We start from the raw sequence: 69,615 nt of genomic DNA on the forward strand, positions 1-69,615 counted from the left end.
TTATACCATTGTCCACTCTTCCTCCACTCAGGGCTGTTATATTTAGAAAAATAAACAAACAACCCAGACTGTCCAGCTGAATGTGAATTTCAGATAAACAACAAATCATTGTTTAGCACAAGTGTGTCCCAGATACTGCATGGGGTATACTTATACTAGAAACATTTTGAATTAATTGTTTATCTGAAATTCAGATTTAACTGGGTGTCCTGTACTTTATTCAGCAGCCCTTACCCCTGCCATCCCCCCAATCCCCCAAACCTTTCACTGCCACAGCACCACCCTGCCCCCTCTTCCCTTCCCCTGGCCCCACCCCCCTATCTCCTACCCTCGGCCTAGCCCAGAACTCACCATCTCCAGCCTGAACCTGTGTCTGCCTCATGCCCTGGCCTCCCTGCCTCCAGGATTCCACTTACCAAAGCCACTGTTTTTGCTGTTTTGCATTTTATTTTTCTGCCATAAGAGGAATACACATTCACTATAGAAAAATCACAGGCTACATAGAAGCAACAAGAAGAAAGTAAGAAAACGCTCATAATCCCACCCACACAAAGACAACTACTGCGAATACCTCGGGGTAGATTTTTCTAGAGCTGTATGTGTGTGAGTGTCTCTGCAGATATTTAAAAAAGAGCACACACACTCACTGCCCCAGTTCAGACCTGCTGTCCTATAAGCTGAGTTTTCCTGTCACCCTAGAGTGCAAAATCTCAGTGTCCTGAGTTGTTTTAGCCTCTGGAAGGGATGCTGGGGAGCCTGAAGTGAAACCCCCAGACACTGGGGTCAGACAGGCTTATGGTCAAAACCACTTTCTAGTATATGACCTTGGTATTGGTTTGCTGGGCCTGCTATAGTAACATACCACAGGTGGGCGGCTTGAACAAAAGAAATTAATTTTCTTACAATTATGGAGGCTGGAAATCCAAGACCGAGATGTCAGCCACGATGGTTTCTATTGAGGTCTGTTTTGGCTTGTAGATGGCCGCCTTCTTACTGTGTCCTTATATGGCCTTTCCTTTGTGTGTCTGTATCCTGATCTCTTCTTATAGGGACACCAGCCATATTGGATCAGGGCCCACCCTAATGACCTCATTTCAACATTCTCACCTCTTTCTAGGCCCTATCTCCAAATAACCCTCATTTCCTCAGAAATGCAGGTTAGGACTTCAACATGACTTTTGGGGGAACAAAGACTTTTGGGGAACAAAGTCTTTGGAGGAACACAGGTCAGCCCATGACGCCTTGCCCAGCTCACTCCAAACATGCCGAGCCTCAGTGTCTTCATCAGTGAAATGGGGTGAGTGATCACATTCATCTAAGAGGAGTGTTAGGATGACCAAATCAGGCCGTCCTGATAACTCACTTGCGTAGCACCTGGCCCCTGGAGCAAGTGCGCCAATGTTACTTCCTACTCTTCTTGCTCCCCTGCAGGTGGATCAGAGGGGTCCATGGACCTCCTGGTACCTCTTCACCCCTTTGTTTACCAGTTTGGTTATTCCCTCCAGGTAAGTTCCTAGAGGAGAGTTGCTGGGTGGAAGGTGGAGAGGCCAGCCTGAGCCCTGAAAGTACACCTGCCTACCCTCATCGGGGTGGGTAGATGGATGTGCCCCCAGTCCCATCCTCGGGCCTCCCATGGCTCCTCCCCATCTGACTGCCTGCCCCACCTTCCTGTCTGAGGCTCCTGTCCCCAAAGGCTCAGCAGAGTTGCAAGCTGGTTCCTAAGGCTCTTCCCAAGCTGGCTGGGCCCTTCTGCCTCTCCTCCTTTTCACTGCCCTTGTCACCCTGCTGCTTTGTAGCCACACTGGGGACTCCTTGCTTTCTGAACAGGACATATGCCTTCAGGCCTCCAGGGCTTTGCACTGGCAGTGCCCTCTGCCAGGGATGCCCTTCCTTCTATCTATGCTGTCCCGGGAAGCCACCTGTGCCTTCAAGGGGCAAATAAGACCCTTTCTATGAACTCTTTTAATGCCCCTCCTCCCTCTCCTTGCTCAAGGCTAAACCATCTGCTAAGGCCACACTGGACCTTGAAAAGATACTAATTGTGAGGGTGATGATGACTGCGACACCAGCAATGGCTGTCTCCTCACCCTGCTCCCCACTGATCCCAGCATTCCTCAAGGGGCCTCAGCCATCCGGATGGTGCCAGGCACAAATCAGCCTGCAGGTGAAGACCTGCTCGGATTAGACGGATTGACAGGTGAGGGGGCCAGGGTGGGAGAGGCATGAGAACAGAGTGTGTGTGTGTGTGTGTGTGTGTGTGGGGGGGGGGGTGTCACCAAACACTATGTGGCGTGATCCCAATTAAGGAAAATATGTCTGAGAATGTGCTTGTTCTCATCTGAGAATATGACATATCGGATGATCAATATGTGAAATAGAATCTGGAGAGAAACACACCCAACAGTCAACAGGGGCTGTCCTGGTTGAGGGAGGAATGGTGATGATCAGGTGGTGGCTTGCAAACATTTTCGATCCCTCAGGAGAAATACGCTTCATTTCAACCACCTGGTACACACACACACATATGCTCACACACACACTCCCACATACACATAGGCACACACACACTCACACATGATATGTATAACTGAAGCCAAAGTTGCAGAAACTCCAGCTACCCTAGGTGAAATATACGCTGCTATTCTTACTGTGTTTATTTTATTTCATCCTTCCAAATGCTTGACTTGATCTGATAAATTGATTTCATGCGCTGCTGCTGGGCCCTGATTAATAGTTTGAAAGCTCCCGCTCTGAGGGAGGCTTTGCATTCTCTGCTCTGTGTTCTTCTGTATTTAAAATTTAATATGGAGGATGGATTCAACCATTGTCTTTGTAATTTTTCACTTAAAAATAAAAGGAGAGAGAGGGAGCAATAGGAACATACAAAACAATAAAAGTCAAACAGGCTTCCTGAAGGCAGCTCCAGAAAATGTGGCAAAACAGGTATCTTTAAAGGTGTACATACTTCTCTTCGGAGCTGCTTCACTTTAAGACATGTTACTAGCTGGGGTAACGGGGTACAGAGCTGCGCTTATAGGCTGCTCACCCCAATTTTGTTTGTAATAATGAAACATCCCTAACATCTGGGATGCGCACCCATGGACTCCTGCTGTTCATCCATTTGAGTGCGAGGCTCGGCCATTCCAGACTTATTTATGGGCATGGAAAGAAGGGTGCAGGAAAGAAGGGGTGCCCTGGGAGTAAGAAGATACTGGCAGGCTACAAAAGGATAATATCACCCTGCCCTTGTTTTCAAAATATGTATTTGCAAGTGTGAGGGAGAGGGACACAGAGAGGCGAGTGTGGAATGAGGGGCTCCACACTCATGAGGGAGAGGGACACAGACAGGCGAGTGTGGAATGAGGGGCTCCACACTCATGAAGAGTCGCCTTGGGTTGGCTTTAGTTCCTTCCCGGAGTTCTGTTATATTGGCAATGAGCGTGCATTGCTTTCATAAAGGACATTTTCAAGGAAAAGAGAGAAGAAAGCAAAGGAAGAAACAGAAAAAGAAGGGAAAGTAAGAGAGAAAGAAAAGGAAAGATGAAGGGGAAGAAGGGAGGAAGGGAAGGAAGAAGATGAAAGAAATAAAAAGGTGGGGGTTCTGGGACTTCCCTGGAGCTGCGACCAGAGCGAGTGCGGCCCGTGCGGGGAGTGGCTGGCGCTGCAGGTCCCCGCGCTGCGGCGCGAAAGCGCGTTTCGGAGTTTCCATCTGGGAAGCTCCAGGAGGCCCAGGGGGCGCGGGCTTTCCGGGTAGGGGAGGTCGTTTGGCGCGTCCCAGGAGACCCCCAAGCCACCGGTGGGGACGCGGAGCGGCTGGAGCGGTCTCTGCTGGGCCGGGAGGCTGACGCTGTCCCGGACCGCCCTCCGCGCCACCAAGCTCCAGTCCCGGCCAGCCGCGCAGGCGGGGAGGTCAGGCAGGGCTCTCCCAGGCGCCGGGCCGCGTCCCCGCCGCGATCTCCTTTTCTTCCTGGCGGTTTCGGGATGAGAAGGAGCGTTCGCGGAGGTAGGGTAGGGGGTGGTGGTAGTGGGGAGGAGATGCAGAAATTTCGTGGGTGCCAAATTTTTCTTTAAAGTTATTTTTCAATTGAGATACTTTTAAAGGAAAAAAAAAAATCCACCAATTTAGGATGTCAGTTCCAAAAAGTTTTTACGGAGGAGCAGCGTAGGGGCTGGGCGCAGAACTGGGGTCGGCTTTGGCTGAACGGGGGCGTCTCTTCCATCTTGCCTGCCGCGCCCCTCCCCAACCCTGCCATGTGCACCCGCGCTCACATCCAAGCGCGCAAACCGACACTACTCACCCCCACCCCAGGCAAACCTGAAAGTCCTGGGTTCCCAGCCGTTGTCCCGGCGCGCCAGGGAAGTTCAGGGGCCCAGTGCCCTCACCTGGATCCGCACACTCCCGCCTCAGCGCCCTTCACTGTGTCCCCAGGCTCTCACTTCCTGTTCAGGGTTTCACTGGCGCAGGGGCTGCGGGCCAAGCTAATCCCGCGCCCCCGGGGTCGCCCTCACTCCGGGCGCAGCAGGCCAGACAGTGAGGGCGGAGATTGCGCCGGAGCCCCTGGCCGTGACTGCAGGCCCCGGGGACCTGTGCCTAAGGCCCCGAATCCCCTCCTCAGCCCTGGACTCCACCATTGCCCTCTCCCTGGTCTCTCTGTTCATCCCAGTGGTCTCCCACCTCTGCTTCCCAGCCCAGAGCGGGTGGTGGGGTTTGACTGGACCTTGGGGAAGCGGAGGAGGGACAGGAGGAGGGGGTCCTAGGCAGGGGGCACACCCAGCAGCACGCTGGCCCGGCAGTAAGAGCCGCAGCTGCAGTGTGGGCGCCCCTCTGCCACGGCGCGCTTCCCGCGGACCTGAGCAGCCTGGAGCGGGTGGGCCAGAGGCGAGGTTGCAGGTGCCGGAAGGGAGCTAGGGAGCAGTCAGGTGCGCAGTGGTGCCTGCGGCGGTCGGGAGCAGGGCTGTACCGGGTCCAAAGACCCTCTCGCCCTCCACCTCACCCGACCCCCTCCACACACCGCCGGATACTCAGTTAAGTTAGACGGGCGGCTGCAGGGGCAGCTGCATCTGTTCGGTGTGTGTGTGCGCGCGCGCGGGAGGAAGAGAGGACCCTCTTGCCTCTCCCGCGGCTCTCTAGGATCCCGCGGCGCTCCGCTACCTCGCTCTTCTTCCGCAGCTGAGCTCCCCGTCCAGGTGTGTGCGTGCGCTTGTAGGAGAGCCCCGGGAGCCGCCGCAGACCCTCTTCCTCCTCCATCCTCCTGCAGCGCCCCTGCCAGCCTAGGCTCCTTCCCGCTCCCCTTCCCAAGGTCACTATGGGGACGCAAGGGAGGGATTTGTGTTTAATTCCTGCCGCTATTCAGAGGGAAAAGAAAATAAAGGGACCAAAGGCAACCAGAAAGCAGTTTACTTCAAGCCTTTATTATTGTAGATTGAAAGAAGTTTATATACAAGAAATATTTCCAGCAAAACACTCACCAAATGGCCTTCGAATCAGGGGCCCTCCACCTCCCAGCCCCACAATCAGCAGCTCTGCCTAGGACTCCCCTCACTTGGGGACCTCAGGCTCTCCCCCCACCTCTCTTTCCCCGGACTCCATCACCCCAACATCATTCCCCAGGAGTCTCGGCTTTTTCTCTCTCTCTGGGGCGCTGCGAACCTCGCCAATGCCTCTCAAGCTATCTTCCTGTGGTCCCAAAGCAGACACCCCAACTTCCCTCCCATTTAAGGTGGCTTCCCCCACGGAAACCCAGAGCACTCTCCCCCTCAAGGTTTAGGTGCTGTTTTGAGGCCCCTGCAATTCAGAACTAGCTCGTGGTCAAGACCAGTTAGAGACAGTTCGTCATCAGCAGTGGGGCTCCTGTGCACCTAAAACAAGTGGGGGAAACTACCCTGCCCACCCCCTCCCCATCCCCGACATCCCTTCCCCTACCAGGGATAGGAAATAGACACAAAAGCAACAGGGAACCCCCTCTCCCCGCGCGACAGGTGGGTGCCAGGCAACTAGCTCAGGTGAGCTGAGAGTCTCCTGGAACCCAGCTGCGCTCAGGGCGGGCAGGCGTGGCCAAGGTCTCTGTGCGCTGCGGGAAGCACCCGGCCAAAGCACTTGGCTGAGGGCACGCTGGGGAGCGGGTGTAAGAAAATGCTGTAGAGGCAAAGTCCTGGGGGCATACGGACAAGGGCAAGCAGTATCCCGCGCTCAGAAGAGGATTTCCAGTGAGCCAGGCAGGTGTGAATGACACAGTTACAGAAGCAGAGTCCCAGGGAGGTAGGGGAGACTGTTCATTTGGCCGAGGTGCAGACTCAGTCTGAAATGGTGGCTCAGCACATCAGTGTCACTGGGGCCTCACCAAGCGTGACTTGGTTTGAGGCGCTTGCATGTGGGCTTCGAAGGCTCGAAGGCCCAGCCCACCAAGTTCAGTCAATTGTCCGTTGGATGTTTACACCCTCCGGGGCCGAGCGCCATGCAGTTGCTCATCATAGCGTTCCAACCAAGTGCGCAGCTCAGAGACCTGGTAGCCGTCGGGGCCACGGCCACCTTGGTACATAATAGTGCCACTCTGGATGACATAGAGACGCTCGAAGTAGGCGCCATAGGCCGAGCTGCTGGAGTTGGCCATGGTGTCGAGGACCAGAGCGCAGCCGGGTGCACCTTGCTGCAGTACCCTAGCTGCGCTGACCCGGTCTTCCAGGCTCCGGTGCTGCGGGATGATGTAGGGGGAGTCAGTGGTGACCCAGCCGTCGGAGGGGTGCGCTTCCTCGATGTAGATGATGAGGAAGTCGACGTCGCGCTGGTACTTGGTGACCAGGCGCTGGAAGGCGCTCATGCGCGCCATGAACGGTGGTCAGGTGCAGCTGCCGAAATTGAGAACCAGCGGGCGGTTCCCTTGCGCGTAGTCGAGGATGCGCTGGCTCTGGAAGCCGTCGGGCAGAACCACCTCGGAGTTGGGTGCCGGACCACCCTCGTGCGCCTGCTTGAAGAAATCCAACTTCTGACCATGCCACACCGCCTTGAGCGACGCCAGGGTGCACAGGCGGTTGTCGTCGGACACGCAGATGGGCGGGTCATCGGGGGGCACCTCCTCGCCTTCACTGTTGAGCTCCACTTCGGGCTCGGGCTGCCCCCGGCGGCGGCGGCCCAGGAAATGCTTGCGGATACACAAGAAATCGAGGAGCCAAAGCATGAAGGCCGTGCCGAGGAAGCGCGGGAAGAGCACGAGGCACGAGGCGGTCTGGGCGCAGAGCCTCAAGGAGTGAAGCAGCAGGGAGCGGAGCATGGTGGCTGCAGGCCCCGAAGCCCCCTGGGACCCCTCGCCCTCTCCGACCACCAACCGCGACGCGGCCTGGCTAGGCATCTGGGCTTCGGCAGTGCAGGGAGTTCAATTTATAGCCGAGGCTTCAATTGGCGGGAGACTCCACCTCCGGCCCGGCCCGCCCCCTTGCAACTTGAGCCCGGAGGGATCACCCAGCGGCGCGGCCAATGCCCTAGAAATCGTGGGCTGAGGGCGGGCGCAGGCGGGCGGAGGGCGGAGCGGCCGGGCCTGGGGCCGGTGGGGGCGGGCCCGGGCCCCGCAGCCAGCTCTCGGGGCGGGGGACTCCGGTCGCCGCTGCCGCTGGGGACCGGGAGCCCGACCGGGGACCTGGGCGTCCGCTGGGGAGGTCCTCCAGCTGGCGCGAGCGCTGCACGCCGCCCTGGTCCCCGCCGCCTGGCTCCGGCCCGCACCCCCCTCGCCGCGCACCTGAGCCGAGCTCCCCGGCGGCCGCCGAGCCGCGCCGGAGCTCCGGTTCGCTTCCCGCGCGCCGCCGCCAACGCCGCCCACGCCGCTGCCGCTCGTGCGGGGCCGCTGCCCAGGTGCCGCGGGAGGCCGGGTCCGCGGCCGCCGCTTCGGTGGCCCCGGCTCCCGCCCCACCGAGGACGCTGGCCCGCGAGGAGGCAACTTTGCGTTCCGCCGCCTTCCCGGCTCGCCCGCGGGCGCCGCTCGCCTGCCGGAGCCCGCCCGCCCGCCTCCCGCGCGCGCTCACACTTCGCGCCTCGCACACGGCCGCCCCCCGCACCGCCCCGCCACGCACACCGCGCTCCGCGCCCCCTCGCCGCTGCCCGAGGCTGCCGCGCGCTGCCCCAGCCCGCGCCGCCCTGGCCGCGCCCGCCCCGTCCCATCTCGTTCCAGCGGGGCGCCGCGGTTCCTGGGTCAGCGGCCGCCGGGGCCCGGCTGAGAGGTGCGGAGGGCAGAGCCCGCTGGCGGGTTACCGCCGGGCGCCGGAGACCGGAGGGCTGGGGAAAGCGGCGCCGGCCCTGCGCCCCCAGCCGACCCGGGCGCGGGGCGCCACGGGCGTGGGGCGCGGGGCAGCGGGCGCGGGGCGGCGCCGGCCCCGGGCGGCTCTCCCACTAGGGGTAGCTGTTGCCTGAACGCCGGAGCGCTCCCCTCTCGCCGCTTGCCTCGCCCAGCGCAGCCCCGGCCGCTGGGCGCACCCGTCCCGTTCGTCCCCGGACGTTGCTCTCTACCCCGGGAACGTCGAGACTGGAGCGCCCGAACTGAGCCACCTTCGCGGACCCCGAGCGCGGCGGCGCGACTCACCGCGGAGGCGCCCGGACGCGTCAAGTGCGTACTTTCAACCGTAAATGGGTGCTGAGCGTTTAGGGGTGCGGGGCAACTCCCTAACCCGTGGGGCCCTGGCCGGCCCTGCCGCGGCGTCCGAGACCTTCTGATCCCTCGCTGCGCGCGGCGCGGGGTTGGCGACTTGGGCTCAGGGGCGGCGGGGCGGGGAGGTGCCTTGACCTAGGGTCCCAGAGGCCGGGAGCAAGTCTCCTTTCGCATTGGACCGCTGTGTCCCCCAGGGCAAAGCCTGAACCAGGCCAGGAGGGTCTGTCCCCCGTCTGGGGAGCTGAACTGCCCGGGACACTGTAGCAGTCGCGGCGACTTGTCTGGAGCGGCGGGGCTTGAGCCCAAGTCCGAAGCCGCCGCCGCCAGCGTCCCGTGCGTCTGCCGCCCCGGGACCTGCCGCGGAACTTCTTCTCGGGACGCAGACCGCGCTAGCCGCCCGGGCCGAGGTAGGAGCTGGCTGGGCTCGATAGGGCGCGGGCGAATCGCTTTCGGCAGCGAAGGAACGTGTCGGGAGAAGCCAACCACAGGACCAGGGCCCTAGCGGGCGCGCGGAGACGCCTGCCTTGGGCGGAGGTCCCCCCCTCCAGTTTTCGTGGCTCTGGCAGGGCCCTCTGTCCCGTGAGCTCTCCACTGGACCTGTGGCTCCAAGCTTCAGCAGGTCAAGTGCCCGAGTGTGCCTGGAGGATTGGCGGCGGGGTGGCATGAGAAAGTGGCCCCTCTTCTCCATCTCCCAGTCCGGCGATTTCTCTGCTGTCTGGGGCAGGGGCGCACACCCCAGGAACTTACCACCTAGAGGGAAGCCAGCCTGGTCTCTCCCCCTTGCCTCAGTGCTCCCAAGCTGCCCCTCACCACTCTGGGTAGGGGTCTTTCAGGTGGGCTAGGGAATTCTCCTTGGAAGGCCCCCTGTCTGCTGCCCTCCATCAGGGCACCTGTGAGTTAGCCGCTCATCCCCTTTTCTGGCCTCTGTTTTGCGGGGAGGAGAGTAGAGAGAGAAGCCTCCTACTCGGCAGGTCTCTGAGAGGAGGTTTGGGGGGACTTCTGAGGTTGCCCCTCCTGGGCAGAGTCAAGGGGTGTTGAGGGTTCCAACTTTTACTGGACAATCTCTCAAGCTCGGACTCCCTGATTTCTGGGAGGTTTCAGTGTAGGGCTTGTGTCCTGCCCCCACCCACACAGCATTTGGTGCAGGCACATAGGATGGTTCCCCAAGCCCTTTTTCCACAGTTAGTTTCAGAAAATGCATAAGCCACCTAAGGCTGGGAGAGCCTTTCTGTGCTGCCTGAGATCTGGTGGCATGTGCATGTATGTGTGTGCAAGTGTGTGTGTGTGCAAGTGTGTGTGCGCATGTGCATGTGTGTGGAAATGGTCTGGGTGGCTGTAAGACTGGCCCCTCTAGTCCCCTCTGCAGGGCCAGCCCAATAAGAAGCACCTGATCCACATTCTTTCTAGCCCCAGGGATGCTCAGGGAAGCAGCCCTTCTTGAGGGCTGTCATCTGTTCTGGGGATCTATGGCTGCTTCTTGGGCCCACAGACTATACTCCATACCTCTGGACTCCATAATATTGGACAAGGCTGGAAGGCCCATTTGGCTCCTGCAGCCTCTTGTGCAGTTGAGGACAGACCCAAGGTGCAGGTGATACTGGCCTTTGGGACACAGAACCTGGCTCAGTAACTCCCACTCCGGTCGCCTTTTCCCTCTTCTCAACCCTCTCTCCTCCGGAGCAACACTTGTCCCTCCTTCCTTCCTCTCTCTAGGGCTGCACCCCCAGCTCACCTTAGACCTGGCCCTTCCTACCTGTTGCCCCTACTGTCTTGTCCTGTCCCAGTGGTCAGGAGGGAGAGTACTGGCCAAAGGCCCAGCTCCACCTGTGACTCAGGGAAGCACCAGGCATCACCCAGAGGTCTCGGCCCCCAGAGGCCTGGCAGGCTCTGCTGTGGGGGAAGCAGAGTTTGAACTGGGGCTGCTTCTCCTGCCCTGCAACCTGACTGGGCCTCCCCCGCCTCCCTTTCTGTCTGCCCTCTTACAATTCCAGCAGGGGGCGGGCAGGGGAAAGAAAAGGAGGGACAAGTTGGACGGGGTCCATTTGGTGTCCAGGAACAACTTGGAGAGAGGCAGGGAGGGGACAGGCAGCAGGGCCCTGGCAGAGCGAGGGGAGGGCTGGCCTTTGGATGGCCTTCTGATCCCAAACACATCCTCCTGGGGCAGTCTGCCCTTGAAAGGTAGGGCTTGGTGAACCCTGGTGCAGAGCCCCCCCGCCCTCGCCACCTCACTGCCCCAGTGTGGGGCATGGTAGACGGGTTTGCAATGGGTACAGTCTCTCTCTCCATTCCAGTAGAGCAGCTCCCAGGGCCCAGAGAGGCTGTCACTGAGACTTCCCTCTGGGGTGAGGTGGGTCCTGGTGGCCCTGCGTTCCCCTGCAGGAGGACCTCCTGAGGCTTTGGGCAGGAGCTGGTGCACACCTGGAGGAGAGTGCTGGTGAAGGACAGGTGTGTGCCTCAGTGTTCTTGCTGCCTGGGTGTCAACCCTGCTTCATCACTGGCCCTTTGTTTCCGTCCCCTCCACTGACCTCTTAAAGCACAGAGACCCTCCGGGTACTTTCCTTCCTCTGGGCTTCCGCTCATGCTATTCCCTGCTCCCTTCTTCTACCTGGAGACCCCCATTCCTCCTCCTTCTCCACTGCCCTCACCTCCACCTGGGCCCTCTCAGCTCCCGGGAGATGGCTGAACCCCACTCCCTGCCCGCTAGTCATCCTCTTCAGCGGTCCTCCCGGAGCTGTCCTCGGCATGGCAGCCTCCACAGCCCCTGGGTTTCACCCCTGGTTTCCATCTGTCTTGGACTCCAGACCTGCCCCTCCCACGCTGGCCCAGATGGATCCTCTGCAGTGACTAACCCGAACCGGCACCGGGTGAGGACCCAATAAACCTTTGTGAATGGAGTAAATGAGTGCAGTGTGTACTTACTGAAAACTCCTTGTTTGGGGAGAAACTCAGGGTATTTCACTCTGTCCTTTCGTGCACCTGCAGCAGTGGGCCGGGGCAGCATGTCGGCAGCCAGGGCTGAGAACCATTGGTCAGGACCTGCCGCTGTGAGCAGACAACACTTCCTGGGAAGTCCCCTTGGGGCGTGGTGTCTGGTGAATGCACCTGTCACCTGGTCACCGGGCCAATCTGTTTCCCTTTCTGGGCTAAACAGGTCTTCCCGGGTACCTGGGCCCTCCCATGGAGGTGTTTACACTTCTCATTTGCTTCAAAAATGAATTCTTCTATCCACTCGCTTGTCTAGGTTGAGCATGGGGACACCCTGCAGGGGATGGGGTGGGAGATGGCTGAGGGACCCAGAGCTCTGGTCTGAGAGGTGTCCTCAACATGACAGATCTTCATCCCTCTGAAAGTTTGAGGCAGGCATGGGGGAGGTGGCAGGACTCTGGGGTCACTGGGCAGGCTGGGATACCAGCCAGGACGGCTTGTCAGGGCCCCAGGGCCTGGATCTAGCAGGGGTGTTTGGCAGCATTTGGGGGTTGGAGAAGGTCTGGGGCTCCCGGCCAAGGAAAGGAGAAGGCCTAGGAGGCAGTGCCCTGGCTACTTGCTGTGTGACCCTGGGCATCTCTGGCCCCTTCTCAGGTCTCATCTGCATCAGGTGTGGGTTGGGTGGCGACTTTCCAGTGCCTTTCCCATGCGGTCATTCTGCAGGCCAGAAGGTTCTAGGAAGTTCTAGGAGACCCTGTTCTGGCCCTGCCTGCTGTTCTGCGGCTGCTGAGAGCCCCACTTGAGGATGAAGGTGCCCCAGTGCTGGTCCTACCTGGCCTCATGCTCTGCCACTTCCACCCAGTACCGCCTTCGCCTGCCCACTTCCTGCTGCAGCTCAGGGCCCTCCAGCCCGGCCTGGGCTCTGACTCGTTCCTGGCATGAGTGCTGCTGTGCTCCCTGGTGCTCAGCCAGATCCCAGGGCACAGGACAATGCCTTGCCAGAGGTTGCCTTTGGGTGCCTGTGTCCAGCCTGGAGCTGGGTGGGGCACTGGGATGCTGGGCTACTTGTGCCAAGACAGACCCTGCTCTGAGCTGGGCCCTGAGGCTGGCTGGAGGGCCACCTTGCGAGTCAGTCCCTCCTTTCCATCTGTGATCCTCTCTGGAAAAAGATGGGGTTCACCTGACCAGCAGATAGGCATCCCAAGTCCATGTGCTTCTCTGAGCCTCAGTTTCTTCACTGGAGAGGCGGGCCTAATGTTTGAATGTGTTGTATTCACCATGACATGAGGGGCAAGTGTAAAGTCTATATGTGTGCATGTGTGAGTTCGTGTGTGTGTGTGTCTATTTACTTAAACCCAGCCTTGTTCCAGAGTGGATTTCGGGATTCCTCTAAGAAGCTTTGGAATGCCAGAAGATACCACAAGTGAGAAGAAAAAATAAGAGGAAGGACATACTTCCCATATGGGGACAAAGTACAGCCACAGTGTCCTCCGCTTGGGCCATGGAACAGCCGCAGGTTTTGCCCTGATTACCCTGGTGGTAAAGTCTGATTGGCTATGACTCCCAGTGTCCAAAAGATAAACACGAGCTGTGCAGTGGAGCCGCACACATGCCTGTGCATGGCCATGCCAGGTCAGAAACCCAGCCCCTCTGCTTGGGAGGCACGCAGGGCTCTGGCTGAAGCCTGAAGCTTGCGATCCTCAGAGCACAGACGTCCCAGGGCTGTGTGAAGTTAGTGAGACGAGGTGTACAGAGAGAGCTCAGGGAGGAGAGGGAGTCTCGATTGCCGTCACCCGTGGCTCGGAGATGCCTGTGACAGGTGACAGTAATGTGCGTGGTGGTGTGTTCACTGATGATGCTACACTGTAGGCCCAGGGCTGTGTTGTGGTGACAGGTGTCCTCCTGAACCGTTTGACCTTTAGGGTGGCCCCCTTCACTCAAGCACTGGTCATGGAGGGGCTGTGGTCACACAAGGACTCAGGCACGTTTTTGCCCCCGAGGAGCCCCCCAGCCTGGCAGGGCCCAGGGGCAGGGCGGGTGGGATGGGTGTGCTCCAGCAGGTAGCAGGGACACCTGGCAAATGGGGTCGAATTGGGAGGCGTCTCAGGAGGTGGCCATGGGCAGAGGGACAGGCTTCTGGTTCTTTGCCACTCTCCTCTTTGAAGTCCGGTGCCTGGGAACAGACCTGTGGTAGCTGCACCTGCTTGGGTAGGAAACTGTGGGCTCTCTTCTCGCAGGGGGACAAGAGTCATTTGCGGTACCTTCTGAGCAGGTGGGGGACAGCAAAGGACAAGAGGAGGCTGTGCCTGTGCAGCTGTGTGTCCCGGCACAGGCGCCACTTCACTCCCACGCCACCACATCCTCACTGGGTGACTTTGGGCAAGTGACCTGAACTCTGTGCCTCCATCTCGTCTTCTGTAAAACAGATGGCACATCCGAGCCCACCTCCCAGGCAGGGTGTTATGAGGACAGGTGGGGGCACGTTCGCACAGTCCCCAGAATGGTGCCCACGGCACCGGAGTGCTCCGTAGGGAAATAGTGGCAGCTGGCACTGAGTCCCCAACATAAGCCAGCACTGTGGGCCAGTGTTACGACTCCTGCTTTTGGGCACTTCACAAGCTATGGCCAGGGGCCCACCACCTTTGGCCATTCCTTCCCCACAAAATTCCTGCCAGGGCCCTGCCAGATCAATAAGTCACAGGACTTCTCCATCACAGAAGCCCAACTCTGTGACACCTCTTGGTCCCAAGCATGTTCCTATCCCCCATTCATGTGTTTCGTTAGGACCCTTTAGGGTTGCACGTGGCAGAAACTTAATCCACACTAACTTTAGCAACTTTAGCGAAGAAGGAATGTACTAGCTCCAGTCAGTGAAAAGTCCAGGAGGAGTCATGCCTTCAGGCACGGCTGCATCCAGGCACTCAACAGGTGCATCCAGGCACTCACCAGGTGCAGCCAACACCTTGGCCCGCAGGCTGTCAGCTCCTGCCTTCTGCTGCATGCGCGTCACTGTAGGTGGATTTCTCCGCACATGGGCGAGATGGCCCCAGGAGCTCTGGCTCATGGAGTCCTTGTAGCACCTGTCCTGGCCATCCCCAGAAGAGAAAGCACCATTTCCCATGGCAGAAATCTGGTGGAAACAGGAGAGAGGGGGTTGGCTCTCTTTGGTCGGATCTGGGTCTTGTGCCCATCTCTGGGAGAGAAAGGTCCTCACTCACAGAAACTGAGCAGATCCTGGATTGGATGGGGAGAGATGCTTTCAGACACACACACATTCACTGCACTCACTGCAAGGATAGTGACAATAGTAGAAGCTGCTCTTTCTTGAGAAGTTATGACGTGTGCCAGAAAATTCTACCTTTTAAGGATATAGAGAGGTTTTTATCATCCCCATTTTACAGATGACAAAACTGAGGCTCTGAGAGGCGAAGTGATTTGCCTATGGATGCATAGCTAAGGTCTGACCCCACAATTCACACTCACAAGTTAGCAAGAGGTGTTTCACCAGGGTAATCTGGGGGCAGAAGGAGTCTGCCCGGTGAGGGAGGGGAGGTGGAGATGTGGGGAGTGGGGAGGCCAAGAGGAGGGGACGCCAGGACCTGGCCTCTGGCTTGCACAATGGGGAGGGAACCCTGGAGAAGAGGTTTATGGGGGAGGCTGCTGAGTTTTTTGGGCACATATGCTAAGTTGGAGGTGTCCATGGTCCTCAGGAGATGTTCGGGATTTGGGGGACAGAGGTGAGCCTCGGCATCCTGGGAATCATGGCTGTTTGCTTTGCTTTGGGAATTTCACAGTGGGTGGGGGAAGGCAGCTGCTGACAGGAAGCACTTCCCATTTGGTGGAGAAGGCAGCCACAGCCTGCATGGTACAGGCTACGACCTGGGCCTGTGACAGCGTCTACAACCGGGGCCTCAGGTTCAAGACAGACGCAGCGCCTGAAGTTCTCTGGCAGTTGTTTTAGGGCAAACATGTTGAGAATGGCATTTCCAAGGGCCTTGGACTGTGCCGGGGCACCAATGCCAGTAGGCCGGGGCCATTCCATGACGACCACGCCTTTCTGAGGGATGCTTGGAATCCCAGACTGGGGTTCAAATTCCGACTGTGCTTCCTAGAGGCTATGTGGCCTTGGGCATGTCTGGAGCCTCTCTGGGCCACAGTTTGCTTATCTGGGAAGGAGTCGTGGTAGCTTCTTCTCACGGGTTTACGGGGAGCTTGGGAGATGGAGGGAGGGGCAGCACACGGGGCTCAAGCTGCAGCTCTTAGTTAACTGCTTTTCCTTTGCAGGTGTCCGATGGATCTGATGGAAAGGTGGCAGGCGAAATGCACCTGGCCTCAGCATCAAGGGCCGTGAATGCAGTGGCAGTCGTAGCTATGTGGTCGGAGTGGACTAGGATGGTCCTTCCACCAAGAAGGCTGGGCCTTCCTGCTCCTGAATGTCCAGCTGCAGAAAGTGATTGGGCTTGACACAACTGCCCCTTCCTCCACACACTCCCAAATATACCTACCCCTCCCCAACCGAGTCCTCCTCGCCAGACTGTGGCTCCCGGATGACAGGGCAGAGTTGGACTCACCTGTGTCTGCCAGGCCAGCTCACCATGGGGGCAGGTCCCAAGAGGCCTCTGGATTTGGACCAACTTCAGTGTGAGCTTGAACAAGCCCTTAGCCTCCCTCAGCCTCCGGTGCATGAGGCGTTGTGCTGGTACGTCTCAGAGCAGGTGGCACTACCTGGTGAGCCTGTCCATCAGACAGAGCCTGGATGGCTCTGTCCATCATCTTTGTCACTGTAATGCTGGTTAACAAATAAACATGAAACAATGAGTGGTCATTTCTCAGGTGCCATGGAATCGATTTAGTGGGTCCAGGGCTCAGCCAGGGCAGGCTCCCTGGCGGGCCTGGCTGGGACGGTGGCCGCTGTGCTCTGCTCCACACCTCTGATCTTCTGCAAACTTGCCCAGGCCTGATCTCACGGCAACGGCAGAGGCACACGAAGGAAGCAGCACCCATACCTGAGCAGCAGGGAGCCACTTGTGCTGCGTCTACTCACCCTGCATGGGCTCACGGCAGCCATGGGTGAGCACTCACATGGGAGCAGAGGGCCTGGCGAGGCTGCTCGGCCAAGGGTCTGGGTGCAGGGAGACGTGAAGATTAGGGCTCTTTGCAATCTGCCACAGCGAGTGAGCCAAGGTGTCACCCCGGGACTTCTGATGGTGATCACCCACCACCCGGGTACTCCAGCTGGACCAGACCTAGCCCTGTCTTGAGGGAAAGACAGATCCTTGCCTCATCTCTTACCACAACCGCACCCAAGGCTGGTGGACTCCACAGCCGTAGGAAGGCAGCTTCAGGGACAGGGTGGGAGGCTAGAGGCCTCTTGTATTCCAAAGGGCACAGCTGTATGGGACAAAGCAGGGAACGACCCAGCATCCCACTTGGTCATGTTCCTGCCAGGAGACTTAGGTGCTGTCCGTGGCTTCATCTCTACCACAGAGACTGGACTTGGGCTTTGTAAAGGTAGCCCCCAGGGCTATGGTTCAGTCTCTTTGTAGAGAGACAGAGAGTAAGGGTGAGAGTGAGCCATGGAGAGAAAGAGGGGGCAGGCCTAGTCTCTGCCTCTAATTATTTGCCTCTACCTCTTCTGCAAGTCCCCCTCAGTGGAGGTGGGATGGAGCGTGCAGGGGTTGAGGACTGGGGGATGGGTATGTGATGTGAACCCTTTTCCATGGTTCTGATGGCCTCACCCTGGGAGCCTGGGAGCTGGTCTGTGGGGTAATTCCGTGGGCAGAAGGGTTGGGGTGGGAGTGGGGGATCCCTTGGAAGCAGGGCTCTGTAGCCTTGTCTCCTTTCCCTTCCTGGGAGGTGGCTGTTCCTGGGAGGGGCGGGTGGTTGTATTTGGAACAGGAGCCTGTTACAGTTAAGCAGTTCAAGATGCTGGAAATGGAGTTCCCGGGATGACTGTGGGAAATCCATGCTGAGTTATTTTTCAGGAGCACAGTGACAGTGGCACTGACCACTCTGCCTGGCAGACGGAAGTAGCAGGGATGTTTTCAAACTCATATTACGTTTGGTGTGTTTTCACATGCTAATCCTGCAGTAGGGATCTCTGTGCCCTTTGTCGAGCTGTGAAATGAAGTCTCTTTGAGGGGAGCATGTGTCCAAAGTCCAACTAAGAGGTGGAGAGGCAGGATGGCATGTCTACCCACCCAGCCTTCAGGCCATTCATCCACCCATCCACTTATCCACCCACCCACCAGTTCATCCATCCGCCCATCCACCCACACCCACCAGTCCGTCCATCCATCCATCTGTCCATCTGTCCGTCCGTCCATCCATCCATCCATCCACCCAACCACCTACATGTCCGTGCGTCCGTCCATCCATCCATCCATCCATCCATCCATCCATCCATCCATCCATCCATCCATCCTTCCTTCCATTTGTCTTTGCATCCACCTGTCCATCCATCCATCCATCCATCCACCCAACCACCTACGTGTCCGTGCGTCCATCCATCCATCCATCCATCCATCCATCCATCCATCCATCCATCCATCCATCCTTCCATCCATCCATCCTTCCTTCCATTTGTCTTTGCATCCACCTGTCCATCTATCCATCCATCCATCCATCCATCCATCCATCCAACCAACCATTCATCCATTTGGCACCTGCAGCACTTTCACTTTTCTGATGACCCAGACCAGGGCCTGTTCTGGGGGCTCTTGCTCTGGGAGGTGAGTGCTGGAATGACAGGCTGGCTTGGATGCTGGCCCCAGAGCACCGACTGAGGGTCCAGGAGGAGGTGGCGCTGTAACCCAGAGAAGACTGTGTAGCTGTCCTTATAAACCCGTGCACAGCCTGGTCCTGAGTCTATCCCCCATGGCCAGCAGCACAGGATGACGGTACTGGGGACTTCTGCAGGGACTTGCTTCCTACAGATAGTTTCATGACCCGTACAGCAATCTCTTTGCTGGAGTTTCATGTGACGTGTTTGGGGATGTAGAGGGTTCTGTGGATTCCCACTGGGGGTGGGGCGGGGGACAGGCAGAATAGCCTCATGGCCACCCCTTGGTGGGGCTCCCTGAGGTCACCATGGACATCCTGGCCCTGTGTCCCCTGGTGTCCTTGGTGGCTGGACCTGAGTGCTGTGAGTCAAGCTGGAGCAGCATCTGGGGCCCTAGCACGGGCACGGACCCAGTCTCTAGTGACAACCTCCCTCGTCTCACAAAGCAAATCTCTCCCACGGTGCTGTCACCTCAGGTCCTCTAGTGATTCCTGTTGCCCTGGAGATAAAATTGCGGCATCTCAGGGTGGCCAGGAGCTTTCTCAGGGAGACCTGCTGGGAGGCCAGGAGCATGGAAGTCCCTCAGAAGGGAAGGGACGTGGCACATTTGAGGGAGAATCTCTTGGAGAGCCCTAGAGAGCTCACCCTGAAGGACGAGGAGGCTGCCACTCTCTGGGACATGTCCCACGTGGATGAGAAAGGCTGCAGTCCCCAGGTCTGGGCACCACACCTAGGCAGGTGGGGCCTGTATCATTCCCCAGGCAGGTGCCGGGCACTCAGCGCTGTCCCCGGAGACACAGCCTTGGGGGCGATGGACTCGCTGTGCCTGAGCTCCAGCTCTGTCAGTTCCTTTCTGAACATGGAGGCCGGGAGTCCCTCCTTGGGGATACTGTGGGGGCCTGGGGAGTGGGTCCTGGGTAGGTTGGCCTTGATGGGCCTTCCAGCCCTGTGGGATACACTGGTTCACAATTCTGGGACATAGGCTCTAGGAGACCCGAGAACCAAGGCCTCCCGGGGGTCCCTGCGGGAGGTGAGTACAGTGGGGACCTGGAGGAGCTGAGGCAGCCTGGGGGAGGGGACTGGAACCCTGAAAGGGCTTAGTCCAGCTGCAGGAAGCTGTGGGTAGGAGATGCAAGCACTGGGTAGAGAGGCCAGGACAGGTGGGCCGCTGTTGGGCTAGAGCACATTTTCAGAGACAAGGGCAGGGAGGCATTTGGGCAAGTGTAAGGGGAGTGCTTTGGGACAGAGGGCCTGAAGGAAGAATGATGGTGTGTGTGGACACCGAGCCGCCACCTCCCCTCCCCCATCCTTTCCTCTCCTTCCTTCCCTCTCTTCTCTTTCTCTCCCTGCTTCTTCCTTCTCCCTTCCCTTTCCTCCCCCTGCCTCCTCTTCCCTCTCTAGCTCCTTCTTTGCCTTTTCCTCCCTTCCTCTCCCTTTGCCCTCCCCATCTCTCCCTTCCTTCCCTCTTCCCTTCTATCTCATCCCCTTGTGCCCCTTCCTACCTGCCCCTCCCAGCCTCTTTCCTTCCCTCCTCACATGGCAAGCAGTCCCTGCACCCGCCACCCCGTGCTCCCCAGAGCCTGGCTCTGCAGGCATTAGGAGATGCTTACAGGGAGGGCTGTGCTCCTTACAGCAAGAGACTCCTGCAGCCGCGACCACTGGGGCCCTGCTGTCATGGGGAGAGTGGCAGTCTGGTGGAGACCGCGGACCGCCCCCCAGGCACCTCCACCAGGCAGGCTCAGTGACTGTCCCACTCCTGGGAGCCACAAAGCCTGTCGCCAGGAGCCAGGCAGGGATAGCAAGTGGGGTCTTCTGAGGCCAGGGCGGGTGGTCCTGGGTTGGGGGGCCAGGGTGTGCTCTGAGCTCTTGGAGTGCCCCCAGTGCTCCTTGTCCTGGGTGAACAAGGGTCCCCAAGACCTGGCCTCTACAGGCAGCATCCCCGCCCCCCACCCGGCCGGTGCTGGCCTTGGAGGGATTCCGGGGGCACCTCTGTCCTCAAGAAGGGCTCTTTGGAGAGGAAAAAAGAACACATTTCAACACCTCCAGATTCTGAAAATGGATTTCTCCCAGGGAAACAGAGACTCAGAGCATGTTCTTTTCCCTGAGAGGGAGCCAGGAAAACAGCAATGGTTGGGGGGGGAGGAGGGGTAGGAGGGGAGAGAAAGGCCTCAGCAAGAATCACCGAGAATCAGGACATGGAGTCAGAAGGACCTGGACTCAGGTCCTGCCGGCCACCGATGGGCCACGGACCCACGCGTGCGACTTCACCTCTCGGAGCCTCAGTTTGTTTCCCTGTCCAATGGGGTAACTCCATCTCTATCCCTGCCTTGTAAGGAATGGCTGTGGATGGGATGTGGATAGAGCAGTTCTTGCTCCTCACCCCTTCCGGAGACCAGGATGATAATGTCGGAGTGTTTCTGAATGATACCCCCAGCCCCAGGAAGGGTCAAATGGTGCTAGGTACACTGGTTCTGACTGCTGGACCCAAATCCTTGCTGTGTGACCTCAGTGAAGTGGCCGACCCTCTCTGGCATCCAGCTGCTTCTTCCATGGATTGGGCAAGGATCTCCACCTTGTGAAGTCATTGGGAAGATTCGCTGGGATGTGGATGTGGTGCCAGGTGCAGCCTGCGCTCTGGGATGTGCTCAAATTGGCTGGGGTAGGGGTATCTCTAGGCAGTGGTGGGGCTTGTCTGTCCCCGGGCATGGCCTGGCTTTGACTAGTCCCTTCTTCTGTGGCTGGTCCCCTCCAGGGCAAATCCTCCCCACAGCCCCACTCCCTGGGCTCTAAACAGCTCTTCCTTTGGCTGGCACAGCTTTGGGCTGCCTCCTCCAGGAAGTCTTCCCTGACTGCCTGGTTGGGATGGAAGGGCTCCTTGGCTCTGGCCTGATCCCCTCCATGCTGTCTCTCTGGGAACTTTGCAGCTGCCTCCTTTTGGGTTTCTACATCTCTGATCTTATCTCTTCCTCTCTATCTTCTAGATGTCTTCATGTTTTAGAGTTGCTCTCTGCCTGGGAGGCTGCCCTGCCATGGAATAGACTGCAGCTCTTCAAAAACATCCAAACTGCTTGGCCTGGCCTTCAGGGCTTCCAGATAGGGTCTCTGCTTCCCTTTTCAGCTCCAGCCCCTGTCCCTGCTTGACACTGAACTGACATCCCCTGCAAGGAAAATGTTGCCATAGCTGCCCCACCACATCCCCGCCCTCCCCAGTAGGCCTGCAAGGGGATGTACTAAGGACCCCCAGCCATTTAGTAAGGAAGCCATCTGAGGCTCAGGAAACCCAGGCATGGCTGTGCTGGCTGTGTGTCAGCACTCAAACTTGGGTCACCTGGCTCAAAGTTCAGGCTCTCTCACTGAGCTAGAATTTCCCACCCATTCAAGTTGGTTACTTGCACCTTCTCTTGGAGTTCCCTTTCATCTCATCTTCCCAAGTCCTACCTGTCCTTCGAGGCTCAGCCCAAATGTCGGACCTCCCAGGAAGCCTCCTCTGATTCCTCATCCAATCACTTCTCTCCTTCCCAGATGGCAGTCACCCTTTCCCCATGACCTCGGCTCACCGTGGTCCTGGCTAAGGGGTGAAGACTGTGTCTCAGTGGCAGAGATTGCTGGCTCCCCCCAGTATCCCTTCTCCTCTTCTTTTGAAAGTAAAGGAAATCCCAGCTTTGAGCTGGACACATGGCTGCTCATCTAAAGATTCAAGTTCTCAGCCTCTCTTGCAGCTACACAGTTATCTGACCAAATCCTTGCCAATGACGCAGAAGAAGTGATCTGTGAAACTTTGGGTTCTTGCTCTTAGGGAGAAGAGAGCTGCCTTCCCCTGCTTCTTCTCCCTGTTCCCACTGTTGGATTAATGAGGTGATGGCAGGAGTGGGGCAGCCGTGGGACTATGGAAGGAAAGCTGGGTGTTGAGGATCACAGAGCAACAAGCTGCAAAGAGTCCGTGTCACCACTACGCCAGCTTAGACTGCTGAAACTCAGTCTGCTATGTGCGGGGGGGCCTGTCCCGTGTAATCTTGGTATTTTGGCATTTCTTACAGTAGCCGAAATGTATCCTAATTAAAATAGATCCAGATAGAGAAGTTGATCAACTGTTTGCGGAGCGATCAAGTGGTTGCAAACCAGAGGTTGGCAAGCTGCGGCGTGGAGATTGCTTTTTAGGGCCTGTGGTGCTCTGGAGTCGCGGAGGGATGTCTGTGTGTTTGAGTGCTGGCCATGCCACGTAATTGTGGGATGCTGGGGAAGTCAGTAATGGCTCAGTGACCCTGATGCCTCTTCTGTGACATGGGGGTGACAGTCCTCCTTGCAGAATGAGGCTTGGATGACATCACACACATAAGGGCCCGGCGACAGAGGCACTCCTGCATGTTGGTTCCTCTCCGGATTGAATTCTGCAGGTGAAAGGGCTTTAGCGGGAGCACCCTTCTTCCTCCACCCTCCTCTTTCCTGCAATCCCCAGCTTTCCCTGGACTGGGGCGGGGCGGAGGGCGGTGGAGTTCATGAAACCGAGTGGAAACATTCCATTTGTAACAACAAATCTTTTCCACCGAGACTTTTCTTACACTTAAATGGAGGATCTTGGAATCCCTGGAAATGGCTATAGAGGAGGAAGGGGGGTTTTCTTTCCAGGAGTTTTGAATTTTTCAGAAGGATGGGCCCCCAGAGGCTGCCCGTGTGCCCCCTTAGCCCTGGCTGCCCCTTCAGGTGAGTCCCACTTACTGTCCCATCTGCCTCATCTCCCCCGTACCCGTACTTCCTGGCTCTGTGGGTCATACCTCATCCCTCAGAAACCTCCAGATGAGAACAATGGGCTCTTCCAACTCTGGCCAGGAAAGTCAGGAAAGGATGCATTTGTCTACCTTTGGAGCCCTGGATTCAAAGACCCACCAGCCTGGAAGGGGCTGGAGAGGTGTGGAGATGGGAGTTCCAAGTGCCAAGGGTCAGCCGGTGTGGTGGTAAGAGTGAGGGGCTGAGAAACTGGGCTCTGAGCTCCCATCCTGATATGGTTTGGATGTGTGTTCCCTTTGAATCTCATGCTGAAATGTGATTCCCCAGTGTTGGAGGTGGGGCCTGGTGGGAGGTGTTTGGGTCATGGGGGTGGATCCCTCACGAAAGGCTTGGAGCCCTCGCCATGGTAATGAACGAATTCCCGCTCTGTCAGTTCACGGGAGAGCTAGTTGTTTAGAAGAGCCTGGCACCCCCTCCTCCTCCCTTGCTCCCCACTCTGCCTTCCAGCATGAGTAAAAACCTCCTGAGGCCTCCCCAGAAGTGGAGCAGATGCTGGGGCCAGGCTTGTGCAGCCTGCAGAACCATGAGCCAAAGAAACCTCTTTTCTTGATAAATTACCCAGCCTCAGTGTTCCCATATGGCAAAACAGAACGGACTAACAAACCCCACTGGACTAACACACCCCACTCCAAACTGGGCAGCCCTGCTTTCCCCTGCTTTGGGAATGGGGTTCCCTTCAGCTTTGGTGTAATACAGCAATCGACTGATACTTCCTTGACTGTACAAAATTAGTCTGAGTGGATGGTGCAGTTCAAAGCCACTGCCTTTTTAAAATTTTTAATTGTGGTAAAATACATGTAACATAAAATTTACCATCTTATCCATTTTTTTTAAAGAGAAAAACAATGAGCGCTATGTTGCCCAGGCTGGACTTGAACTCCTGGGCTCAAAGATCCTCCTGCCTCAGCCTCCTGAGTAGCTGGGGTGCCTGGATTGTGCACTGAGCCTGGCTACCGTCTTAGCCATCTTTAAGTAGCAGCTCAGTAGTGCTAAGGGTATTCACATTGTTGGATAACCAATTTCCAGAACTCTTTCCATTGTACAAAACTGAAGGACCAAAACACTAAGCACCAGCTCTCCATTCTGCCCTTCCCCCAGCCCCCGGCCAGCACCGTTCCATTTCCCATCTCTATGAGTCTGACTACGTCAGGTGCTTCTTATTGGTGGAATCTTGCAGGATTTGTCCCTTAGTAACTCGCCCGTTTCACTTTGCTTGATGTCCTCAAGGTTCATCCATGTTGTAGCACGTCTCAGAATGTCCTTCCTTTTTAGGCCTGAGTATTATTCCATTCTGCGGTTTTTCCACATTTTGTTGATCTGTTCACCTGTCGGGGGACACACAGGTCGCTTCCACCTTTTGGCTATTGTGAACGATGCTGCTGTGAACATGAGTGCGCAAGTATTTCTTCGAGAGCCTGCTTTCGATTCCTTTGGGCATATACCCAGAAATGGAATCGCGGGGTCATAGGCTCATTCTATTTTTAATTTTTTGAGGAGCTGCCACACTGTTTCCCATAATGGCGACATCATTTCACATCCCCACTGACTTAGTGCACAAGGGTTCCAGTTTCTCATCTTCACCATGGTTCTTTCCTTCGCTTTCTTTTTCTGGGAGGATATGAGGTGGTAAAAGCCAGTCCTTTCACAGCTGGTAAACTGAGGCCCAGAGAGGGTAGGGACTTTTCTGGAGGCTCCTGTGGATCTGTGGTGCGTGTGCTTGGAATCCATACTCCCAGTCTCTTTTGTTCCTGACGCAGGGCCTTGTCCTGCTGCAGGGAGTTTCATGCCCCTCCCGAGACCTCAGCCTCTGAGCTGACCTGTAGCAGCAGGTGACGGTTCCTGGCAAGGTGTCCTCGGTTCACTCCAGCACCTGCATCTGGAAGCATCCCTGCCCAGCCTGCTCAGGAACGTGCCAGGCAGGCTGTCTCAGCAGGCCACACCCTCAGCCACCAGGGGCCCGAGTGGGCCCATCTGAGGGTCCCCAGCGGCTGAGCCCCACTGGCCTAGTGTACCTCTCTTGGTTTTCCGCCCCCACCCCATCTCCTCCTCATCTTCACTTTCTCATGTGAGCTTCCTGGGTTCACTACCTGCACCCACATCCTCATCTCAGGTTTTGCTCTGGGGGAGTCCAAACTGCAACAGGCCCCACTCTGACCCAGGAGCCAGCCTTCAGGAACCCATAGTTGGGTGAGAGCACACAGGGGTGCCCATGTGAGACTTACTCTGACGGGGTGACTGAGCCTTGGGAGGTGGACCAGAGAGGGCAGGGGCACCTGCTAACTCTGCATTCCTGAAGTTCCAGCCCTTCCCTTGGCCCTTAGATCAGGGTGGAGCCATCAGCTAAGGGGCTTCACCCCATCTTCACCCGGGTGGGCACATGGCCCACGATGAAGCAGAACTTGAGTCTTGAGTGGTGATCCAGGGCCTGGGGATGGTCACTGCTAAGCCCTGAGCTGATGGGGGCCCTCCTGAGGAAGAGACACTGGGATGGGCATGTGGGGGAGGAGCTGCTGGCCAGGCCCTGGGAAGGGTTGTATCAGGTCGAGGGGATCGCCTGAGCGAAGGCCAGAGGCGCGGTGAGCCCAGGGAAGTAGGGGAGCGGGAGCGGGGAAGAAGGAGCTCACTGCAAGCGGGAGGGGAGAGGCTCTTCCAAGGCTGGGACATCAACAGGGCTGGATCAGAAAGGCCTTGGGGACCTGGTAAGGAGTTGCCTATGGTTGCTGTAATAGCAAATTGCCTCAAACAAATGGGCTTAAGACAACACCAATTTATGACCTTACAGTTCTGCAGGTCCGAAGTCCACAGCGGATTGGCAGGGCAGTGTTCCTTCTGGAAGCTCCAGGGGAGATCAATTCCCTTGCCTTTTCCAGCTTCTAGAAGCCACCTGCGTTCTTTGACCCATGGCTCCCTTTCAGTGTCAAGGCCAGCGACACCCTGGAGTCTGACGCCACTCCCACTTTCTTGCCTCCCTTTCCATACTGAACAGAGCCTTGTGATGACACTGGGCCCGCCCAGATAATCCGGGATCGTCTTTTATCTCAAGATCCCTGCTTCATTCACCTCTGCAAAATCCCTTTGGCCATGGAAGGTAATGCAAGCACAAGTCTAGCCACGGGGTCTAGCCTTATCCGAGGGTGACGGGGAGCCATGGGAGGCATCAGGAAGAGGAAGGCCATGGCCAGATGTGGATGTGGGCAACACTCCCTGGCCGGGCTGCCTCAGCCTGGAGGCCGAGCGGGTGGAGGGGCTACGACATGGCTGTTGCTGATGGTGTTCCACGGGGCAGGGAGAGGCTCCTCTCCTTCAGGGCTGGAACCCAGCCTCTCACCTAAAAAGGGCTAGTGAATGCTCAGAGGGTGAATGAAAGCACTGGCTGCAGCTGGGAGGAGGGGGCTGGCCTGGGGAGGGGCTGGGGGCCAGGATGCGCAGGGGAGGGAAGGGACTCGGAAGCCAGGAGTCAAGGGCCACCTACAGGTACTGCTGGCTGAGACCCAGAACCACTCCATCACGGAACAGAGGAGCTGAAAGATGCCTGCCAGGCTCACCAAGGTCTGTCCCTGCCACTGCGGATGTGTCACCCTGGGTGTCATTTTAGAAATCGAAGTCAATCAGCTCTGGCCCAGCTCAGGTGCTGAGAAGCTCCACTCACTGCACCCACCACACCCTCACCTGCCTGGTACCTACCCTGACCGCCCAGGAGATCTGGGCTCTTTGGGGAGCTAGGGGAGGCCCCTGATTGGATGAGGATGGGCACCTGACTTGAGGGCTGGACTCTGCCCAGTAGATATACCAGCTAAGCTAAGCCAATCAGATGGCTCTATGTGGTTGGAGCAGGGATAAGCATGTCAGGAGCTGGAAGGGAGCTCACAGAGGGGCGTGCAGGGCCCAGCAGACAGCAGTGCGTTCAAGGAGTGCAGGTGCGGCTCTGCCAGCCTTGTGCCCACCCTCAGTGTCTGGGGAGGCTGCACCCGCTGCCTCATCAGCCATCTGTGCAGACCAGCTGCACTCCCAGGAATTCCCTGCCGCGGAGCCACTCTCTGCAGGCTCCTTTCACCTCCCTCCCCCACTTCTCCTGGCACCTACTGTGTGGCGTGGTTTGAAGCATGAGGCTCTGTCGTCAATTCTGTGAGTTTCTGGGAGCAGGGCCTGGCTTTGGGCAGCCCTGAGAACCTATTGAGGGTCTGGGGTCTGGAACATGGAGTGTGGGCCAGGAGCAGGGTGGGGTCAGCCAGCTCACCGGGAGGGCCCCAGAGGCCCTGCTCAGGGCTCTGGACTTGAATCTATGGATTATGGGGTCCCGATAGCATCCCCCAGTCTGCGAAGACAATTTTTTCATGAGCAGGAGAAGACAGTATGGCCAAGCTGGGCCCGGGGCAGGGCAGCGGGTCCTCTGAGGGCCACTGGGGCCCAGGCTCACCAGCTGAGAGGATGGCCTCTCTGCTCGTTCTCAGGTGTAGTTTGCCCTGAGCTGAACCAGCCTGTGGCCCCAGGGGCCCTGGCGGCTGAGGAGGGACAGACAAGGAGATCTCATGGGAGCCCCAGCGTGGGGGGGTAATAATGGCAGCACCTTTGCCCCAACCCCACCCTGGGGCCGCTCCCCCTCACTTACTTCCTCCCTGGTCCCACTCAGTGCTGTGAGCTGCAACTCAGCTCCCAGTCCTGCCCCCGGCAGCCTCTGCTCCCACATTTCCGAGGGAAGAGAGCCCACGGTCCCTGGCTGCCCAGGCTTTCCTGGCTCTCTTTGGTGCCCTTCAAACATGGCTGACCCTCTGCCCACTGCATGTTTGGAGGCAGAGCTCACAGGTCCCCAGACTCCCTTTTTCATTTACTCAATGATATCCACTGAGACCTTTTCTGCCAGGTGGGTGCTGAGTGCTGGGAGGCTGATAACACGAGCTTCACCCTTGGGGGGCTTCCAGCCTCTGCAGACACAGACAGTTTCACAGAATGAATAGATTCTTCCTGGGCCACCACAGGGAGGGGGCAGGCAGGCCAGGCTGGTGGGCTCTGGACCGCCTGGCCCCGTCCTGTTCAGCCCTCTTGTCCTGCTCCGAGTTGCTCCACCGGCAGCACTGCAGGGCTGCATCTTCAGCAAGGGCAGAGCCCCAAGGCTCCAAAGAGGGCTCAGCTCTTTGTTCTCTCTGCTTTGAACGTCTTTCCTCAGGCTTCTGCGTGGCCTCTGGTGCGAGTAAGGCAACCAGGTTGGCTACCATGACAAGATGCAAAATTACAGTGATGTAGGCACGGGGAGATTTTAGTCCTTGCTCAAAAAATACAGGTCAGCGGAGTCTCACAACTTGATTTATGTTGTATTCTTGTATCGTCAACTTGATTATTTGCTTAGTTTTTAAAAAAATCAACTTGCTTTGTAAACATAAATACTGATGGCTTATGTGATAGATTCTGAAACCCTAGGTTTGATATGTTAGTTATGTATATATGTTCTCAACACTTATAGATAAATAACTACTGAAATAGAAAACAACTTTTTCTGGATACCCTTCAAAATCGTCGTTACTTCCTTTTGGGAAATTCTGGACTACCCGAGTGGGGAAACGGAGGCTCCACGAGAACGTGTGCTGTACCCAAGCATCTGGGAGTTTCCGCTCCAGTTGCCCAGTCCCGTTTGGGATGTGGAGTTCAGGGTGCAGCCTGCCCTCAGCGGGAAGGGCTTACACAGGGTGAGGCCCCAAAAGAGAGGCCGTCCTTGAGAGCTGCTCTCCCCCGACTCCGCAGGGTAAATGGATCCTGGCTCCTGCCCTGTGAGGCTGGTCTGTGCCTGGGAGAGGTGGAAGCAGAGAGTGGGAACAGTCTCTGTCTATTCCATTGCAAGAAGGTTCCAGATCATCAGAGTCTCAGCCACCCTCCCGCCAGGAGGTGCCCACCCCAGGAGCTGGCTGCCTCTTCCCTGCCCTCCCTTGCCTACCCTGAATGCTCCCAGGGTGTCCTGGCTGCAGAATGCCTGGGGATGCGCTTGGTTGGGGGATCAGAAAGCCTCCTGTGGCATCTTCCCAGCTGTCTCCCGCTCCCCAATACTCCTTTTTAGGCCAATGAGGGAGCGATACGAGGACCATTTGTTTTTTAAATGTTTTGCAATTTTCTTGGAAATGTGAGGGATCCCAGAGGGGCCCGGGGCTGCCGCTTGGGCTGACCTCTGCACACTGTTGAGGCGACCTGGGCTGGGAAGACAGCAGTTCCAGCTTTCCAGGAACAGTTAGTCTTTCCAGGAACTGGTGGTCTGTGGCCAGGCCAGGCCCCTGGAGTTGCATGGGGAGTGGTGGAGGCAGCCCAGGCTGTGGCATTGTTGGCAGGAGGGGAATGGAGCAGTGGGGTAAGGAAGAAGGCACACAGCCCCCCTCCAGCTCTCTGGTCCCCAGATGAACCCCTATGGCGTTTTCAGACCAACTGGACCTCCCTGGGGGATCTGCTAGAATCTGCTAGCTGGGGTCCTGCTAGAAAGACAGTGACTGCGGTGACTGCACCTAGACTGGCACAGACCTGGCCTGCTGTGTGACCTGGGGGGAGGCTATGCACCTCTCCGAGCCTCTGCTTCCCTGACTTCAAAAGGGCAATGGGAGTGTTTGTCCTGTGCCACCACCCGGCCAAGGGTTCCACCTCACCTAAGTGGGCCACCGTGGGCAGCCTTTTTACCACTCTGCGCGTCGGTTTCCTCTTCTGTAGGATGGATTTTTGTGGGGTCAAATAAGATTGTGAATATGAAGCCTTTGTACAGGACCCCACTTGGGGTTAGCACCCCTCCCCCATGAGCTGAGAACGAGGTGGCTGACCTGGGTCCCCTTCCCCAGCCCAGCTGTCACCTGGGAGGGGCCTGGGATGTCAAGGCTTGGGAGTTGGGCCTTGATGTCCCAAGGAGTGAACCAGACTGTGAACCTTGCCCCTCAGGCAAAGGGCTGGCTGTTCGGGTCGGCGGCTCTGCTTCTGGGCCTGCATCTGGGGACCTCCCTTCCTGTCTTCCTCCCCACCTCTTCCAGAGGGAGCCCTCAGGCCGGTTGTAGGAGGACTTACTGAGAAGGGGACGCTGCTGCCCCTCCTAGACAGCCTCTGCCTCTTCCTCTGTCCTCCCAGAAACTGTCCCTGAAGACAGTTTCCCTCCCCGGTCTCGCAGCGGTCCCAGCCTCTTCCTTGGAGTTATAGGAGGCACCCTTTGCACTTTCCCCTCCTTCTCGTGAACCCCGAAGGGTCCCCTCTCTCTCCAGCCTTTCCTGGCCCAGCCACCACTCAACACAACCCTCTCCCTGTAGGTGGGTCCCACACCTCAGCCTCACCTGGACACCTCCAAGGGATGTTCCTTAGGCAGCTCACTCTCAAGAAGGCCCAACTCACCTCCGCAACCCACAGTCCTCCCTCTGCCAAATCCCACACTGGCGTGCTGCTCTGGTGCTCCCCATCTCACAGGCAGCCCTATCACACCCCAGCCTCACTCAGGGACCTTCTAGAAGCCTTCTATCCCCAGCCACCCTTGGCCCAGGCCCCATGCCTCCCCTCCAGAGGGAAAGCACGAGCTGTTCCCTAATCAGTGTCCATGATACAGCCTGACAGTTGTCCCTCCACAGCCTCTCTCCCATCTTCCCTAATAACAAAATTCCTCCCGGAACCTGGCTGCCCTGGAAGATTCCTTTCCCAGCATCCCTTACAGCTAGATGTGGCCATGTGACTCTGTCTGGCCAATGGGATAGGAGCAGATTACCCACCCAGGAGGAGCCTCGCTCTGGGGAGTCCCCAAGACAGGAACGAGGCCAGGCCCTCGTGACCTGGGGGAGTAGAGGGCACCTTTCAGCTCAGACTTTTCCTTGAGAGATAAACTTATTTTTTAAACTACTGTCATTCTGGGCCTGCCGCTTGCAGCCAAACCCACTGCATCCCCTCAGGTCCATCCTTGTCCCCAGCCCCAGGGCCTCCCACGTGTTGCAGCCCGTTCTTGTTCCACAAGACAAACCTGGTCCCGTTGCTCCTTGACCCAGCACCCCAGGGTCTTCCTGCACCCTCCACAGAATTGCAATCACATTGCTTAGCCCACCTGTGCCTTCGGGGATGCACCCTGCTTTCCTTGCCTCCTGGCTGGCCCTGGACTGGCAGATCCATTAGCTGGAAATGTCAAGGGCTTGGCCTGGGGACCTCACCTCCAGGAGGTCTCTCCTCACCTCCAGGAGGTCTCTCCTCACTTTCCTTCCTCCACATGCTCTTGGGGCTCCTCAGCCCCCAGTGGGGCCTCGATTACAGCACTTAGTCATTCAGCAGATCTTTGTTGAGCACCTGCTGTATGCCAGCCCTTGTGCCTAGTATTGTGGGGTACAGTGGTGGACGAAATGGAGCTTAGTGTTCTAGACAGAGATCGTTTATTTCTGGGTCTGTCAGTCCACGGGCTGGGAGCTCCTGGAGGGAAGCGCTGTCCCCAGTCCACCCTGTGCCCCCAGCCACTAGATCCAACTTCTGAAGATCTATCACAATAGGGCTGAGCACCTCCTTGTTGAATGAATGAACAGGTAATCAACTCATGAGTTGGAAGCGAGCTGGCAGGTCTTCAAATCCAACTCCTATCGAGGGCATGCATGCTCACTGCGTTTCTGGTGTATGAGGCAGGACTGGCACACCTCTGGGCATGGGGTGCCCCCTTTCACTGCCTTGGGCAGCTCTGTTCATGCTGAACACTGTCCTCAGCAGGGCTGTGCATCCTCCAGCCCCTTTCCCTGCTGGCCTGGCTGACCTGCAGGCCCCAGCACTTGCCTGGATCCTGCAACAGGGGAAAGGGCTGCTTCTTCCAGGGCAGGGCTGGGTTGCCACCACCCTGGGAAGGCTGGCTGGACCAGAGCTGCTACACAGCAGGTGCTGCAGCAGGCCTGGCCCTGGGGAATGTGGCCAAGAGTGGCTGGTCTCTGGAGGTGGGGGTGGCGTGGGCACAGATGGAGTGGAGGCCAGGTTCTTTTGGTGAAATAGTTTCCTGCTAAGATTCATCAGTTGAGCTGGTTGCTTCAGTTCCCACAGACATATTGAACAGAAGATGTGAAGGGCACAGAGGCTGTAGATACAGCCCTCCTTTCCTAGGGAGGCCCAGGGCAGGGCACATAGGTCCTGGGATCCAGGGGAAAGGGAGTCTAGAAAAGGAAAGACTTGCTAGAGGAGGGGCCCCTGAGGGGTGAGTAGGGAGTTCACTGCATGGAAAAGCGGAGGGAGGGTGTCCAGGCGAGGAACAGCGCGTGTGAGGGAACGGCGTAGCCAGGGAACCACAGCGTGGTTCGGTTTGGAGTTGGAGCTGAATGAAAGGTGGGAAGGAAGGGGAGAGAAGCAGCCCTCCACCCCGTCCTGCGGGGCCCTGTGCAGGCAAGTGAAGGCCCCAGAACACCATTCCAGGCAGTGGGCAGGGAGGGAGGGGCCAGATCTAGGGAGTAGAAAGGGCAGCAGCAGGGGGTGGGGCTGAGGAAGATGGGCTCTGAGGATGACACCCGGCTTTCTAGCTTGGCAGTGGGGGTCCGATGTCTGGGGAGGGGCCCTGGAGAAGACCTGTGTGCCACATCTTCTCTTGGGGAGGCGTCACCCACGAGGTGGTCTGGGCCCAGCCCTTTCCTCCTGGGCCCCTGTCTGTGTCCTCAGTCCGAGAGCTGGGCCAGGGCTGGGCGGGTTTAACAGCCATCCAGAGCCTGTGGCATCTGCCTTGCCAACCAAATTCTGACCTTCTGGTGTTTAGGGTTGCAAAGTGTAACTTCCTGTTTTTAAGAGAAAAGGATTAGAAACACTTATAAAAAAGCCTTTTGAAAGGCATCAAAAGGCTTCCTGAACGTCAGATGACTCTTACAAAAGACCCAGTTAATGATTTAAGCAACATGAATGAGAACCATACTGGCCGCACCCACCATGGTCTCACAGCTCCTTACAGAGCCCAGGAGGGCTCGGTGGCCACATGCGGTGGGGATGGAGGGGACCTGGAGAAGCTAAAAATAGTGCTGGGGGCAGTGGATGTCCTTTCTCTGGACATAGGTGTCAGAGGGGACGGTCGGGGAACATGGAGCTTAGCAGTGGCTGGGCAGCCCTAGCCAGGTGAGCCCTAACCTCTTGCCCCATCGGCTCTCGGCTCCGGCATTTCCAACCTCCTCAGGTTCCTCAAAGTTCCACCAACCTCTCCCGATACTAGTTCCAGTCCATCTCCGCCGCCCACTGCCCTCTCCTCTGTGTCTAAGCTATTGACATCCAAGTGTCCCCTCGGCCTGGTGGACTCGCCACCTTGGTGTGGTCTGTCTTGAAGTTTCCCCTGACCCCCTCCCCAGCCCAGACCCCGCCGGCCATGGTGGCTGCCTCCCTGCTGGTCTCTGGAGCTGCCCTCTGTTCTGTCTGCTCATCCTCGGCCCTCTGCTGTTGCCTGGCATCCCTGTGCTGGATATAGAGGAGATGCAGACCCTGTCCCACTCTTAGTAAGACAGGGTCTCCTCTACCCTGTCCTGTGGTCTGGCCTCTGAGAAGGCGTGGGAAAGGCCTGGCGACTCCTTGCTGGGGGCTGGGACCACCCCAGGAAGCCTGTGGGCCACAAAGCTGGGCTTAATGGGGATTCCGAGCTGCAGACGCTAGCCCCCAGTTCCCTGGAACCCTGTCTTCATGGGGAGTGGGAGCTCTGAGGACCCCCCCTACCCTCTGCATCTCAGGTATGGCACATCTGCCTCATCTCCCCACCAACCCAGAGGCCCCTGACTGCTTCCTCTGCCCAAGCTCTCAGGCTTTTCAGAATCACCTGCAGGCCCCGGCCCAGCCCGGGTCCTGCCCACTGAGCCAGCCAGGTGCCCCTCGGTCCTGCCAGCCTGTCTTCATTCCCACACCTGGGCCAGCTGACCTCACATGTCCTTCCAGGACCTCCCCAGTTAGGAATCTTTGCTCCTCAGTTTTGCTCCAAAGAGGGCATGTCGTTACTTAGGCAGCTATTAAACACTTCAGTGGCTCCCAGAAAATGCCAAGGAATTCTTGGAATAAAAATAACAATGAATAAAGTTGCCTGGAAATGAGGCTATGGGGCTGAATTTGATTACGCCCCATTTAGAAGAGAAAATTAGCTTATTACAGCTGAGGTGAGGCGAGGATTTCTGTCTTCTTCAGGAAAAAAGGCACTTTTCAGCCTCTTCTCCCCCAGGCCCAGTGCCCCTGCCCCCCACCCACCCCGCCCAGTCCTGAGTTTTAAGGTGCTCTGGGCCTTAGCTAAGGTCACGCCCTTAAGGGCTAGCACTCCTAGGCCGGGGCTGGCGGCTCTCCCAACGCATGGGCCAGTGTCCGGTGGCCACACTCGCCAGGTTAGCACATCCCCGTGACGGGTGTCTGTGCAGATGTCGGGTGGAGAGGTGAACGCTGTGGGTTTCCTGGTCACTCCTGCAAAGCAAAACTCACAATTCCCCTGCTGTCTGCCTGCACCTGTCCCAGGAACCTGCATGTCACCCCTACTCTCCCTCCCTCACCACACAGACCTGCTCATCCCACCTCCTAGATAGATTTGTGTAGAGTCTCTCCACCCCTTTGTCAGGCCCGGGCCTCCTCCCCATCTCTCTTTCAGCCACAACACACAGGATCTCCCTCCTGCCCAGCCTCACCCTGATGTATCTCTGCTGAATACGCTTCTATGGCTCCCCACTGTCCTCGGGACAAAGGCAGAGCTCCTTATCCTGGCACACGAGGCTGTGTTCGTTTCCTTCAGCTGCTTTGATGGCTGGTTTTTATGTGTCGCCTTGACTAGGGCACAGGGTGCCCAGATATTCACACAAACATTATTCCGGGGGTGCTTGTGAGGGTGTCTTTGGATGAGCTTCCCATCTGAATCTGTGGGCTCAGTAGATTGCCCTCCTCAATGTGAGTGGGCCTCCTCCAATCTGCCGAAGATCTAAATAGAACAAAAAGGCCAACCTTCCTTTGAGTGAGAGAGAATGCTTCCTGTCTGTCTCTGAGCTGGGATATTGACTTCTTCTTGCCTTTGGACTTGGCTGTCATGGGCTGGATGGGGCAGCACCCCTGGGCCTTCTAGGAGCCAGTGTGGGAGTGGGGACTTGAACAGAAACATCAGCCTCTCTGGGTCTCGAGGCTGCTGGCCTTCTGGATGGAAACCACACTGTTGGCAATCCTGGGACCCTGGCTTGCCTGTCAATCTCAGGATTTGCCTGTCTCCATAATCTGGAGAGCCAATTCCTTACAATAAATCTCTTTCTGTTTCTCTCAACCTGTCTCCCTATACAGCCTGATGGTTCTGTTTCTCTAGAGAACCCTGACTATTGTAACCACTAACAAATCATCACAAACTTAGAGGCTTAAAACATCAGAAATGTGTTGTTTTCCAGTTCTGGAGGCCGGAAGTCCAAAGTCAGTTTCACTGGGCTCAAGTCAAGGTGTCTGCAGACTGTACTCACCCAGGTAGGTTTGGAGGGGAACCTGTAAGGACGCCTCCTCCAGCTTTTGGTGGCTGCTGGCCTTCCTTGGCTTGTGGCCGCATCCCTCCAGTCTCTGCCTGTCTTCACAGTTCTTTCTCCCTCTGCCTGGCTCTCACAGGGATGCTTGTGATGGTGTTTAGGGCCCCTTTCCGACAAGTTAGGATCATCTCTTCACCTCAAGATCCTCATTTAATCACATCTTCAAAAACTGTACCGTATGAGGTCTCAGGGATTCGAAACTGCTTGCCTGGAAGCCACCATTCACCACATTGCCTGTCACCATCCCCACCCCTGTCTTGGCCAGGAGATCCCCCAGCAGGCCACAGTCCAGCACACAGTAGGTGCTTAATAAACATTTGTGAAGGAATGAGTGAGCATGTGAAAAGCGGAGGCCTGTGTGGAGCCTGCCTCTCCCGAGAAGGCGTCTACACAGCCCTCTCAGGGAAGTGAGCACATTTCTGGGCTGGCGGAGTCTCCGGGCTGGTTCTGACCGAGCGGTTTCCTAAGATCCCAGCGGCCACGTCTCAGCAGCCTGCAGCTTTCCTGGGCACAAGTCACAGATGAGTCTTTCTCCTTCTTCACATTTTCCTTCATTTCCCAAAACTTTCTGCAGTATTACATCTTATTTTAATAATCAGGAGGAAAAGTTAATTGTTACAACTTCCAGATGCCGACGGCCCTGGGGAGGCCAGGCATCAGTGGTGCCCAGTGTCTGCTGCTGCCTCCTGAATGCTGCCTGAGGTATCCCTGACTGGATTTACTCCTAAGGTAGGGCTCTGATGAGACCTCCCAAGCGGCGCTCAGGTCTGGAATAGGTTTTGAAAATGCCAGTGCCTGCCTGCACTTCTTACTCCTGTTATAGTCCCATTAGTTGACTCAGTTCTGAGACCCTGACTCAGCCAGGGGGCTCTCTGGGGCCCTCACCCTCTCTGAGGCCTCTGCCTATCACCTGGCTAGATCCTTGGCTTAGTCACCACTCCGCCCCTGGCAGTGGCCTTCTTCGCTCTGCCCTGGCTCTGTCTTACCTCCTGCCCTCCCTCTTGGCTTTACTCCTGCTTTGACCCCAAATCCCCCTAACCCCCCAACGCTGGGTCCGATGGACCCCTGTGCTCCCTGCAGATGGGATGGGCAATGCTTCCTGGGCTCTCTCTCATCAACCCTCCCCACAACCCCATTTCCAGGGCACATCTCAGCCATAGCAGCAGCTGCAGAAACCTGGCTGGTGAAGCGCATGGGCTTTGGCGTCAGATCGCTGTGTTCAAATTCTGGCACCCCTGCTTTCCAGGTCTGTGACCTTGGATGACTCACTGGGACTCAGTGAACCCGGCTGTAAAATGGGGATAGCATTAACCCTCGTGGAAATGGAAACCCCATTTCCACGAGGATTAAGTGGATAACGCATGTGAAGCATAGCATAGCAGGGCACATAGGCAGGGCCCAGTCAACGTCAGCATCATTGGTCATCTCTTAACCTCTCCGCACCTTGTCTGTAAAATGGGGGTAGTAGCACTGCCAGCCTCACAGGATGACTGGGCGACTGGGTGATGGCCAGGATCAAGTAAGCAGATATGTGTAGAGTGCTCAGAACAGGATCTGGCCCAAGTAAGTGCCACATACACGAGGGTGATGATTGCTGATGTGATGCCATTACAATGAGATCCAGGGCATGGGCAGAAAGTAGGGAGGAGGTTTTGAGGATTGGAGATTCCCTGCTCATCATGCATGGATGTGGTCAGAGGGACCAGGGGCAGGGTGGCCTCAACAGCTTCACTGGAAGTGGTTGTGGGATCACTTGCTGTTCCTGGTTTCTGTCTGGTAGGCCAGGAGGGAGGCCGAGGCTGAACCCACAGAACAACCTCTGTACACAGACAGCAAGCTTAGAGGCGATGGGAAAGGACACACAGTTTGGGGTCAGCCGCAATTGAGGAGGCCAGGAAGAAAATGGGCTTTGGCCTTCCTCAGACTTCTGAAGGGGCCTGAGTGCTTGATGTTCATGATGGGTGAGTGGGTGGATGGATGGATGTCTGGACCCATGGATGATTGAATGGGCAAAAGGTCCTAGGATGGGCACATGGGTGGCTGACTGGCTGGCTAGCTGGATCTACTGATGGATGGATGGATGGATGGATGGATGGATGAGTGAACTGTGGGTGGATGGTGGATAGTGGATCGGTGGGTAGAGGAATCCATGGATGACTGGATGAATTGACAGATGACAGTGGACCAGTGGTTGACTGTATCAATGAATGAACAGAATTATATACAGGAATGGGAGGCTGGACAGACAGATGGATGGATGGACCCATCTGGATAAATCACAGGATGTTTATCAGCTGGCTGGTGGGGCCAATGAATTCATGGACTGAGGTGTGTAGGGACAGATGGGCAGATGGCCGTATGATGATGGAAGATGGAGAAATGTTTGGGATGCACTTTAGCTTCTTGCATTGAATAGTTACTGAATTGATATTAATCACATAGAATGGAGTGGGAAGGAGTGGAGGGGTGTGGGCAGATAAGGTCCTAGATGACCTTCGCAGGTCCTAGATGACCTCTGGCTCTATCCAGAGGCCTGTGCTTGCTCCAGGACAATTGGGAGCCACCCTGTAGCCTGTAGCCTAGAGCTGGGGCCCCTTTCCTGTTTCCCTGGGGCATTCGGCTTTGCACTTGGCTGGCTGGGTTAGTCCTTCCTGCCTTTCTTAACTCTTTGTTTGCCTTGTTTTTGTGAGGAAGCTGCCTTTGGGGTTGGTGAGAGGGGACGAGCTGCCTCAGAGGGGCAGATGTAAGCTTCACGTGACCTTAGGAGCAGAGGCAGGACCAGCCTGAGGCAGATAGCCCAGCTGTTGCCCCAGGCTGGCCCAGGAGCTTGAATTCCCCAGAGGATCCTGAGCATAGAGGTGTGGGTGGGGCAGGGGTGGTCTGCAGAACTGCTTCTGTTCCCACCTGCTGTATGATCCGGACTAGTGCTTTCACTTCCCTCCACCTTGGGCTTCTCATATGGGCCATCATGGGTTGGATTGGGTGGTGCCCCTGTGCCTTCTAGGAGCCAGCGTGGGGATGTGAACCTCAGAGATAAACCAGAAGCCTTCTTTGCCCTCCCCCGTCATCTCTGTGCTGACCCCTGCCCCAGCCCAGCTGACAGTGATGGGAGGACCCTAGTGAGGACTGCCTGACTGTCCCCGGTGGGCTGCTGGGGACTCTGGGGCAGATGGGGGAGCCACAGTAAGACTGAGGGGTGGGGGGCGGTGCAAGCAGAGATGAGGCTGCCAGACACGGGCTGGCGTCCAGGCTCTGCAGGGAGACCAGGCTCCAGCTAATTACTTCCCACCCACCCGCATCCTCCCTCCTCCCACACGCAGGCTCACGTGTGTGCGTGCTGCCGATGCACCCCAGATCACCCCGCCCCGGCCACCCCGGACCCTCCATGCCCCCTGCAGAGAGCCCCCACAGCAGCCGACCCCACGTGCCCCCACATCTCCCCTCCCACTGCCCACACTGCCTGGAGACACAATTGCAGCCTCCTCCTGAAAGACATCAGGCACCCCTGCGGTCACAAACACCCACCCAGCCAGCATGCCCTGTCCTCCACACAGACACGGCCCCCTCCCCAACCCCGCGAGGCCTAGGCTTGCCCCCCCATCACCCCTCGACCCCCAGGTCCTGCAGGCAGGGCTTTCCAGGGGCCTTGGTGGACACCCTGCCCCAGTGTTCCTCTCCCTCCCTGCAACAAGAGCAGAAACAATCTAGCGGGGGACTTGTGTGTGAAGTGGGGTCTCAGAGAGAAATTTCTGGGTCCCGCAGGTCTAGGCCTTGGGGGTGGACACTCATCTTCTGCCTCTCTGAGCCTCAGTCTCCCCATCTGTGCAGTGGGCTGAGGATGCCCAGGGAGCCTGGATGTGCCCCATCCAGTGCCCCCCGACTTGCTAGTCAACACCCTCCTCCCGGCCCCTCTGGGGAGGCCCACCCCTCCTCCTCCCACCCCAGGCCACCTGCTTGTGGCTCCAGCCCCCACACCTCTGCCTTCCTCTCCCCTAGGACTTTGTGACCACCCTTCTACCAGCCACACCCTGCCCTAGCCCTACCTCAGTCTTCCTTCTCACCCTGCACTGTCTGTCTCCCAAGTCTCCACGTCCCTGTGGGCGCCTCAGTCACCACCCTGGCCTCTCAGTCCTGGGCTCCGAGGCTCCCACAGCCCTCCCCAGTGTGCCTCCCCATCCCTCTTGTGACACACCACACTGCATCAACACCGGCATGCCCTGCCTCTGGAAGCCTGGGTCCCCCAACATCTCCCTGGCCATACCCCAACCCCCAACTCAGGATGCCCTGTACCTGGTTCTTGCTGCCCCAGGCCCCCGTCCCCCACTTACCTTCTCTGAGTTTCCCTCCCACCCAGCCCTGCCATGTCAAGTCCCTCTGGGCGGGCTCCACGGAGCCAATCCTCAGCTCCCTCACTGCCACCCCCAACTGGCAGGACCCCACCCCGGGAAAGCCCTGAGCCTGCTGCACACCGAGCTAGGTGGCAGGGCTGGCGGGTGCAGACTCCCCTCTGATGCAGACCATCCCTTCCACACCTCCTGCCGCCAAACCATCACACTCACCCGGGCCCTCCCCGTGGCCTGGCCGCTGGCTTCAGACCTACCCGCTCCGGCCCCCTCTCATCACGCTGTCAGTTCCACCACCTCCCACGTCTTCTCCAAATCAACTGTGTCCCTGCTCTCTGCTCCTGAAGCCATGCTCTCCAGGCACTTAGAAAACAAAAGCAAAATCTGCCCTCAAGTCTCGGCGTCCCCAGCTCCTACTAGCTCCTTCCTCCTTTTTGTGAAAGAATCTACATTCGAGGTCTTCCACTCAAGGTTCCTCCTTGCAGCAGGCTTCTGCCCACGGCTGCTGTGCACCCCTGGAAACCACTGCAAGAACACAGCTTGCTACCTGCTCCGTGTCCTGAGGGGGTCCCAGTTGCCCCGTGGTGGTGGAGGGCACTTGGGCCCACTAGCTTCCGCTTGGGTTTGCCCAGACACTGAGGGTAGAGAGTGAGTTGGGGTACTGATTCTCCAACACCCTCACCCCCTGCCCAAGTGTCGTGAGCTGGCTGCTCCCCTGAACAAAGGACCCACCCTCCCTGGGTCCTCTCCACCCGATTCCACCCTTGGGTTCCAGGCTCCAGTAACCGTCCCTCCCCTCATCCCTCTTTGCCTGGGTGGGGAGGAGCTGTCCCTGCTGTCTCTACCCTGGAAGACAAGCAGGCCCTGCAGTGCCCCCACCCTTCCCACACCTTCCTGACCCTCCTCTTTACTAGGCTTTCCTGATGTCACCTGATTTGTGTGGGCTGGGGTCTCTTACGGGCCCTGACTGGCACGGCTCCTCTGTCCTGCCACTCAGGGGTCCCTTCTCAGGCCTCTCAGTGGCCTTCAGTATGGTTATCTACACCTCTTCTCCTGAAACCTTCTCTTCTCCAGATGCCTGGGACCTCATGCTCTGGTTTCCTTTCTCCCTGGTAGGCTCATCCTGAGCCCAGAAACCCGGGATGCGCGGGGTTCTGCTCGGGGCATTCATTTCTGACCTGCAGGGGCTGGGACCAGGGGCCTCTGGGTCTTCGCTGCCTCTCACCTTGCCTGGGCCACCTTGCCCACTCTTGAACATGGATAGGTGCTGAACACTGTTGGCTCCAAGGCCTCCCTGCTGAGGTCAGGCTGCCCCATGCCCCCAGCTGCCCCTTGGATGCCTGTGCTGAGACATCTGGTGGGGGGCTTGGAAAGCCCAAATGCCCTGCTGACCAGCTTCTCTGGGCCACCCCCATCTCTCAGGTGGAACCACTATCCTCTTGGTTGTGCAAATCAGATCTTTCTCCTCCCGCTATACCTCCCTATGTCCCCAAGTCCCGTGACTGCCCTCCACTGACCCCACCTGCCATCTCTGCTCCCATCTCCACAGGCCAGGTTCTTGCCCCTCCCCAGCATGGAGGCAGCTCCTCCCTGCCATCCACCTGCCACCCATGGGGCCTGCCTGGGCTAAGTCCCCTCCCTGGCAAGCCCCCTCTTCAGCCCCTTGCCACTCAGCCTCCCGTCTCGGGTGATTTCCACCCATGCATGTTTGAGGCCGTCTTTGACCCTGAGCCCTTAAACACAAGCTCCATGTGCATGGTCACCCTTCCTCTCCTGGTTCGCCGCCTAACACATCCCATCTCCGCTGAAGGGCCACCTCCGCGGCAGCTGCCATATTATTATTGTCTCTCAGAAGCTGCAAGGCTCACCACGCAGACGGATGGTGGGGATGAGGCCGCACGCCCGCACAGAGCACTTGGCGGTCAGTCGCGTTAAGGCCACGTGGTGGGACCAGGACCCCAGCACGCTGTTCCGGAGCCCCGCCTGCAGCAATGATTAGGAAGAAAGGCATAGGCACCTTCCCTCCTCCACCCCATAGAGCTGGAATCCGCATCAGGGACTTCTCCCGGGGAGATAAATGCCTTTCTCCATCCAGCAGTACCAGGAATGCCCACGACCCTTGTGGAGTGAGGAGGACTTGCTGCGGTCAGGGAGAGGAGCCCCCAGGCCTCGCCCACCCTGGGTGCTCTTTGTGGCCTCCCCAGACCCTTTCAGAGTCCCCTTGGTGACGCCTGCGTGGGTGGCGTGGCTCCAGAAAGTGGCTGCTGAGTGTGTTCGCTCCGCTCCTCCCCGCGGGCGGTGGGCTGTTGTCTCATGCGCAGAGGCAGGCTTTGCTAGGAGGAGCAGGTGATGCCCGGGGACACCGGGCTGGGTGAGGCTTCAGGCCCTCAGCTACCCAGTAGTGCCTACCCTGAGCCAGCAGGCAGGGTCCAGGCTGGGCTAGGCCCCGCTGGAGCCAGCCGTGGCCTCAGATAACCCCCTCTCAGCCTCCTGTTCAGAAACACGGCGGTGGGGGGAGCGGGGCTTGTTGGCTCGGCGACGTGGAGTGTTTGTCATGTTCTGCGATGTGGTCGTGGACGCCTGCCATCATTTATCATTATAATTAAGTACAATTTGGCAAGGGGGTGGGTGGGGGAGCTGTCAGACCTGCTCGCTGCGCCTGCCCGCACCACAACGGCAGCACGAACCCAGTGGCACTGGTGGAAGGGGCCTGGGGGAGACTCCTCTGCCAACCTTTTTGTGCTGGCGGGGTGTGGCTGGAGTGGGGACTGTCCCCTGTCCCCGCCAGCTCCTGCCCACCCTCTTCATGGAGCTGAAGTCACCCTTGCATAAGAAATCAGCCCTGCCACCAGCCCCGGCAGCCTGGGGCCGACTGCCCCCCACAGGGCACCTTGCTTCCCAGGGAAAGGTCTCCTGGTCCCCAGCACAGCTGGAGGCAGACTCAGGGGGACCCAGCTTGGTGCCGGGTGCTTCCCCTCGAGGGCGAGCGTGGGGTCTGACCACAGAGAGAAGCTGGGGGCTGGGTACCCATATCTGCTTCTCTTTCCCGGCTGAGGGCCCTTGGGCCTGCTCCCCTCTTGGGGCCTATGCAAAATGGTGGTTGAGAAGACCAATGAGAGAAGGTGGGCTCTGGCCACACATCAGAGCCTCAGGGAGCCCCCACTTCGCGGCCCCCCTCTTAAACAGTCTCCTACTTATGGCCACTTAATTACATGTATAACTGTCTCTTAAATAGTCTCTTCCTCACCAACGTGTAAGTTCCAGAGGGCAAGGATGGTGCCTGGGAGGAATCCCTGTGCATCCCAGAAACATGCACCTGATCAATGAGGAAATGAACGAGCTGTGCCTGCTTGCAGGTGAGTCGGCCTGTCACTCCCTGCAGTTTCACTCACCTTCCTCTAGCCTGGGGTTTTGGGCTCGGAGAAGGGTCGCAGTGTCTTCACAGACTCAGAGACAAATATTTAGGCCGGTGCAAAATTCATTGCGGTTTTTGCCATTGAAAATAATGGCAAAAACCGCAATGAATTTTGCACCGACCTAAGTACAACACTGTGTGTTTGTTGATCAACGGAAGGAGAGCAGGACTGTTAGAACAGACACAACAGGGATCCCTAACTCACACCGGGGAGGAAATCTTAGGGGGACTTCCAGACGAGATGAAATCTGAGTTGATACTTAAGGAGGTGTTGGCATTAAACACACTCAGAAATAAGGAATCATCAGAGACAGCAATTTGGCCAACTTTTCTGAGGGTGCTTGCAGGGCCTGGGTCTTGTGGCTGGGTCATGGGGTTCTGGTCTGATGGGAAGACAGGCGTGGATGCAGTGCAGCCTGGGGCTCCTTGCCAGCAGGAGTCAGAAGTCACCATTCATGGAGGCTTCCCTTGGGGAGGCCAGAGATGGAAGAGAGGTTTTATCTTTTTTTTTTTTTTTTTTGAGACAGTCTTGCTCTGTTGCCCAGACTGGCGTGCAGTGACACGATCTCAGCTTACTGCAACCTCCACCTCCAAGGTTCAAGTGATTCTCCTGTCTCAGCCTCCTTAGTAGCTGGGATTACAGGCATGCACCAACACGTCTGGCTAATTTTTGTATTTTTAGTAGAGATGGGGTTTCACCATGTTGGCCACCTGACAGGTTTTATCTTACATGTTACTTTTGATCCAATGGTTGCCCCGTACACTGTGTGGAGAAGGATTCTGTTGTTTAATACGAGCTTAGTGGGAAAGATTGATTGGTGATTGATTGATGATGTCTGCCATGAGTACGGAAGGTACAAGCTAGGGCATGCATGCTGTAGGTTTAGTATTCCTGTTTCAGACTGTAGAGTGTGGACTCTCAGGAAAAGATGTTGGACATGACTGGGCTGAAACTTCTTGTATTATGGAAGGGGAAACTGAGCCTCAGAGAAACTCACAGGGAAACTGTGAGTAGGGACATCACAAGTCAATGGTAGAACAGGGCTCTCTTTCTTGCTGGCTGGGAGGCTGCCCCCGTCAGCAGAGGGATCTCAGGTGGGTCTGGAAGAGGATGTTTTGGGAGTTCCAGCCCCACCACTTGCAACTGCATGAATGGGGCAAGTCATGTCAACTCTTCAACCTCATTTGTACAATGGGGTTGATTAGGTTGTTTTAGGGCTAAAAGAGACCCTTCGTTTTATAGGTGTTTGTGGAGTGTTTGTTACTGGGCACACTTGTTGCTAGGATACACAGTTGAGAAAAACAGAACTGGATCCTCCTGTACATTGCTTACGGGGAGACAAACTTTGTTCAAATAATGACTCCTGAACGAGCAGAATCCAGTACACGGGTGGGCCCTGTGGAACCACTGTCAAGGCCCTGCTGCACGGTAAGCATTAAAATACAGCCGCCCTGGTGGTGGGATTCTCACTGCGGGGGTGTGCTGAGTGAGGGGTGAGGGCACTAGGATGCAGCCCATCCCCACATTCCTGTGGGCCCCGGGGGATGGGGGCTACCACCTCCTGGGGGAGGTGCCTTTCTCTAAATCCCACAGAGACATCACAGGGACTGGTTAACTGTGTGGTTGTTTCCTTTCTCTAAATCCCACAGAGACATCACAGGGGCTGGTGACTGCCTTAGTCGCTAACTGTGTGGCTGTTGCCTGTGAGATCCTGCCCCTCAGACAAGCTGAGCAAGGCAGCCAGGTCAGACGGCTGCAGCATCTCTCTGGGAGAACACGTGGGGACCAGCTCTGTGGCCAGGGCCCTGGGTGGCCTTGGGGAAATGCTTCGTCTCTCTGGGCTTCCGTGTGCCCCTGTACAAGGGCACTGAGGCCTGGCATGCACATATCTGGTGGCAGCCCTGTTAGGAGGAAGGCCCTGCCACCCCACTCTGCCCCAAAGGAGCATTTCTGGGATAGTGCAAGCGTTCCTGGGATCTTCCTGGGCCCACAGTGCTGGAACCCTGCCCTAGACTCCACTGCTCACATTGTCACTAGCTGCAGCCCTCTCTGCGTGCCCACCACACTGCTTCTCAACTGGGCACAGCTCTTGCTCCTGGCTTTGCCTGAGCTGCGCTTTACACCTGAAGTGGACCCCCTGCCCTTCCATCCTGTTCTCCTTTGAGGCCCACAGATGCCATGTCCTCCACATCTGAGGATTCTGGAGGCTGGCAGGGCTTCTGGACGAATCTGAGCGCTTGCACTCTGGAGGCCCTGCCACAGTGGCAACTGCCCACCACGGGCGATTCTGTAGACCCTGCTTAGAAGAGAGTGCCCATCCAGAACAGCCCTGCTCCTGCCCGGAGACTCAAGATGGAGCTCAGGAGTTCAGACTGTGTGGCAGCGGCTGTAGGGGCGATGGCCGTGGCTGGCACCTGAAGCTGCAGCTCTCAAGACCTTGGTCCCAAGGATGGGGGCTTCCACTCCCAACGGTGAGCTCACTTGCTGGGAAACTTGCCACACCCCGTGTGTGGGTCTGGGCATCAAATGAACTTGCAGCCTCTTCCTTCATTTCCCTTTCCGGTATTTTATTGGGGGAGGGCCGTGGGCATCAGACATGCGGGTTTTGGGGAGGGAGGTAATGGCAGAGTGGGGTTCGTGAGCACCAGCCCCTCCTGCAAGTTGTGGGTGCTGCCGTGTGTTAGACATCCCTGCTAGCTCCTTCTCCCACATGAGCCCCCGGGGTCCTCACTGGGCACTGGCCTCATTTTCCTCTGGGTTCTCCCAGGCCCTGCACACAGTAGGTGGGCAGCACACAGTCATGATGGCCATTTTTAACCCCACCACCTTGATCAAGACCTGGAGAGCTGGGGCATTGGAGCGGAGGTCAACAGACTCGGAGCCCAGCTCGCCTGGGGTTGAGCTGTTGTTGCCGACATGGAACCTGATCCCATGATTAATGGGTCCAGGAAATGATCCCTAGCTCAGCTGGCCAGTCCGGTCAGCCTGGCAGCACGGGCCCACGCAGTTCAGGGATGGCCAGGAAGGCCTGCTGCGGGAGGGCTGGCGGGGGTGGCTGGCTGGGCTGTGGCTACAATGCTGGGGCCATGGGGGTCTGGGGGCCCCTTTCCAGGAATGCAATGACCGACTCCCTCCCTTCCCCCTGTGTCTCCCAACAGGGCCCCTCCTGCTCCTCTCAGTTCCTCCAGGCTTCCTGCCCACAGCCCTGGACCACTGGTGCCAATGTGGAGGCAGACAGCTGGTTCCCTAGCCATTCCCGAAACCTGTCCGAACCCCTCCCCCACCTCCTGATTCTAGACCTCCCCATCCCCACCCCCATGCCCAAAGGCTCCTGGGAGTCTCCCGGGGCACCACCTTGCACACACACCATGGAGTCCTGTGGCCACCCTAGTCACACACTGTGCATCTCTGGGGGCAGGGCTTGAACATCCAGGGTGAGGGGTCCGGGTTCCAGGCCCCAGGGCCAGGCCAGGCAGCCAGGAAGGTGCCCTGAGCTTTGGTCCTTCAGGGCTTGGCACGAGTGAACATCTTCCCAGGCCATTGTGTTGCAATCCTTCTTGGCCACCGACCTCTGTTTCTCTGGCAATTGCAGGATTTTGCCGCTGTTATTTGGGCAATGTTTTTTTTCCTTCTAAATCACCACTCTGGAAGCAGGAACTCAGCTCAGAATGAGCTGGCTTCCATTGTTTTACTTCTTTCCACAAGCAGCACCACAGCTCCCCGCCAGGTGCCCCGTCCAAGTGTTTCCAGGCACAGTGGCAGCCTGGGGGTCACCCTGAGGTGGGGCTGCGGCCAGGGCTGGGTGGTTCCCTGGGTTATGCAGGTCTGACCTCTTGGGCTTGGAGGCTTCTAGCGCTTAGTGTTTGGGCTGCATCATGGGTGACCTTGAAGCCCTCTCTGCTCCTGTGCCTGCTCTGGTTGAGAACTTCCCAAGCGCCTGCTGTGTGCAGGGCACAGGCCTGGCGCTGTTCACCAGTATCATTCTAGCCCCACCCTGAGCTCTCAGAGGAGCAGATACCTGGCAAATGAACGGCAGGACTGGGCTTCTAGGCTGGGTCTGCACCCCCAGTCCCCGCCTCACATCACTGTGTGCTCAGGGAAGGCGAGCCTGGCCATGCTAGCTGGGATTCCTCCCAGGCGCACGTCCTTCACAGCTTCTGAATCCTTCTCAGAGCCGCCATCATCTAGGGCGCCGCTGCGGACTCTGGAGTCCACTTAGTGATGACTCACTCCCATTCCAGGCATCAGTGGCCTCGGGCTCAGAGAGGTCAAGGTGCTTACAGAAAGCCACACAGCTGTAAGTGATGGGGCAGGGGCTGGACACCAGATCTGTGTGACTCCTGGTGTGAAGAAGGCCAAACTGGGGCATCAACACCAACCTCTGTCCCAGGTGGGAGGTTTGGGAACAGCCCTGCTGTACGTGAAGGGCCCAGCCATATCTGGCCTATCAAGGTGTCCCCAAAAATGAACCCCTTCATGTGCACCCCACTCCGTTATGGTGGGTGACAGGGGACTCGCCTGTCCCTACCCCATTCCGTTACGGTGGGTGATGGGGGACTCACCTGTCTCCACCCCACTCCGTAACGGTGGGTGACCGGGGACTTGTGGGGTCCTCAGGCTCATGTTTGGTTCCAGTGATGAGGAAACTGAGGTCAAGATGGAGCAGGGTGGGGTTGTGATGTCCTAGGTCCCTCCAGTGCTGCCATCCCAGGATCTCAGTGACGTCTTTTTCTGGGCCCCATGATGTTTGGGGCAACACCAAGAGGCCTCTCTGCTCTTTCCTCATAAGATCTTGGGCTCCGTCCAAGACCAACTGAAGACTGGAAATACAAAGAAAAGTTGGTCCCTGTCATCCTCAAGGGGACCCGATGCTGTTGGGATTCTTGGCTCCCCATATCTGCCTTCTGTGAGCTCGCTGTCACCCCAGTAGTGGACAGAGGGTAAGAGGGAGTCATGGCAGTACTGGACACAGGCACTCTCCTCGCCCCCTCGCTTCTGTCTGGGTCGGCGATTGTTCTGGCCCCACTACCTGGCAGGGCTGAAGGCAGAGGTTGGGGTGCTCACCTTGCAGCTCCCTCAGGGGTTCTCCAAGAGAGGCTTTCCCAGCCAGGCCCTGCCTCGGCGCCTCCCTCGCAGCCCTCCTTCCTCTTACGGGTCTGTGTGGTCCCAGTGCCTGCTAGGTGGATGCTTTCTGAATAAAAGCATAGACCTTCTGGGGTAGGACATGCCTATGCCGAAACCTATGGACATTTTAATATTTCGTCAACAAATGATACAAACTCATGTTGATTTAAAAAAAACCCTGGGTCATCATTTCCCGCGTGAACACGCTTTGCTTGCTGTACGCAGATGCACACTCAGAGGATGCCATGGAAAACTGTATTTCCAGTGGTTTTCAGAGCTGGCCCCTTGTGCCAAGATTTCAGAAGTGAGGGGCTGGGCTTGTGACTTCTGGAGTCCCTCCCAGCCAGCCACGGGCTGCTGGCCCTGCCTGCCTAGCAGCGCCTTCCAGGCACTCAGATGCCATGGGGTGGATGGGCTCGGCTGAAGTCCAAGCCCTGGATAATGTCAGGGAGGTCCAGGGTGAAGCTATCCTTAACCAGGCCAGGAGAGCTCTGTGGCCTTGGACCCCCACAGTGGGGGAGCCCCTCGGGCCAGCTGGGGCGGGTCACCCAGTCTCACTTCCTGGGGACAGCCACACCCTGCAATCTGCAACACTTCCCCAGGACCTGCTGTATGCAAAGCGCAGTTTTGAGGCAATCCCAAGAGCCCTGATGTACGCAGAGGCCTTGTGCCCACCCCCTAGGATCCTCTGCTCCCTCTGGCCACAAAACTCCTACTGGCAGTCTTGGGGGTGACGCCAGGGGAGGCCGGCTTAGTGGTCCCGCCTCCTGTTCTAACCCTCGGAGTAAACAGGAACATTAAATCACTACTTGGGGGTCAGGAAACTGGAAATAATCAAAACACAGTGTCCTGTCCTCGGCCTGGGCACTGGGCCGCCTGTCACCAACCCAGCCTACAGCCTGGGGCTTTCCCAGCCCCACCTCTGCTCAAGTAGCTGCTCCCACGGACCGCCTCATGAGCTGGGTGTACAGCAGCCCACACCCCAGGGCACAGCTGGTGAGACTGGCGGCCTTCCCGTGCCCATAAGCGGGCACCACCCGGCTGCAGAGGTCAGAAGAGGTCGGGCTTTGCAGCTTCTCCAGCCCTCAGTCATCTTCCCCACCAGCCCTTGGACCCCAGGGGATGGGGATGGGCACAGGGGAAAAGGCCTCAGCGTGGGGAGGAGGCCTGGGAACTTGCTTCCATTGCACTGTGCTTGGGTCTGTCCCCACTGGCCTTCCGTCACCCAGAGGCCACGGGCCAGTTAGATGCGCCTGGGACACACAGGGTTGGGGAAGGGTCTCCTCTCCATCGTAGGGCACACACATGCCCTTTCTGACCTACCTCCCTCCTAGTGTGTACTGCTAAAGCTTGTAGGTCTCCCAGGAGCCCCCGATGGCCACTTTCTGAAGGAGAAACTGAGGCTCAATGAAGGAGAATGGCTGCAGGGCTCGGCCCCAGGCCCCAGGCTCCTTCCTGCAGCCCAGGAAGCTTCGAAAGGCTGGTTCTGCTTCAGCGAGGGCACCGGCTGAGAAGGCGGGAAAGAGGGAGCCCCTGGGCTGGAGGGAGCAGGTCCTAGCCCCAGTGTGGCCTCTCCGTGTCTCGTCTGACACTTCTCTGCCCTCTTGGGGCCTCCACCTTCCCACCCTCAGGTGGCCTCTCAGGGTCTTCCCGTCGCTTGGATTCCGAGGGAATCTGGGGAAGCAGACTTGGAATGTGCCCAAAGGACACACTTGGAAGCCCTGGCCCACGAGGGGACAGACCCCCAGGCCCCTGGTCCCTGAACTCCCGGAGTCCGGGATGCCTTCATCCTTGTCCTGCCCTTTGGGGTTGGGGTGAGGCTGTCTGTGTGGGAGAAGCCCTGAGACAGAACTCACACGCGGGCTGGGCTGCTGAGCCCGAGGACCCAATCCTGCCGGAACACTAGTGGAGAAAGCACCCTCTGTGCCGGGCCCCAGGTGGGAAGTGGGGGCAGGCGCAGGCCTGCCTGGTGGAGCTGCCAGTTTTGGGGGTGGACTGGTGAGGATATGGACCCCAGCCCCGCCAGGGACGACTGAATAGAGGAGGCCTGAGCAGGAAGCAGCCCTTTCTGCCTGAAGCCCCAGTTGGACAACATTTGGACTAGGCCTTGCACACTGAACAGGAGCTCCCTTTTCGAAGGAAGGCGTGGCAGCCAGGGTGGGCCAGCCCCTGTGGGGACCTGTGCCAGGAAGGCTGGGGCAGCCTGTCTCTTGGCCCCTCCAAGGTCTGGGGCTGAGCCTGGCTTGTTCGCCATTGCCTGGGCCTTCTGAGTTGGTGCCTTCCTCACAGCCAACCTGTGATGCGGGGTGATTGTACCCATTCTAACGAGGAGACTGAGGCCCAGCAAGGTGAAGGGGCTTGAGCCCAGCCTTGGTGGCTCCAGAGACCTCACTCCTTCCTTGTTGGGTCAGCCGTCTCCTACGCTGCAGTGAGGGGCCGGGCTTTCTGTCTGTCCTGGCCGAGTTGCCCTCCCTCTCCTCGGTGCCACAGTCTCCAGTTCCCCTCCCCAGTCCCCGGCAGTGGAGCGGGTGAGCCTCAAATCTCTGCTCTTCTGCCTGCTGGAGCCAGCGCCTGGGAGCGGCAGTGTTTTCTGGTCTCCATTTCCCTCCCTCCTTCTGTTTCCCCTTCCAGGGAACTGGGGAAGGTCCCAAAGCCCAGAGCCACAGCAGGGGCAGGGGTTGAAGACTGACTCAGGGCTCAAGGCACGACTGGACTGTGATTGGGCAGGAATGGGGTTCCACCAGGGGAAGAAGTGAGTTCTCAGTCCCAGAGAAGGAGTGAGGTTGGGTCGGGCTGGGTTGAAGGTGGGTGGGGCGGAGGGGGAGGGGAACATCCCACAGGGCAGGTAGAGACGGCAGCCTGGATGGGTGTGGGGCCTCAAATAGCAGCGTGGGGATGCTGGAGGAGGTGGGTGCCTTGGGCTGTGGGGAGGGCGCCTGCTGTCCCATGCTCACTGTGCTCCTTTTGGCCTCACGTGGGGTGTGGGCTGGCCGCTCTCCCACGCTCCTGCTGCAAGAGTCTGCACCCTTTGCCCGAGGGAGCAATCAGGCTGGAAAGTCACAGGAACCAGAGAATTCACTCCCACCCTGCCCCTCAAGAAGCAGCCTTCGGGCCAGTGATCTTTGAGAGAGGAGGGTAAGTACTCAGCTCCCTTGTCCCTGGGGCGTGTTCTGCACCGGGGATGAGCTTGGGTTCCCCACCTGGTGAGGTGCTTTTCAGCACGCTCTTCTTAGCTTCTTCCTGCCCGGCTGACTTTCCTGCTCCCTTCCTGGGGTCCCTGCCCACCAAAACCACAAGCACTCCATTCCCTGACCAGGGTTGGCTTTAAGGGGGATCTATACTAAGTCTGGGGGTTATTGGTGAATGGTAGGAGGAAAGGGTGGAAAGATAAGCAGAGCCCATTCAGGATGACTTGGAAGACAGATGAAGGAGCTTGAGCTTTTCCCAGAGAAGCCAGGGGTTGTGGAAAGGTTTGAATTTGAAAAATAACACTTTTCTTGTTTCATGGACTGGAGCAGGTGGGCTGGGGGCCAGGAGAGAGCTGAAGGGGACCCAGAGTGTGTCAGAAAAAGGTGGGGGGGGAGGGCTGCATCACACAGTGATGCTGAGGAGGGGGTGGAGGCAGAGTGCAGTGGGGGAGCTGGCTGTTCAGGTGGGACTGGGGAGGGTACAGGTCTCTGGCAAGAGTGACAGGGCAGTGTGGTTCACCACTACGGATGCTGCCTTCCTAGACTCCCTTGCAGCTAGAAGCAGCCATGTGAGACAGTTATGGCTGATGAGATCTATGGGGACATTCACTGTGGGCTTCTAGGGAAGACTTGTCCTCCCTGAGGAGAGAGGCTTATGTGAATGAAGAGGAGTGCCCTTCCCACCCCTCTTCCTACTTCCTGCCTTTGAACACTGTTTGAATGTTTGGAGTGGGGGCAGCCATCTCGAAACAATGAAGCCAAGGCCAGAAGAAGCCACTAGGGCCTGACCTCAGGCCAGGGAACCCATGTCAGCAAGCACGGACCTACAGGTTCCTTGTTATGCCAGAAAAACAAACCACTCTGCTGAAACCACTCATTATTCACTGAGACTTCTGTTATTTGCAGCCAAAGGCATTCCTAAAGAATACAGAATTTGGTATCAATAGTGGGGTTGGAAACAATATTGTAGCACCCAACTAGCAGAGTCTGCCAGGTCAGAGGGGGTGGATAGCGTGTCCATGTTGGAAATGTTGACTTGAGGCCCTTGAGGGTCGTCCAGGTGAATGTGTCTGAATGCAGCTGGACACGCCACTGTAGAGCCCAGGAGACAGGCTGCCCAGGACAGACATGGATGGTGGCTAAGGCCATGAAAAGGGTAAGATTGCTCCGTGAGAGTGGCAGAGGAAGGCCAGTGGATACAGGGAGAGCTCCAGGAAAGGCCAGCACTCATGGAGTGGGTGGAGAAGGGAGCACCTCCCACAGCCAAGAGGGATGAGCAGTGATCATGTTCCCAATCAACGCCCCATTTACTGGGCAGCTAATAAGCGTGAGTCACTGAGATTGACATCTACTGTCTTATCTATCTGGCCTCCACGACAGCCTTCCGAGCTAGGCACTACTGCTGTGCCTGCTTTACAGAGGAAAACATGGAGCCTCTGAGAAGGTGCCACCATGATTCAGAGCTTGAAGAGACCTTCTAGAGGGGACACCAGAGAGGCACTAGGGAGGTGGGGGTGCTGCTGGTCTGACTCTGGGACTGGGCAGGGTGAACAGACCCGGTGGGTGAGGGGGAGGGGAGGCGGGGCACTCCGGGCACAGGGGACTGCATGAGTGAAGAGGAGGGTGGCATCTGGCTGGGCTTCAGAATGCAAGAGGGGTCTGGGAAGTTGGAGGATTTGGGGTCTTGAATACCAGTCTGTGGAGTGTGGTGTTTACTGGAAAAGCTTGGAGGAAGCAGGTTGGCTAGTGTGAGCTCGCCCTTGCCCTGAAGAGCAGGGAATGGTGAGGACGGGGCTCCCCTGGAGGGGCCTGGTGCAGCCACGCTTTCCCCCTTCCCAGATGTCTCTTGAGGAGAGGCAAGACCTCAGTTGGAGCTCTTGGCACGCGGCCACTGCAAACAACGTGTCCTCATTCTCGTTGAGTAACTGCAGTTAGACCCTTTGGTCTGTCCGGGCCATTTCAGGTCAGTGGGGCTGCCTGTAGCCCAGGTAGGGCAGCCCAGGACCCCAGGGTTCACCACCCCAGGCCAAGCCTCCTTGTCTGTGGGCTGGAGCCCAGACATGGAGATGGGCCGTGGGCTGGCGGGGCCAGGAGGGCTGAGTCTGCGAAGTGCCTGTTCTGGGGGTTGGCTTTCCAGTCTGCTAGGGGAGACAGGAATGGTGCTGAGGGGCTCACTGTGGCTGCCACAGGCTAAGAGAGATGCAGGGGAGCCCTCAGTTGGGGCGGACTGATCCACATTGGAGGCCAATGCCAGGATGTCTGTCCTTCCATCTGCTTCTGGCTGCATGGGACCAGAGAGGCCTCCATCTGAGCAGGGTGGGGGCTGGTCCCAGGACAGGAGGGAGCAGTGGGGTGGGGCCGAGTCAGGGAGGGAGGGGAGCTCCAGCCCCACCTCCATCCCCCAGGGTGCGAGACCTTGGCAGGCCCTTCCCTCCCATCACCTCCTCATCTGCAATGTGGGCACCCGGTGCCCCATCCCGTGGGTTCTGTTGTGGAAACGAAATGAGATGATTCAGATGAAGTCCCAGGCCTGTGGATTTCGCAAACAATTAAAATTTCAAAAATCAACTTTAGTTCCTGTCATAGGGTGCCAAGTTCATATTTTGCCAAGTTAAGAACATTGAAAACAAAAACAAAATGCCAGCTACCCTTGACTGGCACCGTCACTCCACAAAGGAATGGTATTTGGACACAAAAAGGGTTGGAGCCCATCTCAGGGCGATGGGTGGCCCTCTAGGTAGACGGCAGCAGCACGGGACATGCTTGACCTCACCTTACTTTGTCTTTCACCTCTGAGGACTGGGTTTAGGGGCCCCACACGGCCTGTAGCTCAGTGGGCACTCTCTCTGCAGGGCTGGTGTCGTGGTGCCTGCTCCTGCAGGCTGACCCAGGGTGGGGTGGCGGTGAGAAGCGCAGCCCAGGAGGGGCCCCGAGCACCTCAGAGGCTCTCGCTGGGGAGAATGAGATCCTGGGAGAGGCACATCCTGCAGGGCTGCTGCGGGTCCCCTGCATGTGGTTGTTTTAGTCCATTCTGGCCCCAGACACTATCCAAGGCCCTCCTCACTATGATCCGGGCTTAAAGCCAGACTCCCACGAGGACAGGTGGCGGGAGAGCACTCAGTGGCTGCTTCTGCACTTCTCTGGAAGTGGTCTCTGATTGTAAGAGTCCCCTGCTCCATGTGATGGATCCAGATGCCTTCCCAGGTCCATCCCATCCAGCTCTCAGCAAAGGTGGTGCAGTTTGGAAGAAGATTCTGGCCATGTGGGGCTAAGAGATGAGGAGTCAAATGTGCAAATGTCTGACCAGCAGGTGTTTGTGGTACCTGAGTGCCTTGCAGCCCTGGATGTTCTCCTGGGTGAGAACTAAGCCCCAGGGAGGCGGAGTCCCTTGCTTGCGATCACCCAGGAGGAGTATGACAGAGCTGGGGTCTCAGCACCATCTGCCCTGTGGGGTGAGCAAGGCAGAGGATGGAAACTCAGGTCACAGCCTTTTCCCAGCAGAGCAACAGCTGTGGGCAGAGATGAGCATCCCTTGCTTCATTTCAAGGTCATGGACTCTGGTGCTTCTTCCTGGAGGCAGGGACTCCAGCATCCCAGCTGGACTTGGAAGGATAATTCAGGCAGGACCCCCAGGTCTGGGATCTGCATTACCAGCATGCTGGCACACACACAGCTGGCAGTGCCCCAGATGCCTGAGACCAGATGTCCCTGGGCATCGGGAAGGCTTGTGGAGAAGGTCCTGCCCTCCACCTGGGGCCCGTTGGCCACACTGAGCTGCAGGGGAGGGAACGCCATCAGCAGCCAGGTCTGGGTTCCAGTCTCAGGTCCTCAGGTATTTCCCCACTCTGTGACCTTGGGCGGTCCCTGGCCTGAGCCTGGGCTTCCTTACCTGTAACTCCTGCACCCGTCGCCGGGCCTGGTGGACGGCAGCTGCTCAGGGTGGCCAGGCTGAGCAGATGTGGTGGACTTGGCTCTCCTGGGGCCTGGGATGGCTTTCCTCCTGGCCTGCCCTCACTGCCTGGCCTGCTCAGCCACCACTGCCGTGGACTCCAGCTGCCCCCCAACGAGGACGCCCGTGAGATGCTCCTGTTCCCACACCGCACCCGAGGAGCAGGAAGCCGGGGGTCCCCTGGGAGCAGGCCTCTCAGAGGCCTTCATTAGTGGCAGGAATGTTTGTGCAGCACACGCCACTGAAATTGGCCAAGGAGTTGCCCAGCTCGGCTCAGGCAGTTCACTTTACACCTCAGTGAGTCAGGGGGAGAAAATCCAGCCACTAGGGGTTTGTGGGGCATGGGGAGGACCCGGGCCGGGGTGGGGGGTGGTGAGAGCCATGAGGCTGGTGCCGTCTTACACGACGGATGTGTGCGGGGCTGGCAGTAGCTTTTCTGGGCCAGGAAGGAAAGGAAGGAAGCGGGATGGTGCAGAGGGCAGGCTGAGCTGCAGTAGAGTCTCACCAAGGTCTCCGCAACCCCGAGGGGGCCTCGGGAGCTGGGACAGCCCTTCAGAAGGGTTCTAAGTATGGCCGAAGGGGGTGGCCTTTATGCTATCACACTGACCAGTCACTGGATGTGGGCTGTCCCCAGGAGAAGGCATGACTGTGGGCAGCTTTCTTCAGCCAACTCAGTCCCAGAGGCCTGATATGAGGGTGGTGGACGGGCTGCACTAGCCGTTCTAGCTACCAGCATTCATGACAGGCCGGCCCTGACTGCTCAGAACCACCTCTTCACAAGCCTTCTGGGAACCACTTCTTCAGGATTCTTCAGCCTCTCTTCCTAACAGGAACACGGAAGAGGAAGGTAAATGGACGAACTCTAGCCTTCTGCTGCAGCTGGCCTCAGGGCTGCAAGTGACGTTCATCATCTTCCTTCTCTACTGTCCAAGTTCCCTTCAGCCTCCGCTTGCACTCCGCTCACCTCCATGGCTTACCTCTGGGTTACCTTTACCTATAACACGGCAGAGATGGGAGCCAGAACACAGCCCTGTCACAAGACTGTAAATGTATACTATTGTCCATTCCAGGCCCATGCAAACTGTCTTCCAGCCTCTTTTTTGATAGTAGTCGAAAAGAATGCAATGGCCCTATACCATGCACCCAAAGCCGTGTGAATCTTTGCTAACAAATTGTATCTGGCACAGAAATTGCAGTTGGGGCAGCTACATTGTTGGGTTTGTATTAATCTACTGCCATTGTTCAAGATCCCTCAGATTTTTCTGGAGCCAGGCCAGAAAATTAAATGGAGATATGCTGGGACCACCACCCCTGCATCCTTTAGGTCTTTAAAGATGATGTTCGTCTGTGCCATTCCCCCTGTTAGTGATGCTGTTTTTAGTTTACTCTCTTGACCCAGGTGGGGGAAGATAGTTTCAGACAAGGCCAAGGTGAGGGTTGTAAGAAGCAGGGAAGTAACTACTAGGTAGGTCCACAGATCTAAGGGACTCATGGGGACCCCACCTGGGTCAGGGCCCCACTTATTACGTAGCCTTCATAGGTCTTATTCTAACAGAGTCATTCAGTCTCGGGTATCAGCTGCTCCGTGTGGCCAGGCTGAGCAGATGTGGTGGACTTGGTGTTCCTGGGGCCTGGGATGGCTTTCCTCCTGGCCTGCCCTCACTGCCTGGCCTGCTCAGCCACCACAGCCGTGGACTCCAGGCTCAAACTCTGTGTCCCACAGTCTTCAAACAGTTGGGCATTCTCCCTTCCCCAGTGTAAAGATACTCAGATAAGTAGCCTTAGATTCCTATGGGGAAGATCCGGGGAGCTATTACCACGTACACGTGTGGTGGTCCAGAGTCCTTCCTCCTGGGTACTGGCTGTACCTTCAATCGATGGATCCTCATCTAAAAACTGGCTCAGGATCAGAAACCGGGCCAAGAATTGTGACCTTTGATTGGGGCCACTGTCTTCAGTATTCTGATGGCCCATTCTCGATTTCTTTTTATGGTGCAGACTGTGCTTGACTCTCATTGGCTGCCCATCCGTTTTGCCCATGTTCTATTGGCTAGATTCACCGTTTGCATGGTGCCCGGGCTGCCAGTCTGACTTTGCTGCTCACTGCAGTCATTGTTTCCCCTGGCTTCCGTGGTGAAGCGCAGCCCCCTTGCCTCTCTTGTTTCAGGACCCTCTTAGCTTCCTGGCTGCCAGCGAGTCTGGTTCTGAAAGGGTATCTCCCCAGTGGGTCCCAGCTTCCGGAGGACAGCTGCCGCTGAGCTTCTCAGGGGTGCTGGTTCCTTCCTGGGTACTTTGGTAAATGGTGCATCTTCCAGGTCCTCCCATGGAAAATAGCTGTCCGGTGGATGTTTTGGCCTTCTGCATTGTACCCACGATAGCACGCCCACGTCTCTGAACCTTTTGCTCAATCCTCCCACCATCTGCCACAGCAATTCTGGCATCGACACCTCCCTTAGTGTGGGCTGCCACTTTCTCCGTGCTTCTCGGTGCCATTCTGCCAGTGTGTCTGTACCATCCCCCATGCTCCTCGCCAGGGTGTTCTATCCCACACCCTGGGAAAGTGCTCCCAGAGCGAGAAACTCTCCCTCATCCAACTTTATGTCCCACTCCTGTGGCCAGCACCTTCAGAGTCCAGTCCTGTGCTGGCCAAGTGTGAAATCCTCTGCAGTCCGGTCCCCTCCCCTTTCCACCGTGATCCCGGAGGAGCTGTGCTGCGCCCTGACCTCCAGGCCGGGAGGGTGAGTGGAGGGGAATGTTGAGGAGTGCCTGCTTTCCTGTAGTGAGGAGGATTCTGCAAGCAGGGACATTTGCCCTTCGGGGGGACAAGTGGGCGACTTCTGTAGGCTCCAGGAGTGCAGGGGGTTCTGGGAATTTGAGATTTGGGAGAGCATCAACTCAGAAGTCACTATCCCATGTGTCAGGGCCTTAATGGTTCTCAACCATGGTCTTGACCTTGGCAGAGCAGACCTTCCCGGGGCGGAAACTCCACCTTTGGTATGATTAAGTCCTTCGATCGGGGGCCTGCCAAGGGGGCCTGGTGGCTTTCCCCACACGTGGCCTCTCAATGCTGGTTAATCATGTCCAGTCAAGCATTGACTGAGCTGTGCAACAGCCAACCCATTCCCCTCTCCCTACAGCAACTGTTTCCTGGGATCCCCAAGTATGCTCAGATGCCAGCTGCATCTCACCACCCCCACTCGCCTTCACCAACCACCAGCCCCGTCTGCCCTGGTGAGCATTTCTGTGACTGCAGGTCTTCCTCCCACCAGAGCTTCCTGTGCTCCACCTGGAGCCAGCAATAGGGGTCACAGCCAGTTAGGGGGTGGGCGATCAACTCTCCAGTCCCATTTCCATGGCTGTTTGCTTAGACCACTCCTGGCACCATGCGTCGCAGGCCGGGCTTCCCGGGAGGCAGACTCCGAAGTGGCGATGGGCTTGACGGCCACCTGCCATCAATTCCCATGGCAGGGTCAGGCAGAGGGAGAGAGAAGTCTGGACGTGGTGCTGTCTCTGTGGGATCCTCACGTGACCCCACAGGGAGCTCTATAGCTGGGAAGGCTACCCAGAGTGACCCAGGCCAAGGCAGGGGGCTGGGTCCTTGAGACCCCACCTGCTGGCAGACACTGGCTCTGGGCCCCGCTGGGAAGGGGCATGGTTCGGGTGAGGGAACCCTCTTCAACTGAGTCACCTTCTGGAGGGGGCCAGCAGCAGAGAGCTGCCACTCAGCTCACCCAGAGGTGGGGGAGGACATTCTTTTCCCAGATGGGGTAGCTGGGTGGCTCCCACGGACTTCCACTCCACCTCCGCTAGGGCCCTGGAGCCCCCACTGGGTGTCTCCGTCACCCTGGCAGAAGGGGGAGAGTGAGAATAGACGTGTGGGTCATTGTTAGGAGCCAGGCTGGAAGGGGTGAGCGCACGCATTGCACCAGGTGGCACTCAGCCATAGGATGCTTCGGGAAAAGGGAGATGGTTTAATAAAAACTCAGCCAGTCCCTGTCATCCTGCTCCAGGATGGGCAAATTGAACTTGCCCCCATGGGCTGGTCTGTTTGGGTGTCAGCTAGGGGCAAGGCCGTGTGGATTCATGGTGACCTCAGACGCAGGCCTCCCGGGACACCCCCTGATCCAACATTCCAAGCTTTTCTTGAGACCCCACTCCCTGCATGCCTCACTCTGCCTGAGGGCTCAGGATTCAGAGGGGAAGAGGCACATTCCTGCTCTCAGTGAGCTCCCAGCCTGGCAGGGAGGTCGAAGTTCGACTCCTGACCAGAGAATTGTCACACCCAGGCAGAGCCAGGCTGCTGCCAGAAGAGGGGTGGACAGGGAGGTGAACCAAGAGTCCATCCTGCCTACCCCTGAGCATTTGTCCTACAATCAGAGAGCAAGGAAAGGCAGAAGGAACAGCCTGTGCAAAGGCTCAGAGGTTGGAAAATCATAGTACAGGGACTGTGAGGCTGGTGAAGGGGCCAGGCGGAGAGGGTGGGGAATGTTCACTGTGAATCAGAACGGATGTTCCTGGCTCCGTCCTGTGGCTTGCCTCTCTCCACTCTGCCCTATGCTCTGTGGCTACCAGAGTAACCTTTCCAAGACACGAACCCTGGTTGTGTCACCACCTACTTGAAGCCCTCCAAGGCTCCCGCTGCTGTCCAGGTAAAGCCCACACTCTGGCACCGATGCCTCACCCCGGGCTGCCAAGTTTGCCTGTCCACTCTTCCTACAGCCATCTCTCTGCTAGGGCCAGCCTGCTCTGTCTTCACCGTCACACGTGCTGTGTCGCAGCCCTGCTCACAAGTCACTTCTGCTCACACTGTTGGCCTTTGCACCTCTTCTCCTGCCCTCTGGGATTTCCTTCCCTCATTTATTTTCTGACTAACTCCTACTCACTTAGGAGCCACCTCCTCCAGGAAGCCTTCCTGGATCCTGCAGCTTTCCTCCGGTCCCTGTAGCACGGTGCTCAGCCCTCTGTTATCCTGCAAGATTGCCACTGTCTCTGGCAAGGACTGTCTCTGGCAAGCACTGTCTCCGGCTCTGGGTGGAGGCTCCTTGAGCAAAGGTGAGGGGTACAGGCTGGATTCCTCTCTGGGGCTCCTGCCTCCCTCCCGCGGCACAGGGCTGTGCAGCTCACAGCCTGAATGGGAGGGAAATGAGGAGAGGACGCCCTTAAGCTTTGAAAAGACATTTTCCCAAGCAGCTGGCAAGGCCTCCACCCGCTCCGGGGGATTTTCCAATCTGCTCCAGAAAGGCCCCGTTCTGAGTGTATTGGGATCATTCTGGGACACGGCGAGGCCCACTTCCCCGGCCGTAGCCATAAGCAGAGCGCGTCTGAAGTGCGTTCCTCCTGTTCTTCCTCTTAATTGATTGGTAACAGCGTGATGGGAGATGAGGAAAGATTCGCCTTCTGGAGCCTTCCTCTCCTTGTCAGTCTCTGGCTTCCTCCTAGACCATGTCCCAGAATACATGCCGTCCTTGCATGGCGTGGGGCGGAGCCCTGGCCCTGGTGCCCAGAATCCCAAGGGTTGCAGTGACTGTGAGGGATGGGGGGCGACTGTATCCCAGGGCGGCTGCCTGCCTGCTCAGTGAGGGACGCTGGACCTGCGTGTCCGTGGGGAGCCGGTGCTGGCTGCTGACAGCCGAGGGGCTGGGGTGGGCGGGGGCAGGGTGGAGAGGGACTTGGTCGGCTGTGGACGCAGCTGGTGCCAATGCGAGGGGCATCTCCTGGGATTTCCAGAGACCGAGCGGAAACTCTTTGCAAAAGGGGTTTGTTCCTTGCTCTGCCTGGCGCTGGCTCAGATCTTCTGGGAGTTGTTTTGCTCTTGGTAATTGGTGAGAAGTTTGCTTCTAAAAGTCTGCCCAGAACCCCAAAGTGGAAGCAGGCAGAGGGCCAGTGTGAACAGAGAATCTTCTTTCTCAACACATTTTTAGAGAAGCATGTTTGGGTCTGCTCTTCGGACCTGATGAGTTTGGAACTTGAAGTCGTTTGAGCTGGGCTGGGCAGGGGCTCACCTTTGCCCTGTGGGCCTAATTTGTCCTGGGGCAGGTGACCAGCCTGCCAATCGCAGGCTCTTCTTATCTATGCACGAGGCCAGCCCCTCTGGGTCACTGGCTTGGCTGGGTCCTGGTGCTGAGGAGAGGAGGAGGGGCCGGCCTGGGCTCTCCTGCGGTCGGTTGGAATCCAGTGCCCTTTGCGAAGTGCTCAGCCAGTGCAGAAGCACACACACTGCCTGGCTGGTCCAGTTCTGCCCTCTGACCTGAACTCAGCTGGTTCCTGCTCTGCCCAGTTAGCCACCACCCAGCCAGACTGCCGTGCAAGGAGGGGGGCGCTCTGCAGAGGAGCGAGGGAAGTGAGGTCTCCAGCAGCCCCTGTGGCATAGCAGTGGGGTATTGCCTGGGCAGCAAGGTCCCAGGAGAACGGTTTCCTGAGCCTCTGGCAGCCGCACAGGCCATGGCCTCTTCTTGCCGGGTGATGGCATCTACTTCTTTGCCCTGCTGGGCCTCAGTTTCCACATCTGTCAAGTGGGGAGAAGATTGGACTCATTGTTCTTTAAAGTTTGGTCCTACTCCACAATTTGGTCATGGGATTCTCTCTGCCTCAGTTTCCTACCTGTAAAAGGAGATAATTTGGGAAGCCACTTTAGAAAATGAGTGTGACGTTTTGTTTGCAGATCCTGGTAGCTCAGAGAGGACCAAATTAGAAAACGGTGAAAAGGGGGCAAGAGGGTTATTTCTAGCCCTCACGAGAGGAGCAAGAGCCCAGCCAGCGGGGCTGCTGCAACGGCCATGGTTATACAACCTCTCACTTGGAGACAGACCCCGGGAGCAACGCGTGTCCCCAGCCCCAGAGGAAGCTGGAACCCTCTCCTGGGTGCTGGTGGCAGCCTCTGTACCAAGCTGTTTACCTACCACCCTCACCCACCCCTAGAAGGGCGGGGCCTGTCTGCACTTTGGAGCATCTTTCCCTGCTAGATCCTCTGCGACTCTTGGATCTCACCAGGGTTGGGTGAACTGGCCACACTCTGGCTCTGCCCAGGCTCATGTTTGGCATGGGAGGCTCTGCAGTTCATGGTTTGTACTATATTCCAGAGCCTCGCTGAGTATAGCACAACCCTGGCCGGAGTGGAGCTGGCTGATCTCAGGTGTCTGGTGACTGTCCATGGGGGCCGCCCCTGGGGTCACGGCTCTCCTGCTTCTTAGGCAACAGTAATGGTGGCGACCCTGGCTGAGCCTAGACCTCACAAGGCCAACCAACTGCCAGCTCTGCCAAGGGCTGTCCGTGGATTGCTGTCCTCCTTCCTCATGCCCGCTGTTGAGGGAGATGAGTGACTGGGGCCTGGGGACCTTCAGTAACATGCTCAGGTCATCCTGCCTGTGAGAGAAGGAACCAGGAGGCCATCCCAGCACCTGACACCAGGGTGTGAGCTGGCTGCCCTCCTCCCTCCTCAGTTCCCAACGTAAGGTGGGCCTGGTGGGTCCCAAGGCCACATTGAGGTGCGTGGATGGGTCTTTTGCATAGTTACGTATTTGTTTTCACATTTATTAGAAAAAAAATAGCCCAGCAAATCTGATTTCACTGAGTATACTGCCTAGAAAAAGGCCAAAGTTTAAAAAGTGGCACTATTTAGGATCGAATCTAAGAGAAATATGAAGTAAAAAGTGGTCTAGAGTGGAGGATGGCCAAAAATCCGCCAAGCCCTGTACAAGGCCAGCGGCGTTGGCCTCAGCCTCCTGCACCCTTGGGCTCCACTCATGCTCACGTCTCCCTGCACCTCGTCTCTCAATGCCCCCTCCCAGACCCCAACCTCCTGCCAGCTCTCCACACCCCATCCTGTCCTGGGGAAAGCTCTCTAGGGGATGGTGTGCATGGAGTCATCCCCGTCTGTGAGACCCTCTGCAGCCAGGCTCCGGCTCCCTCCTCCCCCGCGGCCGCACTCTTAGCGGATCCGGTGTGGTCTGTCTTGAAGGAGAGGCAGCAGCCTCTTCTTGGTGGCCTTGACACAGGAGGCAGCTTGCTCTTGGGACTTCTGGCTCCCACACTCGTGTGGCCTCCCTTTCCCTCTCTGGCTGCTCCCCACAGGCTCTTCTGAGGCCCCCTCCCCTTCTAGCAACCTCTAAGCATGGGCGCAGTGAGAGGCCCACCCAGACACGCCTCTGCTGCATTCCTCCTCTCAGCGGACTCCATTGCCTCCCTTGCTATTCACTGCCAACTACAGGCTGAGAGTTTCCCCTAGACCCCCACGCCGTCTTCTGAAACCCACCTGCCTACTCGGTATCACCCCCGGTTACCTCCCAGCATCTTAGACTGAGCTTGCCCGAGCTGAGCACTGACCTGCCTCTGCCAGCTGGCCCTTCCACTAGTGGTCTCTGCTGCCACATCAGCGGCGCCAACTCAGCCCCAGCTGCTCAAGCCGAGGGTGGGGTTCAGCCCCGGGGTCTTCCTCACGCCCTTCTGCATCCATTGTGTCCTTCTCCAGAACATGTCTGGGATCTCTCTGTTTCTCTCCGTCTCTGGCACCACCCAGCTGTAAGCACCACCATCTCTCACTCTTCAGAGGCCCAACAGTCCCCTTCAATCCACTTGGGTACAGCTGCCACAGTTCCTTTGAAAGACACACATGGGACCAAATCACTGCCCTGCTCAATGCCCTCCTGTCCAGTAGCCCCCATCACCTTGGGATACAGTCCAGCCTCCTCCATGGGGCCAACAAGGCTGCCCTGCTTGAGCTCCTGATACAGAACCACAGAGACAGCTGTGCTGAATCTGTTGCCAGGGGTGTGACCTAGGTTGAGTGTTCATGTCCCTAACCCTTGGTGATGGGATGCACCATCCAGGCGTCCAGCACAGTGGCCCAGCCTCAGCAGCCCAGGCTCCTTCCCTCTTGTGGCTCTGCAGCTCTCAGTGTGACTTCCCCCACTGGACCTGAGATGCTGTTCCAGCTCCTGCTGCCCCCAGGCGGAGGAGAGGGCACAACAGGGGCACTAGGCATGATCCTTCTGCTCATATCCAGTGTACAAATGTCACCACACGGTCGCACCTGACTGCCCAGGTGGCAGGGAGAGATGATCTCGCCTGGGCAGGTGTGGGGTCGGTCAACTCACGTTGGAAGAAGGAGAGAAAAGAGCAAGAGGCCGGCCAGAATTCCTCTGCGGGTAAGAAATTGTCTCTGCCCTGAGGAATCTCCCTGAGCCTCAGTGCCCGTCTATAAAGTGGGCAAACCCTCTTGGTAAGGTGGTGTGAGGATCCAACAAGGGGGCAGACAGGGAGTGCCTGGCAGGTAATTGGGTGCCTATCCACACATTACTCTCCTCCCTCCTGTCCCTGCCGCAGCCACCTCAGGCTTGGCATCTGTGGCTTATGGATCCTGGGCGTGGCTTCAGGTCAGCACTTAGTAGGGCCGGGCAAAGGTGGCTCCTGGGCATCCCCCTTTTTGCCTTTTCTGCGCCGGGGCTTCGGCACACAAGGAGCTTGGGGGCCTCGGGAGACGAGGCTGGCAGGGGTAGGCGCAGTTGGTGCGTGGCAAACCGAACCTGTCAATTCCAGAAGCTTTTGGCACATTGTTGAAGCGACTAGATGACTTTGAGAAGTGTCTGCATGTTTTTTCCCCAAGTGCAGTTATTTTTGCTGCTGTGAAATGTTCTGAAATCTGACAGTTTTGTTTTGAGTCTTAGCCCGATGGGAAGACGGAAAGGAACACTGCCTCCCAGTTCTGTGGCACCCGCTTCTCGGGGTCTCCTGAGGACACCCAGATCCTGGCAGAGGTGGCCAAGGAGAAGCCAGGGGACCAAGGTTTCCAGGGGGGAGTGCGGAGTGAGCTAGGCCAGGGAGCCCCCGGATTCCCTCGGAACATGAGACCCAAGGACCCACTGCGTGCCAGGCCCTCGTCTGCTGAGCATGTATTGAGTACCTGTTACATTCATTTGTCAGATATGGACTGTGCACCGACTACATGCCAGGTTCCTGTCCACTGAGGATTTATTGAGCACCTACTATGTTCATTCATCAGATGCAGACTATGTACCTACTTCATGCCAAGCCCTCGCCCACCAGGCATTTACTAAGCACCTACTGCACAGTGCAGGGCTGTTGGAGGGCTCTCTGCAGAGGAGTGTCGAGGTTGCTTTGCTATGTTTTGTGGCAGGGAGGCAGGTGGGGAGACTACTGAAGGAACAGAGACCCTGGAAGATAGAACGATGACTGTGACACAGTTCCTGCTCTGCTGGAGACCGTGGCTCAGGAGGGAATGGTGCTGGGGTGCATGAAGATGGAGAGATCCGAGTGGCCCTACTGTGAGACCCCGATAGGGGACTGGATGTGGTCAGCCCTGCCTCTCTGCTGCCCCATCACCTGTCTAGCTCCTCATCGTCTTCCCAATGCCACTGCTTTCCAGGGCTTGGTCAGAGACCTCTCTGCTTCCCATCCAAACCTAGATGCCTCCTTCTAGTTGACGTCTTCACAGGTGCCTGAGCCTCCATGGCTGCACACTGCTGTCTCCAGTCCCTCTCTTTTGGTCACCTCACCCGGCCTCGGGCACCTCTGGCACCTCGGACTTTGCATGTCCCTGATAAGCTTTTCTTATTTCCCTCCATAGCTGCCAGGCTCAGCTTGGGTCCCTCCATCAGGCCTCTCCCTGGTGCTTCTATATGGCAGCATCTCAGATGCTTTCTGACTCGGGGTTCCTGGGACCCTGAGCACTCAGCTGTGCTGGTAGCCGACTGAGTGCCAGGCCCTGTGCCAAGCGCCTGGCCCGCACCACCTCATTTCATTCCAGCCACCATCCCAAAAGGCAGCAACGGCTGTGAGCTCCATTTCTATGGATGATAAAAGTGAGGCACAGATGAATAAATTATCTGAGGATCCCAGCTTGTCCAGTATTTCATGAAAAAAACCAAACCCAAAAAGCCAATCATCTACCCAGCAGGTGAGAGCTGGGGGAGCCGGGCTCCAGCAGCAGTAACTTCATCCGTGTGTAAACCTGTGTCAGTTTCACAGAGCGCCTCCCGCATCGCTATGGAGACTGACGATGCAGCCTTGTCCTCTGTGAGGGAGACATAAGGAGTGGCAGAAATCACACGACAGTTTATTCCTGGTTAAAGATATACAAAACCCAAAAAACCCTCAAACCGCGCAGGGTCCCCTCCCTCCCCAGCCTGTGCTTTGGGACCTACGCGTAGCAGACACTGTTGCCGTATTGGTTAGATCACAGGGCTGGCCGCCGTAACAGAGATCCCGGTGCGACACTGAGCATAACCAGGAAGGGTCTCTTCTTTCTTCCGACATGAGTCGTGTAGGGCTGAAGCGGCAGCTCCTTGGAGTTTGGGGCTCAGGATCCTTTTATCACAGCACTGCTGCCCTGGTACACCTCCCACCTTGTAGCTTGAGAAGGAAGAAGGCTCTGTCTGCCTTCAGACCCAGTGCAGCCAGCAGAAAAGGGAGAAGAGAGCTTGGGATGTGTGGCTCTTTCCTTAAGGGGCTGTGTGTGCCACATCCCATCCCATCCACAGTCACCTCGAACTTCAAGGGAGGCTGGGGACATCACCTTATGGATGGCTCTGGGCCTTCTTAAAATGTCATGGGTCCTGTTACTAAAGAAGGACGGGCCAGATGGATATGGGGGGAATGGCTAACAATCATGCCCACCCCGTTGGGCCCCCTGCCCCGATATACACACGGACCCTTCCTTTGGGCTCTGAAGACACTCAGCTCCTTCACATGGGGCCTGGCTTGTAGTCCCCTCCCTGTGTCCAGCTCTGAGTCCAGGATCTGTAGGGGACATGCAGTCCCCTCATCCTGGCTGGAGGCAGCGCCTTGGGAGCAGGGAGCGATAAACTCCAAATATAAAAGGCAGTGGTCTGCATTCCCTCTTCACAGATGACGCAGGGACAGGAGCAGCAGGACTGCTACAGAAACAGGCCGTGGAAGAGAGGAAGGGCCAAGGCCACAGTCATTGTCCATGGCCATGACTGTACACAGCTGGGCAGGGGTCAGCAGCTCAACCTCCATCACGCATTTTTGGCTTTTGCGGGCTTGGGGAGTCCAGGGATGTTTTAAGTGGGGGGAATGTCAAAAACAAAAAACACAAAAAACCCCATGCTTTGAAAGCCACATTTGTGGTTTATTTGGCAATAGAATGTCCTCTAAAATGTCATAGGCTCCTGGTCTATTTGCACCTGGTCAGTTCTGTGTTGCACATGGCCTCACCTAAAGATCTTGTCTAGAGATGGATTTTTATGCTTAAAAAGTCTGTTTTTTTATTTCGAAGCCTCTGTTCTTGGCCCATCTTCTTCTTGCTCATTTAATGGTAACTCCCGGGTAGCGAGCTGAACCAGTAGGCTTGGGTGGGAGGACAACAGCACCTTCTAGAGATGATGGCCCCTGGGCCGGCTGCCCTTGCCCGGCTAAAAGCTGTGCGTGGGAGGTGCTTAGATGATGAAGCCTGCCTCTTGTCTCCTGCAGAGCCATCTTTGTAGCTCTCCTGTATCGCTTCCTAAAAGAAGCAGTGGCAGCCAACACACACCTACATTCTGAGTTTTCAAAACCAGTTCTAGAGTTCCAGGGCTGTCGGGATGTGGTCTGACTTCCAAGCACCACAGGGAACGTTTCTATGAAAGGATTTCCACAGTGCAACAAGGGTCAACAACCATCCCTCACAAAATCTGTGTCCTGGACTACCGAGGCCCTGGTCTATGGAGTCCACATCATGGAGTTTTGGTTGGGTTGAAGCAAAACCTGTAATAGCCAAGAAAGGAGCTTGGCTGCAGAGCAAAGACTCCCCCCAGCCAGGGGCTCACACATGATGGAAGTGTATTTCTTTCTCATGTAACAGTAGAAACACAAGGAGTTCAGGATGATGCGGCAACACCAAGACCACGGGAGCCTGGAAGCCATCTAGCCTGCTGCACTGCTCTCCTCAACAAGGAACTTTGAACTCGTGGCATAAGACGGCTACTGCATCTCCCTCCATCCCATGCATGTTCCAGCCAGGGCGACACTGAGAAAAGGAAGTGGAGGCAACGCCCCTGCCCCTTCCTTTTAGGTCTAGGGCCTGGAATGTGTACATGCTGGCCCACTTATACCCCATGGTGAGGAGGGATCTAGGGCTCAAAGAAGTCCGGCCACTCGAGTGTGAGTGTATGTGTGTGCGTGTGCATGGCCTTCAGGAGCGTGTGCGGCTGTTTGCACACTAAATGTCCTGCTCCAGCCCAAGGCCACATGGCTTCAGAGGGGTGGAACTGGGCTCCAGCCCAGGTCTGCTGGCTCCTCTGTCCCCCTGCCCAGTTTTTTCTTTTTTCACCAGGCAGCTCCTGGGAAAGAGGCAGGTCTGCGGAGGGAAGTGAGGACTTCATTCTAACTGTGAAATGACCGCGTTCAGAATTGGGAACCCAGAGCTGGGAACGAGCTGCTGACCTGCTCCAGGCATTTGTGGCCATTAGCCTTGAGGGCCAGGACACCTGCATCAGAGCAGCTGGGCCTGACCCTGGCAGTCAAGCCTCCCTGGGTGAGACTGACAAGCCCCTCTGGCCATCCCTGTGGGGTCCCTGAGCCTTCACTTTCCTGCCCTGTCTTGCTCTGATGTTCACGGCTGTGTGGGCCTCAGTGGTTTTACCCATAACGCGGAATGAAACATTTTGTCTCGGTAATGACAAGCTTGCTTTGGGAAATCAAGATGGGATCATGGAGGTGAACAGGTGTGAGTTGGAAGGTGCTCACCAGGCTTGTGTGCTGTGCTCGGCTGAACCAGGGCCCACGGATCTTGCATGGAAAGATGATCTTGGATCCTCTGATGGGCCCAGTGTTGCCACAAAGGTCCTCATAGGGAAAGAGAGAGGCAAGGGGGCCACAGAGAGCAGGAGACGTGCCTGTAGATGTGCAGAGGTGGCAGTGATGTGCTCTGAAGATGGAGGAAGAGACCACGAGCCAAGGAGTGCAACACCTCTAGAGCTGGAGAAGGCAAGGAGATGGACTCTGCCCTAGCACCTCCAGAAACGACCAGTCCAGCTCACACTGATTTTCGCCCACTGAGGCAATCCC

At 57.3% G+C, this 69,615-nt stretch overlaps 1 protein-coding gene and 2 long non-coding RNA genes across 3 annotated transcripts; 2 read left to right on the forward strand and 1 right to left on the reverse strand.

Annotated features, from left to right (window-relative positions):
- Window positions 1-5,391: 5,391 nt before the first annotated feature.
- Window positions 5,392-7,467, reverse strand: DIO3 (iodothyronine deiodinase 3). Its single transcript, XM_003919552.4, has one exon. The coding sequence runs from the start codon at window positions 7,344-7,346 to the stop codon at window positions 6,432-6,434; it is 915 nt and encodes a 304-aa protein (XP_003919601.3). The 5' UTR covers window positions 7,347-7,467; the 3' UTR covers window positions 5,392-6,431.
- A 16,500-nt stretch (window positions 7,468-23,967) lies between these two features.
- Window positions 23,968-38,643, forward strand: LOC110740432. Its single transcript, XR_002523554.2, has 3 exons — window positions 23,968-26,212; window positions 35,445-35,517; window positions 35,653-38,643. It is a non-coding gene; the product is annotated as an uncharacterized LOC110740432 (long non-coding RNA).
- Window positions 38,644-42,668: 4,025 nt separating this feature from the next.
- LOC103886508 lies at window positions 42,669-45,882 on the forward strand. The gene is made up of 3 exons (XR_002523553.2): window positions 42,669-43,272; window positions 44,575-44,760; window positions 44,982-45,882. It is a non-coding gene; the product is annotated as an uncharacterized LOC103886508 (long non-coding RNA).
- Window positions 45,883-69,615: the final 23,733 nt, after the last annotated feature.

Source organism: Papio anubis, chromosome 7, assembly GCF_008728515.1.
Source record: "Papio anubis isolate 15944 chromosome 7, Panubis1.0, whole genome shotgun sequence".
Lineage (NCBI taxonomy): Eukaryota > Metazoa > Chordata > Mammalia > Primates > Cercopithecidae > Papio > Papio anubis.